This window comes from Salvelinus alpinus, chromosome 20, assembly GCF_045679555.1.
Source record: "Salvelinus alpinus chromosome 20, SLU_Salpinus.1, whole genome shotgun sequence".
Taxonomy (NCBI): Eukaryota; Metazoa; Chordata; class Actinopteri; order Salmoniformes; family Salmonidae; genus Salvelinus; species Salvelinus alpinus.
Window position 1 is genome coordinate 21,904,077 of NC_092105.1, and position 72,089 is coordinate 21,976,165.

Genomic DNA, 72,089 nt, shown 5'->3' on the forward strand with positions numbered 1-72,089 from the left:
GTGAAAGAGGGGATAGAGTTTAGCAAGCAGAATGCAGATGCAAACAGGAAACAGCACACTGCACCAGCTGGAATAATTTTCTCTCCAACAAAAAGTGGTGGTCACAGCCCTCTGTACAGACAGAATGACAGTCTCTCAGACAGACAGACAGGGGATTTTATGTCCCGTGGCAGATAGGTTAAACATAATACTCAATATTGAGACTGACAATGACATAATAAGTCATGTTATCATTAAGACAAATGGGTCTATTTAATAGTGTTTGTGTAGTCTTGTATCAACCCATCTTCTCATTCTGTGTTTCAGTGACAGACACAGAGCCTGTACAGGACACGCCCAACCCGGCCCACCCAAAACTAGTCACACCAGAATCCAAAGAAGCCCAGCTAGGCACGGACACACCAGAACCCAACCAGAAACCGCTCCAGAGAGAGAGACAGACTCAGCAGGCACAACAGAGACAGCTCCAGGCCAAACAGACTCAGGAGCCACGGCGGGATCTGTGATGGACAACCAAACAGAAGATGGAGAGCTGGATAGAGATGGGGAGAAGCACAGGCAGACAGGAGAGAAGGAGGACAGCCAGACGGGAGATGGAGAGAAAGAAAAGAAGGACAGCCAGACAGGAGCGAAGGAGAAGAAGGACAGCCAGACTGGAGCGAAGGAGAAGAAGGACAGCCTTACAGGAGATGGTGCGAAGGAGAAGAAGGACAGCCAGACAAGAGTTGGAGAGAAGGAGAAGGACAGCCAGACAGGAGAGAGAGAGAAGGACAGCCAGACAGGAGATGGAGAGAAGGAGAAGAAGGACAGCCAGACAGGAGATGGAGAGAAGGACAGCCAGACAGGAGATGGAGAGCCAGACAGGAGCGAAGGAGGAGAAGGACAGCCAGACAGGAGCAAAGGAGGAGAAGGACAGCCAGACAGGAGCGAAGGAGGAGAAGGACAGCCAGACAGGAACAAAGGAGGAGAAGAACAGCCAGACAGGAGCGAAGGAGGAGAAGAACAGCCAGACAGGAGCAAAGGAGGAAAGGACAGCCAGACAGGAGCGAAGGAGGAGAAGGACAGCCAGACAGGAGCAAAGGAGGAGAAGGACAGCCAGACAGGAGCAAAGGAGGAGAAGGACAGCCAGACAGGAGCAAAGGAGGAGAAGGACAGCCAGACAGGAGCGAAGGAGGAGAAGGACAGCCAGACAGGAGCAAATGAGGAGAAGGACAGCCAGACAGGAGATGGAGAGAAGAACAGCCAGACAGGAGATGGAGAGAAGAAGAACAGCCAGACAGGAGCGAAGGAGGAGAAGGACAGCCAGACAGTAGCAAAGGAGGAGAAGGACAGCCAGACAGGAGCAAAGGAGGAGAAGGACAGCCAGACAGGAGCAAAGGAGGAGAAGGACAGCCAGCCACGAGCGAAGGAGGAGAAGGACAGCCAGACAGGAGCAAAGGAGGAGAAGGACAGCCAGACAGGAGCAAAGGAGGAGAAGTACAGCCAGACAGGAGCAAAGGAGGAGAAGGACAGCCAGACAGGAGCAAAGGAGGAGAAGGACAGCCAGACAGGAGCGAAGGAGGAGAAGGACAGCCAGACAGGAGCAAATGAGGAGAAGGACAGCCAGACAGGAGATGGAGAGAAGGACAGCCAGACAGGAGATGGAGAGAAGAAGAACAGCCAGACAGGAGCGAAGGAGGAGAAGGACAGCCAGACAGTAGCAAAGGAGGAGAAGGACAGCCAGACAGGAGCAAAGGAGGAGAAGGACAGCCAGACAGGAGCAAAGGAGGAGAAGGACAGCCAGACAGGAGCAAAGGAGGAGAAGGACAGCCAGACAGGAGCAAAGGAGGAGAAGGACAGCCAGACAGGAGCAAAGGAGGAGAAGTACAGCCAGACAGGAGCAAAGGAGGAGAAGGACAGCCAGACAGGAGCGAAGGAGGAGAAGGACAGCCAGACAGGAGCAAAGGAGGAGAAGGACAGCCAGACAGGAGCAAAGGAGGAGAAGGACAGCCAGACAGGAGCGAAGGAGGAGAAGAACAGCCAGACAGGAGCGAAGGAGGAGAAGGACAGCCAGACAGGAGATGGAGAGAAGAAAGACAGCCAGACAGGAGCGAAGGAGGAGAAGGACAGCCAGACAGTAGCAAAGGAGGAGAAGGACAGCCAGACAGGAGCGAAGGAGGAGAAGGACAGCCAGACAGGAGCAAAGGAGGAGAAGGACAGCCAGAAAGGGAACGAAGGAGGAGTAGGACAGCCATACAGGAGCAGGAGAGAAGGAGAAGGACAGCCAGACAGGAGCGGGAGAGAAGGAGAAGGACAGCCAGACAGGAGCGGGAGAAAAGGAGAAGGACAGCCAGACAGGAGCGGGAGAGAAGGAGAAGGACAGCCAGACAGGAGCGGGAGACAAGGAGAACGACAGCCAGACAGGAGCGGGAGACAAGGAGAACGACAGCCAGACAGGAGCGGGGGAGAAGGTAAAGGATAGTCAGACAGGAGCGGGAGAGAAGGAGAAGGACAGCCAGACAGGAGCGGGAGAGAAGCAGAAGGACAGCCAGACAGAAGCGGGAGAGAAGGAAAAAGACAGCCAGACAGGAGCGGGAGAGAAGGAGAAGGACAGCCAGACAGAAGCGGGAGAGAAGGAGAAAGACAGCCAGACAGGAGCGGGAGAGAAGGAGAAGGACAGCCAGACAGGAGCGTGAGAGAAGGAGAAGGACAGCCAGACAGGAGCGGGACAGAAGGAGAAGGACAGCCAGACAGGAGCGGGAGACAAGGAGAAGCACAGCCAGACAGGATCGGGAGAGAAGGAGAAGGACAGCCAGACAGGAGCAGGAGACAAGGAGAAGGACAGCCAGACACTAGAGAAGGAGAAGAAACACAGCCAGACAGGAGATGGAGAAGATTGAACGAAGGAGACAGGACAGTACACAGCAGCCCACAAAGACAAGAACCAGACAAATCAACAACAGAGCCAGCTCGAGGCCAAACAGACGGCACAACAGAGCCAGCTCGAGGCCAAACAGACGGCACAACAGAGCCAGCTCGAGGCCAAACAGACGGCACAACAGAGCCAGCTCGAGGCCAAATAGACGGCACAACAGAGCCAGCTCGAGGCCAAACAGACGGCACAACAGAGTCAGCTCGAGGCCAAATAGACGGCACAACAGAGCCAGCTCGAGGCCAAACAGACGGCACAACAGAGCCAGCTCGAGGCCAAATAGACGGCACAACAGAGCCAGCTCGAGGCCAAACAGACGGCACAACAGAGCCAGCTCGAGGCCAAATAGACGGCACAACAGAGCCAGCTCGAGGCCAAACAGACGGCACAACAGAGCCAGCTCGAGGCCAAATAGACGGCACAACAGAGCCAGCTCGAGGCCAAACAGACTCAGGAGCCACGGCGGGATCTGTGATGGACAACCAGACAGACAATGAAGATAAAGGTGGGAAAAGATGAAGAGAAGGGAAAGAACCTCAGACAGAAGCAAGGTGGAGAAGATACGGAGCTGGATAGAGATAGAACGGAGGAGAGGGGGAATGATGCAAAGCCAGAGATAAAGAACGAAGGAGAAAGGACAGTACACAGCAGACCACAAAGACAAGAACCAGACAAATCAACACACAGGAGGACAGGACATCCAGCCAGGGGAGTAGACAGAATAATGAAGAGGAAGAATAAAGGGAAAGGGAACAGAGGAAGGAATAAAGAGACAGGGAGGAGAAAGACGAGAGAAAAGAGAACAGAGATGGGAAAATGGACCACAATACAGGTATGGTTGCAAACACAGAGGATGAGGGGGGAAATGAAGGAGAGATGGGGGTGGAAGGGGAAGAGCAGACGGAACCAGACACAGAGATAGAAGGAGATGATGCCAACCAAACAACCACCCAGAGTGATGAGGAGATGGATGAGACACCATCACAGACCCCAATGAGTAGCACATTACCCAGACTACACTACAGGGGCTGACCAGGGACTCCACAGGATCCATAGAGAACCAAGAAGAGATGGAACATGAGACATCCACCCCAGACCCCAATGAGTAGCACATTACCCAGACTACACTACAGGGGCAGTCCAGGGACTCTACAGGATCCATGGAGAACCAAGAAGAGATGGAACATGAGACATCCACCCCAGACCCCAATGAGTAGCACATTACCCAGACTACACTACAGGGGCTGTCCATTGACTCCACAGGATCCATAGAGAACCAAGAAGAGATGGAACATGAGACATCCACCCCAGACCCCAATGCGTAGCACATTACCCAGACTACACTACAGGGGCTGTCCAGTGACTCCACAGGATCCATAGAGAACCAAGAAGAGATGGAACATGAGACATCCACCCCAGACCCCAATGAGTAGCACATTACCCAGACTACACTACAGGGGCAGTCCAGGGACTCTACAGGATCCATGGAGAACCAAGAAGAGATGGAACATGAGACATCCACCCCAGACCCCAATGAGTAGCACATTACCCAGACTACACTACAGGGGCTGTCCAGTGACTCCACAGGATCCATAGAGAACCAAGAAGAGATGGAACATGAGACATCCACCCCAGACCCCAATGAGTAGCACATTACCCAGACTACACTACAGGGGCTGTCCAGTGACACACAATAATCCCTAATGGAGAAACGTTTGGATAACAGGTCTCTACCTTATTTTCTACTGGAGTTGAAAGTGCTGTCCTCATACTGTTAGAAGAAAGACTGTAGTGAAGAAAATGCTCGACGCTACATATTTATTGATTGACTTTCACAGTGAAAAGAAAAGTGAATGAAGTGCTCAGTGTAATAGAAGCATTGGAATTTCTTGATTGTGGTTTCATAGTTTGAATACAGCATTTTCCTCTAAAGTTACGTTTCAGTTCTACGTACCTGTGGTAGCTAACATAATACATAACATACTACAAGTTAATACACTATTTGTTATTTTAGCTACATTTAAAGATATGTTTTAATGAACATTAACATATGTAACGATCTGGGCGTAGTGGGTGCAGAGTCAGGCGCAGGAGGCAGAAAGTTCAGGATAGCGTTTAATACGCACAGGGAAAAAATAGTGCTCGCCAAGAATACCGGGCGCACAATAACAAATGCCCAACAAAATACGTACTGCCACACAGTAACACAGTGGGAAAAATAGTTAAGCCCGCACAAAGAGCAGGCGGGCCTACCGGCTTAAATAGCCCAACTAATCAACCTCAACAAGGAACAGGTGAAACTAAACAGACAAAACAAACAGAAAAGGGAAAAGGGATCGGTGGCAGCTAGTAGACCGGTGACGACGACCGCTGAGCGCCACCCGAACAGGGAGAGGAGCCCCCTTCAGTAGGAGTCGTGACAACATACTGTTATTGCTAAAGCACTTACTTAGGCTACTGATATGCCATCTTGATGGGTTGTCATAGGTCCTCAGTGATCAGTGTAAATAAATACATGTTAACAGAATGATGTGAATAAATGACTGTAAACAGACCAGAACAAGCAGGTGTTGCTCTGCAGGTTGATGTTTGTCTTGGGTCTTGTCCTGGAGGCAGAACTGAGTGCTTTCTGCTAAATGGGCCAGATGCAGTCACAATTGGCTATATTGTAAAAACAAGCGGGTGTCTCCACATTATGTGGTACTTAACAGCCCCCCCCAGAGTAATGAAGATGGGGCAGAACTGGGAACTTGATATCAAGTGAACCTTCACATGTCCTTTCCTTCATAATATCATGTTATTATAAGTCATATTATGTGAAACACAAGACGAATCTGAATTTGACTGGAATTCCTACACAGCTAAACAATTTAGGCCTGTTGGATTATACTCTATACTGTATAAAACATAAACTGGTAGGGGCATGTTCACCATGGTCAATATCACATGACCAAATCAACTCAATGACTAATAACATTGAAGATAACCTTTGGTTATGAAGAAGATATTTCACAGCGGCAGGTCTGTAATGACGTGTGATAGGGAGACAGGCAAATGTTAGAAACAGTGGGAAGGTTGGAAGTAGGGTTTGATCCCTGTTGTCAGGTGGAAAGTTGTATGCAACACGTGCCGGGAGCGTTACCAGTACACCAAGGCTCTGCACAGGAAATAGTAATGGTTAATGGTAGTGGATAACCAAATCATAGATTGCAGTCTCCTTGTTCATAGATTGCTTTCAAGGTAAGGACACAAACATTTAATATTTTGTCATTTAGGTGAACTCTCTCTTTAAAATAATGCTGGAAGAATGTCCTGCCTCCTCCAGGAGGGGTGGCCACCCCTGATCTATGTTTCCCAAGTGCTGGGTGTTTGAACATTTTATAAATATCAATGTTCAGGGCCTGCCGAGTGGCGCGGTGGTCTAATGCACTGCAGTGTTGAGGTGTCACTACAGGCTGGGGTTTGATCCCAGGCTGTGTCACAGCCGGCCGTGAACGGGTCCCGTAAGGCGGTGCACAATTGGCCCAGCATCGTCCGGGTTTGTCCAGGGGGCTTTCCTTGGCTCATTGCACTCTATTGATTCCTTGTTTGCGGGCCGGGTGCCTGCAATCTGACCATCTTCCTCCGACACATTGGTGCAGCTGGCTTCTGGGTTAAGAGAGCAGGTGTTAATAATCAGTGTGGCTTGGCGGGTCATGTTTCAGAGGGCGTGTCCTTGTATATATATATATCAATGTTCAGGTGGTTTATGCCTACTAGTTGAAGATCCTTGCCATCATCTCTACATAGACAAAATATTATGTGTTTATGAGTTGCCTAGCGTGTGCACAATACTAAAATGTCAACAATTATATTTGATTCCAATGCTTATTTCAAAGACACAAGTCGACATATGAGACCTCAAATATGTGATTACACTGGAAAAACTGGGAGGAAGTAGAATAATAAAATAAGTGGGGAATAACAAGCACAGTAATTATCCTATATTTTAGCCCATTGTTAAGAATGAGAATTGTTCCACTGATCAGTTTAAATTAAGCAAATAGATAATAAAATCTCCTGAAGAGAAGATTACACAAATCTGCCCCTACACACTAATCAAATTATTGTTGTATTTATTGTGCCCACTAGATTCAAACTGCCGCTTACTGCTTCACAATCTGTTTGACAAAATTATTTTCATAGTTACAAATCAGGTCACCCTACCAAACTTCCCTGCTAAAACGTACTGTAGGTCTGTCTGCTACCTTTAAATTGTCACAGTCTTAATGCCAATCACCAAACGAGGGGACAAATGCAAGTGTGGATTAAATTGACTTTAGTACATGCTGTCAAAAGACTGCATTCTGCAATAGGGACAGCAGCAAAGCAACCTAATTTTGTTGACAACATTGTACATAAAACAGCGCTGGCTTTTTACAGTTTTATAAACTCAGCGGAGAACTTCCTCTCTCCATTCAACTCCACTTCAATCTTGAAGGGTGTTTTTTAAAACATGCATCCAATCTCCTTGCTCCCTTACATAACTAGACCAATATGCTTCAATGTGCCGCGGGTCACAGTGCTGTGACAAGACAGGACGATGATAGAGCTTCTGCTCGTGATGTTAAATTGATTTGGAGCGCTGTTGAAAAGTAAATACGCTGACTATACAATGGACTAATTATAAAAATAAAAGCAATACTTTTCAATGCGTGAGAAATAACAACTGCCAATACGTGAGAGTTGGCAGCTCTGTGGCGGTTTCGATTACACTATACTTGCTTGTTTTGTCACATAAACTGAAATTAAGCGAACTATTAGAATTTTAGCAACCAGAAAATGGCGGCGCGATTTCGGCATATTGCATCTTTAAGTGTATGGCCCATTTGATCATTATACAACCTGAGCAATGAGTGACTCAGACAACTGCAAACTTTCACTTTCAACAAGTGGAGAAGGCTGTTCAAATGCAATGGCAGCTCGCGTTTACTTCACAATCGTGTTCGGGAGTCTTTGTCTTTCTTATCCCTTAACAAAATAGTTTATTTTCTACACTGGCTGGTGCCCCACGTATTTTTCAGCACAGAGGCTGGTTACCTAGGTTTTAGGAGGTTATTGGGTCACTCAGCAATTTTACAGGTATAAAGACACATAAGAAAGTAGGGCCTAGAATAAGCACATAGTTTTCCTAGAGTCCTAATAGTACTGTAATAGCACTGTGTTGGCTAGTCTTTCACTGGGAAACGTTTGACATAGGGGAACTCACCTGTGATCTAGCCTAGGTTATGTACACAAGCGGAACTTACTAGTCTGCCATGTTAATGATTTACTGTATCACAAGAAAAGTTCCATTGCTGTATGGTGGAAATACCACTACTAGGCCTCCTACTGATGAAGGAGTTGTTACATGTATCTTACAAAGCCTGCATTTACACAGGCATCCCAATTCTGATCTTTGGCCCATGTATTTGGCAGTAGCGGTGTGTGGGTAAAATCACTGGGGAAGCCAAGACAGAAAAAAGCCATATTACAACCTATGTGTTGTGGTAATGGCGTTGTTTGCTGTATAACCTGTTAGTTCATATTCCTTGTGACCATTATATATAGGCCTAAGGTCGAGACAATAAGACAGAGTGGCAGAATAAATTCAACTACTCCTTTGTTTCATCACAAAACCGGAGTGCAACTTCTATCCGGTGAAGTCCACAAAGCATATTGTATGTAACAAACTGTTACATGAACTACAGCAGGGTCAAGTAAGTTAATGTTTCCGACATTTTCGTGCCACTAAACAACCTTTGATTTAGAACCACAGAGAATTACAGGAGCTGTTGACTCACACTACTTGTAGGGAAACGCCAATGCCATCGGCCTCTCTTTCATGTTGACAAATTGGTCTATCACTCTGTCATACAGTACACACTTTTATGTTTTGTTGTCCTAGACTACCAGGCTAAAATGCTAGCCTAACTTCATTTAGTTAGTTAGCTAGTTAACATTAGCCTTCTACATCTAGCTACATATTGAATTTCAATTCTCTCAGGCCAGGAGCACAATGTATGAATATAATGGTTGGATCAAAATCACCGTTATAATCATTGGCCAGTACGGAGAAGGATCGGACCATTTTTTGCCTAAAATGACATACCCAAATCTAACTGCCTTTAGCTCAGGACCTGAAATAAGGATCTGCATTTTCTTGAAACTATTTGAAAGGGAACAGTTTGAAGTTTGTGGAAATGTGAAATTAATGTAGGAGAATATAACACATTAGATCTGGTAAAAGATAATGCAAAAAAAAAACATGAAAATGATGAAACACAGAAAGAAATGATTTTATATGTATTTTTCTTGGGGAAGCCTGGCTTTCCTTGGCATCCATGAATACACACCACTGAATTATGGTATTTTGACCAATAAGATAAGATCTTTTGCTTGCTACATTTAGATCATTAGGCAGACACTCTTATCCAGAACACCTTAGGGTTAAGTGCTTTGTTCAAGTGCATAGCTACAGATGTTTCACCTAGTCAGCTCAGGGATTCAAACCAGCAACTTTGAGTTTACTTGCTCAACACTCTTATCTGCTAGGCTAAGCTATCACATGAGCTACAAATTAGCTTGGCGATACCGTCTTTGTCCTCGATTTGTGGAACCAGGAGTCTCATAAAATGTCCATCTTCAGTTTCAGAGGGTCTGTTTGAATTTAGAAAATGCTCCGTTATTAAAATAAATCATTTTTTTGCTTCATGAAGTAATCCAACAATGTGTACGCTGCCATCTTGTCTATTTCAAGTCTTCTCCCAGTAATGGCTAACTCCCAGTAATTGATACCAAAAATCTTTGGTTAATCCACTTTATCTGGTGTAACAATCTGTAGCTAATATTTTACCAAAAATTGGGCAAAAGATCATAATTGGCCTGAAACAGCCAATTCAGCAATATCAGTGGGGTGGTAGGCTACTGTGTGTTTCCAAAGAGAAGCTTTTCTCAAATATTTTCTGATTTCCTGTGCCCAGTGGAAGGAACAGGTGCACAGCAGTATAGCAGTCAGGGACGAGAGATCACCCTGACCCCCACATCTCTGGACATATTGAATACATCCTGTGGAAACACAATGGAAACAAGGAAACAATCCTGGACTGGCACACTTGAGAGCTAACTATCAGTGGGCTCACAGATGCAGACAGTGGATCCTATTTGTTAGAGGCAGTCATCAACGGCAAGCCACAGGACTCACTCATTGATGTGAAGATAATAGGTAAGTGTTTGTATAGGTCTACAAGTCAATAGTATGTACAGTGTATGAATGAGTGTGCATTTGTCATTAGGCTAAGCCCTAGTTGTATTAACCAATCAGATTAGCAGAGATGAAAACTACTTCTCACTTTTCTAAAGTCTACCTGGAGAGAGAAAGAAAAAGGAATACCTGACAAACCTATCCCCCACACTCAGTGTTTTTAAAGACTCTCAACCCCCTACACTAACAGTGCTGTAACACTTATTCTAGTCTTGTCAAATAACAATCATAGTTAATGTTTACTTGTGTTAGTGTGATACTGCACAGTCTATTGTTTAAAGACTGAAACAGTTTAAGATGCCGTGGAACAGCTCAACATAGCCTGCGTGGTCGACAACACAACCCCAGAGAACATGAACAGTGAGTTATCTACCTTGTTATCCATCCTCTGACCCAGTTCATCTGGAGGAGTCCTGGAGGGTCAGAGAGTCCAGGACCTGAACTGTTCATACCTGGGGGGAGAACCAGGATTCTGAGAACCAGGAGTCTGTCTACATATGTGTGGTGAAAACTGCAGAGTTCACCCTGAAGGACTGCTACACTGATGCAGTTAAAACAGCACCGCTATACAGTACAGTGACAATACCAGTGGTGGTAAACATACCTTAATAGAAAATGACTCAAGTAAAATTGAAAGTCACCCAGTAAAATACTACTCGAGTAACAGTAGTTTTTGGTTTTAAATATACTTAAGTATCAAATGTAAATGTAATTGCTAAAGAATACCTAAGTATCAAAAGTAAAAGTTTGAATAATAAAAAATTCCTTAAACTATTAAGCAATTGTCTTGAGGAATGTAGAAGTTAAAGTTGTCAAAAATATAAATAGTAAAGTATATATACCCCCACAAAATATGTATTACTTTAAAGTATTTTTATACCACTGTACAAAATAATATCTGACTTCACATTTTAGCAGACACTCTTATCCAGGGCAACTTACAGTAGTGAGAAAATACATTTTCATACTGGTCCCCCTTGGGAATTGAACACACAACCCTGGCGTTGTAAGTGCCATGCTCTACCAAGTGAGCCACACAGGACATTCTTGCTCTCTCATTGTTATGTTTTGTGTGTTTCATAACCACATATTTATAACAATTCAATAATGATTAGAGGACAGCCGGGAATCAGTTCAATCATGTATCTAAAACGTGCACATCTCAACATCACATTACCCATGATGCTCTGTGCAAGTAGGAGGTACAAAAGTTACAACCTCAATATATAACATCTCCACTCCTCGTATTTGAATCGTCCCATTATGTAGAAGTTACATATTTTTCACAGCTTGTTCATTTTCAATAACACACATATGAAATCCACTTATGTGATTGCGGTTGAGTCAGTGTCCTGAGAACATGACTTTGAGCCCCTAGGTGACGACTGCTGGGGCAGGTAGTAACAGTTCTGGCGTGTTCCTGTAGGCTCAACCCACTATCACAAATGATCCTGAAATAGAAACAAATGACTTATGTGAAGTTCGTGACAGACACACAAGAAAGGAAACATTTTTGATTCCACCACACAATTTTGTATACAGTCATTCCAATCACAGATGAAGGCAGTCGGTTACTTAAGACAGAAACGCGAAGGTCTAGCAAACCAAGCGTTGTGTGTTCAAATCACATGATGGACAACTGTAGCAAGTTTACAACTACTTTTTAACTACTCAGTTAGCTTGTTAGCTATTCCTACAAGGTTCATGCCATTGATCTACGTGTGTGTGTGCATGTGGGTGGAGTGGGAATTTTGGAGTAGCAGGTAGCCTTGGGGTTAGAGCATTGGACTAGTAACCAGAAGGTTGCAAGATTGAATACCCGAGCTGACAAGGTAAAAATCTGCCGTTCTGCCCCTGAACAAGGTAGATAACTCACTGTTCCTAGCCTGTCATTGAAAATAAGAATTTGTTCTTAACTGACTTGCCTAGTTAAAGGTAAAATAAAAACATGATATCCTTGCTGGGCCTACTCCCATTCACAAGGGGACGATAGCAACGTTTATTATTTTTGTCTTTTTATCTTGCGAAGCAAGGAAGAGTCACCTTCCCTTGCTAGTAGTAGCTAGCTGGCAACCTGGCTAGCTGTCTTTAGTCTGACTAAAAACATAGCAAGTTAGCCTTTTTAAGCGTCCCACATCTCCATGTGAAATAATCAGATTCATAATTTTTAAAAGATGCCCTGGAAAATATTCTTATACTTGCCGGTGTAACCTAAAACATTATCCCAGTTTGATATGCTGCTTGTGCATTTATTACCATATCAGCTAAATAGAATGCCATCATGTTTTGGCAGGGGCACCACTTTGGTTTTAGAAGTGGGGGGACATAACCTGGTCTGTGGGTCCTCCCCCATAATTTTTTTGGGCATCTACAGCTAATTTCCTGTATTTTTACTCAATACAATATGATGTCTCTATTTAGAACAAAAAGTAAGCAAAAATGCCAACAGTCATCAAGCTAGGTAAGAGATCATTATTAAATATGCTGCCCTTAACCTTGTTCTGAACACCTCCAAAACAAAAGTAATGTGGTTTGGTAAGGAGAATGCCCCTCTCCCCACAGGTGATTACTACCTCTGAGGGTTAAGAGCCTGAGGTATTCACCTCAAACAAGTACTTGGGAGTATGGCTAGACGGTACACTGTCCTTCTCTCAGCACATATCAAAGCTGCAGACTAAAGTTAAATCTAGACTTGGTTTCCTCTGTCATAATCGCTCCTCTTTCACCCCAGCTTCCAAACTAACCCTGATTCAGATGACCATCCTACCCATGGTAGATTACGGAGACGTAATTTATAGATCGGCAGGTAAGGGTGCTCTCGAGCGGCTAGATGTTCTTTACCATTCGGCCATCAGATTTTCCACCAATGCTCCTTATAGGACACATCACTGCACTCTATACTCCTCTGTTAACTGGTCATCTCTGTATACCCGTCACAAGAGCCACTGGTTGATGCTTATTGATAAAACCCTCTTAGGCCTCATTCCCACCTATCTGAGATATCTACTGCAGCCCTCATCCTCCACAGACAACACCCGTTCTGCCAGTCACATTCTGTTAAAGGTCCCCAAAGCACAGACATCCCTGGGTCGCTCATCTTTTCAGTTCGCTGCAGCTAGCGACTGGAACGAGCTGCAACAAACACTCAAACTGGACAGCTTTATCTCAATCTCTTCATTCAAAGACTAAACCATGGACACTCTTACTAATAGTTGTGGCTGCTTCGCATGATGTATTGTTGTTCCTACATTCTTGCCCTTTTGCTGTTGTCTGTGCCCAATGATGTTTGTAACATGTTTTGTGCTGCTACCATGTTGCTGCCATGCAATGCTGTTCTCTTTGGTCTCTCTTTATGTGCAGTAGTGTTGTGTTGTCTCTCTTGTCGTGATGTATGTTTTGTCCTATATTTTTAAACTCAGCCCACGTCCCTGCATGAGGCCTTTTGCCTTTTGGTAGGCCGTCAATGTAAATAAGAATTGGTTCTTAACTGACTTGCCTAGTTAAATAAAGGATCAATGAAAAAAAGTATTTAAAAAAAGGGATTAATTAGACTGAACTAGATCAAATGTAATTCAATAATAAATATTGTGTTGCACCTTTAACCTAACAAATTAACAAATCTTGAAAAATACGAAAACTTTGATTGTCTTTATAAAGCATCCTCTATATCAGCTGCCTGCTCGGCCCCCACCAGTCTAGTCAATAACTCAAGTCTCCCAACACAATTTCCTTCCCAGTTCACACCTTAAATTTTTTGGAAACAAAAAACGAAACAAACAAAAAACATATACACCTCAAATATACATTAACACATAAAAACTTTAAATCCTCCATATAATTAATCCCATAGGACTAATAGTACTGTAGAGCTCTTTTTACTTGCACACAATATAGCTGGGTTACCCCATCCTGTCCCTAGGGGTCCACCACCCTGCAGCGCCCCAACCCAACACATTACACTCACTCATCTTTAGTATCTTAGTGAAACATTCATTATTGGTTTCGGGTGTGTTAGTCCAAGGCCAGAGTGACAACCCACAGGGCGGTAGACCCCCAGGGCCAGGACTGAGCAGCCCAGCAGCTATGGATTGCCTAAATAGGTATCTCCCCTGGTGTGGGCATGTTTTCAATACAGACTAATTTAGTCATACTATATTCCATATAAGGCATCCATCCAGACATTATGAAAGTTGCCCAGTATACCCTTAATATTGTAATAAATCAAATCTAGTGATACATAACTTGACATTGTGGGGGGATAACCAACCTACCAATTAATGGCAATGGATTTCTTAGCCACTATAAATGCTTGGTTACACAGTTTCTTCAGATAACAGTTTGCAGTATCAACATTTATAAGCCAACAAAAACAGGGAGAACGGAGAATCTGTAGACATGTTGAGATAAAAGAAAATACTCTTCAGCCAGCCTTCACAAGACCATAACATATGCAAATATGTCCCCTTTTGTGTTGTACACCTCAAACAGAGGAATGACATTTCTGAGTGCTTGTAATTCAGTTTCACTGGCATATTGTACGTTCTATGGATGGTCTTAAACTGCAGTAATTTATGTCTGAGATGACATGAACATGACTGGGCATTCAAACATATCTTTATCCATTCATCATCATCAATAGCTTCTACCAGGTCTTCCTCACATTTTTGTTTTACATGTTTTGTGTCATCAGGAAAAGTCTCTATCAACCCTTGATACAGTTTGGAAATCAACTTTGGAGGTTTGTCAGACTGCCTTAACATAGCATCTGGCTTGTCCAGTGTTTGCTGCACAGAGAGCATAAAGTGTTTTATTTGCAAAAATTCACCTCACCTCCGTCACAGACTGGTCTGTCCTGGTTAACTGACTCTGCAGAGACCCCTGTCACCATCTGATCCTCCTACAATGAAACATGACTAAGAATTATCTTGGTGTACATTTATACATTATATTATCCAATAATAGAATCAATGGTTCAACAATTGAAATGACCATTATTCCCAGATCCCAGACTGTAGCTTTAAGCTTAATCTGCTGTCCTGTAGCTACTGTAGGTCTACCCATCAATTCAAGAACTTTGTATCATTCACTAATATTGACAATATACTGCAAAATTCACCTGAGCTCCATACAATGGTCTCTCCTGGCTGTCGGATCCTGCTGGGACCCCTGTCACCATCTGATCCTGCTAAGACATGATGAGCATAGTGTACTGACTGCACTAGAGGGCTGCATTCCCACGGGATGCCTGCAGGAGTTCATGCTGCGTACCGTGACGGGTGGTCAGACAGACGACTTTGGGATGAAAATATTTTTGTTGTCCCACAGATTATTTGGAAACAGTCCTCTTTCTCCTTTGTATGCGTTAGCCTACTGTGGTATCCCTGGAGGTCTACCCCAGGGGTTGGTGTTCGAGGGGAGGTACGTGCCGCGACATTGGCTCCCTCTGCTGGGAGTACACGGGCTGGGCACCCCGACACGGATGGCTCCAAGTAGAAGTAATTAGGCGAGAGTGCCAAACAGCCGTGGAGGCCACATAAAGCGAGCACTGTGGCACACTACGGGAGAGAACAGAGAGACAGACACGGAGTAGAAGCTGAGAAGAAGGACCAAGCCAAACCTACATGATTTCGTTGTTATGTTTATTCTATTTCCTAGTAAAGTCGTGTTTGCTAACTAGAACCTCCCTGTCTCTGTGTTATTCACTTATTCCAACACCCCATGGTTTACCACACTACCTATCGAATTCTCGAATGCTTCAACTTCAGTAGCCTACCTCTCCTAGATGGACGCGAGAGTTCAAGTGCGCCTAGTATGTATGTGTCTCATTGAAATAGAGTAGGATGCCTACGTGGGCGGAGAGTCACGTGACAGTTAACTTGAATATGAAATTAACTTAAATATGATTAGTCTGTAGTTTACTTCAGAGTCTGTAGTTTACTTCAGAGTCTGTAAATAAATATTGATAGTGGTAAGAAGTGGAGGCCGCTCATCCAACTTGAGTCGAGTACAATATATATATTTTTATCATGATTGAAAAGGAAAACGCGCACACAGTGGTATAAAGTACTTAAGTAAAAAATACTTTAAAATATAATATAATTTCATGAAATCACAAGTCCAATACAGCAAATGAAAGATAAACATCTTGTGAATCCAGCCAACATGTCCGATTTTTTAAATGTTTTACAGCGAAAACACAACATATATTTATGTCAGCTCACCACCATATCCAAAAAAACACAGCCATTTTTTCATAGCAAAGATAGCTTTCACAAAACCCACAAATAGAGATCAAATTAATCACTAACCTTTGAACAACTTCATCAGATGACAGTCATATGACATCATGTTATACAATACATTTATGTTTTGTTCGATTATGTGCATATTTATAGCCACAAATCGTGGTTTTACATTGGCGCCATGTTCAGAAATGGCTCCAAAATAGCAAAAGTAATTACAGATAGCCACGTGAAATACAGAAATACTCATCATAAAACTTTGATGAAAAATACATGTTGTACATATAATTAAAGATAAACATCTTGTGAATCCAGCCAACATGTCCGATTTTTAAAATGTTTTACAGCGAAAACACAACATATATTTATGTCAGCCTACCACAATATCCAAAAACACACCGCCATTTTTTCACAGCAAAGATAGCTTTCACAAAACCCACAAATAGAGATCAAATTAATCACTAACCTTTGAACAACTTCATCAGATGACAGTCATATGACATCATGTTATACAATACATTTATGTTTTGTTTGATTATGTGCATATTTATAGCCACAAATTGTGGTTTTACATTGGCGCCATGTTCAGAAATGGCTCCAAAATAGCGAAAGTAATTACAGATAGCCACGTGAAATACAGAAATACTCATCATAAACTTTGATGAAAGATACATGTTTAACATATAATTAAAGATACACTGGTTCTTAACCTGTTAGGGCTGCAGGGGGCGTATTGGAAAAACTGGAAAATATGTGCCAATTTTCAAACGGCCTCTTAATCAATTTTTGCTCTTACAATATGCATATTATTAATACTATTGGATAGAAAACAGTCTCTAGTTTCTAAAACCGTTTAAATTTTTTCTCTGAGTGGAACAGAAGTCATTTGGCAGCACTTTCCCTGACCAGGAAGTAGAATGCAAGATGTCTATGCTCGCTTCAACGCTCTGCCTATACATGGTCATGCCACCTATGACATTTACATTTACATTTAAGTCATTTAGCTGACGCTCTTATCCAGAGCGACTTACAAATTGGAAAGTTCATACATATTCATCCTGGTCCCCCCGTGGGGAATGAACCCACAACCCTGGCGTTGCAAGCGCCATGCTCTACCAACTGAGCCACACGGGACCCGAAACACACCTCATACGCCTTCCTCTGGGTGTCAAGAGGACGTCAGAGGAGAAATTTTGTGTTTATCTTGTTCTGACGTGAAATAAGACCTATTTCTTTGACGTGACCGTCCATTTCCGGAAGTCTGAAGCGCGCGACTTGGAAGAGAGATTGTGTTTTGTTTTGCTGCCGTTTCGGATGTCAACTATCTCCGGCTCGGATTTGATTTGATAAATGAGACCATATCATCGTAATGTATGTTTTTTCAATATAGTTTAATCAGATTATTTGAATTTTTTCGGGAGTTTTGCCGTGTTCCGTTCTGTGACTTTGCTTACGTTGGAGAGATCCGTGCCACTCGACTAGTACCCATGCTAAATGAAGTGGGAAAGGTACCATTCTGAATGGAATGAACGACTCATCTGGACTAAGGACACCTTGATCAACATTCTGATGAAAGATCAGCAAAAGTAAGACCCAATTTATAATGTTATTTCATATATCTGTCGTGCATGTGAACTGGTCGTGGGCGCCCAGCTGGTTCTGGCTGGCGTGGCTATGCTAATTTAGCGCTACATTTTGTTTTCGCTATAAAACATTTAATAAATCTGAAATATTGTCTGGAATCACAAGAATCCTGTTTTTCAATTGCTGCACAGTATGTATTTCTCAGAAATGTTTTATGAGGAGTAATTAGGTATTTGACGTTGGTGTCTGTCAATGTTATGGCTGCTTTCGGTGCAATTTCTGATTGTAGCTGAAATGTAATTTATGATTTATACCATAAATATGCAAATTTTTCAAAAAAAACATATGCTATACAATAAATATGTTATCAGACTGTCATCTTATGAAGTTGTTTCTTAGTTAGTGGCTATATATATATCTTTATTTGGTCGAATTAGTGATAGCTGGTGATGGAGTAAAAAACTGATGGAGGTAGAAAAGTGGTGTAATAGATTTACATATTTTGTCTTCCCTGTAAAACATTTTAAAAATCGGACATGTTGGCTTGATTCACAAGATGTGTACCTTTCATATGCTGTATTGGACTTGTTAATGTGTGAAAGTTAAATATTTAAAAAAAAATGTTTTTTTTGAATTTGCCGCTCTGCCTTTTCAGTGGAATGTGGGAGGAGTGCCGCTAGCGGCACCCGTGGCCTCAACAGTTAATGCAACCGCTGTGTTAGATTTAAAAAATAACTTTAGTAAAAAGCACAGCATGCAATAATCTGAGACAGCGCTCAGCCATTCTCCGCCATGTTGGAGTCAACAGAAATACGAAATTACATCATAAATATTCCCTTACCTTTGATGATCTTTCATCAGAATGCAGTGCCAGGAATCCTAGTTCCACAATAAATCGTTTTTTTGTTTTATAATGTCCATTACTTCTGTCGAATTAGCAACTTTGGCTAGCATGTGTAGTTCACGTGTCCATAGAACTTTACGCTAATGAACGAAAACTTCAAAAAGTGCTATTACAAATCGAATAAACTGGTCAAACTCAGTTGAGAATCAATCTTCAGGATGTTTTTCTCATATATATCCAATAACGTCCCAGACGGAGCATTTCTTCATATCTATATAACCGATAGCAAGGAAGGACATCACATGCGTAGTGTGCGTGGCCAAGAACTGGCAATATGCCTGACCTGTCACTCCAAAGGCTCTCATTCGGTCCCACATCAGGCTAGACGCTTCATTCCACATTCTACTGCCTGTTGACATCTAGTGGAAGGCGTATGAAGTGCATACAGATCCATAAATATAAGGCAATTGAATAGGCGATGCCTTTCACAGCGACCCATTTCAGAATTTTCACTTCCTGTTTGGAAGTTTACCTGCCATATGAGTTCTGTTTTACTCACAGATATAATTCAAACAGTTTTAGAAACTTCAGAGTGTTTTCTATCCAATAGTGATAATAATATGCATATCATATGATCTAGGACAGAGTACGAGGCCGTTTAATTTGGGCACCAATTCATCCAAAAGTGAAAATGTCTCCCCCTATCCCTAAGACGTTTTAAAGTACAACTTAAGTCGTTTTTTGGGGTATGTGTACTTTACTTAACTATTTATAATTTGGACAACTTTTACTTCACATTCCTAAAGAAAATTATGTACTTATTACTCCATACATTTTCCCTGATACCCAAAAGTACTCGTTACATTTTCTTAGCAGGACAGGAAAAGGGTCCAAATCACACACTAATCAAGAGAACATACCTGGTCATCCCTACCGCCTCTGATCTGCTGCTTACGGGCTCACGAAACACAAATGCTTTGTTTGTCAATTATGTCTGAGTGTAGGAGTGTGCCCCTGGCTATCCGTAAATAAAAAATATTTGCTTAATATATGTAATTTTAAACAATTTATACTTTTATGTTTGATACTTAAGTATATTTTAGCAATTACATTTACTTTTGATACCTAAAACCAAATACTTTTATACTTTTACTCAAGTAGTATTTCACTGGTTGACTTTTACTTGAGTCATTTTCTACTAAGTTATCTTTACTTTAATTCAAGTATGACAGTTGGGTACTTTTTCCACCACTGCGCACACATAGATTAGGCTACTATGGAGAGCGAGAGTTGCGCCTTTTCATTTTCAATAAGTATTGATTACCCATGTAACGCAATTCTTCGTCCTCCTCTGACGAGGAGTAAGAAATGTCGGACCAAGATGCAGCGTGATGAGTATCCATTTTAATATGAATACTTGAAACAAACAAAATAACGAATAAACTAACGAAGATGAAACAGTCCCGTAAAGTGACAACACAAACACAGGATACAGGAACACAGTAACAGGAACAATCACCCACAACCCACAATACAAAACAGGCTACCTAAATATGGTTCCCAATCAGAGACAACGACTAACACCTGCCTCTGATTGAGAACATATTGCATATTGGCTGATATAGCCCAGTAATACAATGTAAGGACCATGTGAGAACCTCAGGTAATTTAACCTATATCTCAAGTAATTTTTTCACATTTGATATTGCCTATAGAGTGCAAAATTGCTGGGACCATGGCTGGCAAGTGAGCTGCATAACATACTGTGTATTCGGAAGGTATTCAGACCCCTTGACTCTTGTTACATTACAGCCTTATTCTAAAATGGATTACATATATTTTATTTTTTTCATAAATCTACACACCCATAATAAAAAGGAAAAACAGGTTTTTAGACATTTTAGCAAATGTATTGAAAATAAAAAACAGGAATACCTTATTTACATAAGTATTCAAACCCTTTGCTATGAGACTCGAAATTGAGCTTAGGTGCATTCTGTTTCCATTGATCATCCTTGACATGTTTCTACAACTTGGTTGGAGTCCACCTGTGGTAAATGTAATTGTTTGGACATGATCTGGAAAGGCACACATCTGTCTATATAAGGTCCCACAGTTGACAGTGTTTGTCAGAGCAAAAACCAAGTCATGAGTTCGAAGGAATTGTCCGTGGAGCTCCGAGATAGGATTGTGTCGAGGCACAGATCTGGGGAAGGGAACAAAAACATTTCTGCAGCATTGAAGGTCCCAAAGAACTAAGTGGGGTCCATCATTCTTAAATGGAAGAAATTTGGAACTACCAAGACTCTTCCTAGAGCTGGCCACCCAGCCAAACTGAGCAATCGGGGGAGAAGGGCCTTGGTCAGGGAGGTGACCAAGAACCTAATGGTAACTCTGACAAAGCTCCAGAGTTCCTCTGTGGAGATGGGAGAACCTTCCATAAGGAGAACCATCTCCGCAGCACTCCACCGATCATGCCTTCATGTTAGAGTGGCCAGACGAAAGCCACTCCTCAGTAAAAGGCATATTACAGCTCGCTTGGAGTTTGCCAAAAGACACCTAAAGAACTCTCAGACCAGGAGAAACAAGATTCTCTGGTCTGATGAAACCAAATTGAACTCTTTGGCCTGAACGCAAAGCGTCACGTCTGGAAGAAACCTGGCACCATCCCTACAGTGAAGCATGGTGGTGGCAGCATGATGTTGTGGGGATGTTTTTCAGCGGCAGGGACTGGGAGACTAGTCAGGATCGAGAGAAAGATGAACAGAGCAAAGTACAGAGAGATCTATGATGAAAACCTGCTCTAGAGCACTCAGGATCTCAGACTGGGGCGAAGGTTCACCTTCCAACAGGACAACGACCCAAAGCACACAGCCAAGATACTCCCCAAATACAGGTGTGCCAAGCTTGTAGCGTTATACCCAAGAAGACTCAAGGCTGTAATTGCTGACAAAGGTAAAGTACTTAGTAAAGGTTCTGAATATTTATGTAAATGTGATATTTCCGGGGGGGGGGGGGGTTCTCCAAATAAATTACAAAAAATTCTAAAAACCTGTGTTTGCTTTGTCATTATTGCCCATTTGATGAGGGGGGGGAAAAAAACAATTTAATAAATTTCAGAATAAGGCTGTAACATAACAAAATGTGGGAAAAGTCAAGGGGTCTGAACATTTTCTGAATGCACTGTATAAACCAGATGCTTTGAGCCCTGAATGCTGATTGGATGAATACCATGGTACACTACATGACCAAAAGTATGTGGACACCTGCTCGTGGAACATCTCATTCCAAAATCATGGGTATTAATATGGAGTTGGTCCCTACTTTGCTGCTATAACAGCTTTCCACACTTCTGGGAAGGCTTTCCATTACATGTTGGAACAGTGCTGCGGGGACTTGCTTCCAATCAGCCACAAGAGCATTAGTGAGGTCGGGCACTGATGTTGGGCGATTAGGCCAGGCTCGCAGTCTGTGTTCCAATTCATCCCAAAGGGTTTCAATGGGGTTGAGGTCAGGGCTATGTGCAGGCCAGTCAAGTTCTTCCACAACGATCTCGACAAACCCTTTCTGTATGGGCCTCGCTTTGGGCACGGGGGCATTATCATGCTGAAACAGGAAAGGGCCTTCCCCAAACTGTTGCCACAAAGTTGGAAGCACATAATTGTCTAGAATGTAATTGTATGCTGTAGCATTAACGTATCCCTTCACTGGAATTAAGGGGAGTATCCCGAACAATGAAAAACAGCCCCAGACCATTATTTCTCCTCCACCAAACTTTACAGTTGGCACTATGCATTGCGGCAGGTAGCGTTCTCCATACAAATCATTAAAATCCAGACGGAAAATATCTACACAAGAAGCCACCTAATATCACACAGATTAGCACCAAACCCAGATTCGTCCGTCAGACTGCCAGACGGTGAAGCGCGATTCATCACTCAAGACAACGTGTTTCCACTGCTCCAGAGTCCAATGGTGGCGAGCTTTACATCACTCCAGATGAGACTTGGCATTGCGCATGGTGATCTTACGCTTGTGTGCGGCTGCTCGGCCATGGAAACCCATTTCATGAAGCTCCCGACAAAAAAAAGTTATTGTGCTGAAGTTGCTTCCAGATGCAGCTTGGAATTCGGTAGTAAGCGTTGCAACCGAAGACAGACGATTTTTATGCATTACGCTCTTCAGCACTGGATTGTCCTGTTTTGTGAGCTTGTGTGGCCTACCACTTCTAACTGAGCCTTTGTTGCTCCTAGATGTTTCCACTTCACAATAACAGCACTTACAGTTGTCCGGGGAAGCTCTAGCAGGGCAGAAATTTGACGAACTGAATTGTTGGAAAGGTGGCATCTATGATGGTTCCACGTTGAAAGTCACTGAACTCTTCAGTAAGGCCATTCTACTGCCAATGTTTGTCTATGGAGATAGCATGGCTGTGTGCTTGATTTTATACACTTGTCAGCAACGGGTGTGGCTGAAATAGGCGAATACACTAATTTGAAGGGGTGTCCACATACTTTTGTATAAATAGTGTATATCAGTCCGTGGACCAGGGGTAGGACAAAACATTTATTTTTACTGTTTTAATTACGTTGGTAACCAGTTTATAATAGCAATAAGGCACCTCAGGTGTTTGTGGTATATAGCCTATACCACAGCTCAGGGCCACACCTCATTGGGCCTTAGTTCTTAATCGTAGCAGTCAAACGTTAAATTGACATCCATTGATGGAAAATGATCTGGCGAGTGTAATAAGGGCAAATTATATTATTTTCTCATATTCTTAAATTTGCAAGAATTATTATTTTGATGGAAAACTGAATTTTACTAATTTTTTAACTGTATTCGCATGGGCCTAGTATTACCAGAATGTCCTTTATTCCAGAGGATGATTTGGACGTGATTTATGACGGAATCCTGGAGGTTTTTGTTTCTAGGCGTGAAGTTATTTCAACAAATTCAGGCGATAACAGGCTACACTGATAACCCAAGTTTATAAACCATACCAAACCATATTTGGTAAAGTGTCGCAATAATATTTTAATTGAGGAAGTGTGATCATAATCATCCTCAGTAGAAGACGTCCTAAATGCTCCCCAGCCTTCAGATGTGAGCCTGTGAACCAAACAGCACACTTTCCCTTGATATGCGTTTTTAGGCTAATGATGAGAAAGTGAACTTGTCATTTTCTCAGTTGTATGCTGCTTTGCGATCTACTAACAGCAAGAGTTGCAATAAATAGGCGCAGTATTTGTTTAAGATGCATTTGGCGATGTTCAATTCATTCGTACAAAACGTATAAACAAAAGAATTCACTGTGGAAATTGATACATGTAGGCTATAGTCTATGCGCAGCATTTAGTCCAATTTATCGAATCAGTTATTGTTTTCTTGAGCAAACCATGAGCGACACCTGTCAAACTAAGACATTTTTCTCAAAAGACAGGGATGCCGATTCGCACGGGACTAGTATTATTATTAGGACTTTGGAGTTTGCCAAAAAACAGTAGGTTATTCTGGCTGGAATTGTTACTCTCCTTTCATGTAAAAATTACTGCCATGTAGATTCGGACGGGACAAAAATTATAGATGTGGTGTTTTGTGCTAGTGGACAAATATATTACCCGACCTCCCCCAGTAATACTAATACCGTCCGAATAGGGCTCCTACATCTTTAGAAATTAAGTCTCGATATTCCTTCTTAATTCGCTCGATGACGTTATAGAAAAAAGTAGTTATTGGATAAATGTGGAACCACCTTCCTTGCTGCGAAAAAATTAATTGGCCGTGGTCCGCCTTTTGGGCTAGTTTTGGGAGGGTCATTTTCTTAAAATATTGCCTGACCCTGGCAACCCTGCGTATTATGTTACTTTACCTGTGTACAGGTAGCCAATTTCGCATCGGAATAAGAGCTCTCGACTCCTTGCTTGCTTAGTTAGGCTAAATCTGTGTGGTCTGATTTAGTAGGGTACATACAAGGTTGTCGCCCATCATTTTGTTTGTCCTTAGAAACATTCCCGGGGCGTTCCAGAGGGAATGATACCTGGAACGTGCACTTTCACTTTTACTTACTAGCCCACAAACTCGGAACGAAGGAAATGGCAGTCAGCTTTTTTTGGAAAGTTACCATACCGTTTTTGGCATATTTTGCTGGTGAGTAGCCTATACTAAGTCTTGTCTAAATCAGTCTCAGTCAGTGATTAGAGGGAACAATGAAAACAAGAACTGTAACTGGCTTCGAGATCCAGAGTTGAGTTTGACGGTTAGACTTTCCATCAATGATGTGTATAAATGCGCAGCCATCTTGGCACTATTTTCGAAGCTATAGAAATGCATTTATTAATGTCGACATTCGTTTTTGACGTTTATTCTATGACAGACAACTTGGGTAGAAACCTTTTTTACATTTTCGCCTAAAATGACATACACTAATCTAACTGCCTGTAGCTCAGGACCTGAAGCAAGGATATGCATATTCTTGATACCATTTAAAAGGAAACACGTTTTAGTTTGTGGAAATGTGAAATTAATGTAGGAGAATATAACATATTAGATCTGGTAAAAGATAATACAAAGAAAAAACAAGATTTTTTTTTAAAATGCAAGAGAAAGGTTCAATGCCATACAACTCTCCTTCCGTGTCCATGGCCTCCAACTGCTCTTAATGCAAGCAAAACTAAATGCATGCTCTTCAACCGATTGCTGCCCACACCTACCCACCCATCCAGCATCACTACTCTGGACGGTTCTGACTTAGAATATGTGGACAACTACAAATACCTAGGTGTCTGGTTAGACTGTAAACTTTCCTTCCAGACTCATATTAAGCGTCTCCAATCCAAAATTAAATCTAGAATCTGCTTCCTATTTCGCAACAAAGCATCCTTCACTCATGCTGCCAAACATACCCTAGTAAAACTGACTACCCTACCGATCCTTGACTTCGGCGATGTCATTTACAAAATAGCCTCCAATGCTCTACTCAGCAAATTTGATGCAGTCTATCACAGTGCCATCCGTTTTGTCACCAAAGCCCCATACACTACCCACCACTGCGACATGTATGCTCTCGTTGGTTGGCCCTCGCTTCATATCTGTCGCCAAACCCACTGGCTCCAGGTCATCTATAAGTCTCTGCTAGGTAAAGCCCTGCCTTATCTCAGCTCACTGGTCACCATAGCAGCACCCACCCGTAGCACGTGCTCTAGCAGGTATATCTCACTGGTCACCCCCAAAGCCAATTCTTCCTTTGGCCGCCTCTCCTTCCAGTTCTCTGCTGCCAATGACTGGAACGAACTGCAAAAATCACTGAAGCTGGAGACTCATATCTCCCTCACTAGCTTTAAAACTTCTTGCAGATCAGTGGGACGCTACCGTCCCATTTCGACACCTTCCGGTGAAATTGCAGAGCGCCAAATTCAAATTAAATTACTATAAATATTAAACTTTCATGAAATCACAAGTGCAATACATCATAATAAAGCTTAACTTGTTGTTAATCCAGCCGCTGTGTCAGATTTCAAAAAAGGCTTTACGGCAAAAGCAAACCATGCGATTATCTGAGGACAGCGCCCAGCACACAAATGCATAACAAATCATTTTCCCCCAGGGAGTTGCGACACGAAAGTCAGAAATAGCGATATAATATATGCCTTACCTTTGAAGATCTTCTTCTGTTGGCACTCCAAAAGGTCCCAGTTACATTACAAATAGTGCTTTTGTTCGATTAAAAGTCCTTCTTTATATCCATAAAAACTCAGTTTAGCTGGCGCGCTTCAGTCAATAATCCACTTGGTTTCCCTCCTTCAAAATGCATTCAAAATGAATCCCAAACGTTACCAATAAACTTATCCAAACAAGTCAATCAACGTTTATAATCAAACAATAGGTACCCTAATATGCAAATAAATGATACAATTTAAGACGGAGAATCGTTATTGTCTTTACCGGAGATAAACAAAAAGAACGCGCTGTCTCGGCCATTCGCTTGGAAACACTACGGCCAAAATGGGAGCCACAAAACTACAACTTCTCCCTAATTTTTCTTTAAACCAACCTGAAAGTCTTTCTAAAGACTTTTGACATCTAGTGGAAGCCCTAGGAACTGCAATTTGGGAGGGTTTCGCCTTATAATAAAAATGCCAGCCATTGAAATCTCTTTTTTTGTGTTGATGGTTTGTCCTCGGGGTTTCGCCTGCCATTTCAGTTCTGTTATACTCACAGACATTATTTTAACAGTGTTTATATGCATATCCTAGCTTCTGGGCCTGAGTAGCAGGCAGTTTACTTTGAGCACGCTTTTCATCCGGACTTCAAAATACCGCCCCTATCCAAAAGAAGTTAAAAAAAATGTCAGAATAACAATAAATACGTAATGACTAAAAAACACCCTCAGGAAAAGCAAATCTAAAAAGGTGTGGTTTAAGATCTCTTTTAAATATGTCCACAGTTTCGGCACCCCTCTGGTTCTCTGGCAGGCTCTTCCAGAGTCTGGGGGCATAATAACTAAAGGCTGAATCTCCATGTTTCTTGGTCCTAGGCTTTGGGATAGTTAAAATGCCAGTGCCAGAGGACTCGAGGGACCTACTGGATAAATTACTTAAAAGCATGTCTGGCATGTATTGTGACGCACAATTGTGGATTAATTTAAAAACCAATAGAAGAATCTTAAAATTAATTTTAAAACTGATAGAATAATTTGTATGTTTAAGATAATGACTAAAGTATTCCACCCTGAAACCATATAATTGTATGAAATGTGTTAGTCATAATTCAATAATGTGTGTGACTAGGCCATCGTGTTACTATTTCGCAATATGAGTTGGGTATAGTTGAGACATTCAAGTACAACTTAACTGTCGACTTGTGATAACGGTGAAACTAATAACTGGAAAGAGGCCTCCCCACCCTAGGGAGGAGAAAAACTGTTAGAAATGGCTAGGCTTGCAGAAGATGATGAAACATGTTGCAGAAGGGTGATAAACAATGTATGTGTTCTTTGGAAACATACAGACCACCTAAAGAGAGGTGGAGTTTCTACTGATGTGAGTTCATTTATGTGTGTGTGTGTGTGTCCTATAAAAATATTGTGTTCTCATTTTGAAGACAGAGCGCTCTCTGAATAAAGTATTGATCTATTGCAGAATCTGAGACTTTGTCTAACTCTTTATTAACCGGAGATTTGCAACCTCTGGGAAATAGACAAAGCTTGAGTGATAGTTGAGTTCAACCATTGAGATAGCAAAATTCTCGTGACAAAAACTCACAGGCAGCCAGTACAGAGACATTAAAATCGGTGTAATGTGTGCTCTACGTCTGGTCTTGGTCAGTACCCATGCTGCAGCATTCTGTATGTTCTGCAGTTGACCAATGGCTTTCTTGGATAGACCAGACAGGAGAGCATTACAGTAGTCAAGCCTGCTTGTAGTAAAGTATGGATGAGTCTCTCTGTATCAGCCTGAGAGAGAAATATAGTAATTTACTTTAGAGAGTACTAATATTACTATCCCCACTACAATGGCCTCTCAATGGCCAATACATAGCATCAGCAATCCAGGGTTTATATACGTTATTGGTGTCGATTGCCAAGTATCTCAACTCCATGGTGATTTCATCCACGGAGTTGAGCGCAGACTTGAGTTTCTTAAATGAACCTCCGACTCCTTCGAGTCGCTATGCAGTCAATACTTAAAAAATTACATTCTTAAACCCTTACCGTGTAGCTATGTTTGTCCTCTGTGTTTGCGTGCCTTTATTTCTTTGCTGAAATCTGTACGTTTTAATAAAACGTGTGAGGAAAAGATTATGTATTCACCTTATTTGTTGGATATGTAACAGTTATTTACTTAACAAACAATAAGATATTATTTTCCTGCTAATGCTGTGTTTTATGGTCTCCACTCTAGCACCCTGCAGATAATCTGGGTGTATGGTTTTACTAGAGATAGCTTGAGCTGACAATTGATTGACTTGGTGATAAAACCTACAGCTGGCATTCCAGTGACACGATGTGGGGTGGTTGTAACTGGGACAGAGAGGAGTAGAACAAAGGCCTCAATGGTCCTTAGACATCCTGGCATCTGGGAAATTAGGCCAGGGTCGTGGGTTAAGATAACGCCAGGTTCAGAAAAAGACAGGATGAACCCAAAGTGGCTTATGGTGCCCCCAATCTATATGGGAGGGTTGGAACCAAGCATTCTGGGTATTAGCTACATAAACTGTGCATTGTCTGTAAAGGGTAGACTCTGTCCAGCTGTCAATACTGTTGGGCTGACGGTTTCATTATTGCAATAATTAATCGATATTAAATGAAGATGATTGTTTGAAGAAATGTCCAAGTCTCTCTCAGTACTGAATTTCCACGACACATGTTAATCAAATACAACCACGGACTGTTTCCTCGTTGCTGTTGCTCTAAGATGGCAACTCAGCTCGAATGTGCATGTGCAAATTGAATCTCAACAAGGAAAAAGTTGGTGGTTGTATTTGATGAACGTTTTTGTTTTAAGTATGGATTTCAGAAAACAAAGAAAGGCATGCAACAACAGAGGACAAACATAGGTACACAGTAGTTAAATTTTTTAGGTATCGATTGCATAGTGACTTGAAGGAGTCAGAGGTTAATTTTAAAAACTCTACTTGGTGCTCAATTTCTTGAATTAAATTATCATGGAGTTAGAACTAGAACTAGAACTAGAATTTTGATAGAGTTGACGAAATGCATGGCCAAGTTAATGATATATCAAGATACAAGGTCTACAATCCCTCCCTGGCCAATCATTGATTTGACAGCAGAGGAGAGCAGTATAGTGGGAGATTACCAACAGGGTTGAATAGGTAGGATGTCTGACTGACACTGCTGATACCTGGTCTGTCCTTAGTGGTCTCAAAGAAGAACATTAGCCTACATTACATTACAGCCACAGAAGTTAGGGTGTTTTCAATGTGTTTTCACCTGATCCTCCTGTTTCTGTGCTCAGTGGAGGTGACAGGTGAACAGCAGTATGGTGGCCTGGGAAGAGATATCACCCTGACCCCCAAGGTCTCAGGACAGCCTCAGGACATCTTGTGGACATACAATGGGAACAAGGTGGTGGAGTTTGATGGGAGTCAGAATGTGGAGTATGGCAGGTATAAAGGCAGGACCATCCTGGACTGGGACTCTGGAGCGCTAACTATCAAAGGTCTCACTGATGCAGACAGTGGGCCCTATGAGTTGGAGGCTGTCGTCAAGGGCAAGCTGCAGTACTCTCATCATGAGGTGGACGTTATTGGTAAGTGTGTAATGTTGCTGTCTAAAGGCCTGCATGTCAGGTTTGTGTGTATACAGTGTGTTTATTTACAGTATCAGTAAGGGCGTTCAAAAACATTATCATTAAGCCTAGACAACGTCTGATTAAGTGATGTCAGTATAGTTTTAAAAAATAAATAATTGTATACCTTTGTTACTGTATCTAATGAGTCAGGACATACATATTCTCACCTAGCTCTTGAAATCTCGTTCCAGTGTGATATTGAAACTCCCCCTTATCATCATTACATCTTTATTACAAATGTTCAAAGTTGCTGGACAGGTTTTCACCCACACCAAGACACACCTCTCCTCAGATCAGTTGAGGTGAAAACGGCTTCTCACTTTGCTCTGTGTGTGTGTGTGTGTGTGTGTGTGTGTGTGTGTGTGTGTGTGTGTGTGTGTGTGTGTGTGTGTGTGTGTGTGTGTGTGTGTGTGTGTGTGTGTGTGTGTCTGTGTCTGTGTCTGGGCTTGTGCGTGCACATGTGTGTAGATGATGTGGTACAGCCCAGCGTAACCTGTGTGATCAACAACACAAACCCAGAGAACATGGACAGAACCCTGCTGTGCTCAGCTGACCTCCAGCCCCTGACCCAGTTCATCTGGAGGAGTCCTGGAGGGTCAGAGAGTCCTGGACTTGAACTGTTCATGCCTGGGGGGGAGAACCAGGATTTTGAGAACCAGGAGTCTGTCTACACATGTGTGGTGAAAAACCCTGTTAGTGAGAAAACTGCAGAGTTCACCCTGAAGGACTGCTACACTGGTAAGATAACACTTCTAAACTGTAGTTACAGTAATACACCGTACTCTCACTTTCATTCTCTGTCATGTTAACAGTTTGGATGTATTATTTAATGCTGCCAACACATTTGTGTGACATGGAGATTATGTACATTTATTGATAGAACATGGTTCAGAGAGACATACTGTATAATGAGATTGTTGTGAATACAATGTTATAGTGAGCATGCAAAACATATTTTTTGCAGATGCAGGATATTCATACGTTACAATCACTGACATTACTATATAGTTCATAGTGTTATGACTGCTTAAATTCTTGGTGACTGGGGGGCAGTATTGAGTAGCTTGGATTAATAAGGTGCCCAGAGTAAACAGCCTGCTTCTCAGCCATAAAAGCTAGAAAATGCATATAATTAGTATATTTGGATAGAAAACACTCTGACGTTTCTAAAACTGTTTGAATGATGTATGTGAGTATAACAGAACTCATATGGCAGGCGAAAACCTAAGAAGAATCCAACCAGGAAGTGGGAAATCTGAGGTTTGAACTTTTTCAACTCATTGCCATTCCAATATACAGTGTCTGTGGGGTCATTTTGCACTTCCTAAGGCTTCCACTAGATGTCAACAGTCTTTAGAACCTTGTTTCTTCTACTGTGAAGGGGGGCTGAATGAGAGGGGATTGAGCCAGGTGTCTGGCAGAGTGCCATGGGCTCGTGACGCGCGTTCATGTGAAAGTTACCTTGCGTTCTATTGCTTTTCTACAGACAAAGGAATTCTCCGGTTGGAACATTATTACCATAACGCTGTTTATATAATAGCCTCAGATATGAGGTTTACATCTAATTGTTGTATAACATGAATGAGTGAGGATGATACTGTTTGTAAAATTGTGTAATGTGATGTTGGACTTTTTAAATGAAGGAAACTCCAATTTCCTTTTGAGTTTAACTAAATCAGAAGACCGCCCATGAGCCCAGTTAGGGTCGGGCATCCTGGGACAGGCCCTTTTCTGCAATTTCGAATAAAACCCCACCTTGAGAATTTCTCAACAGACCATGTTTCTATCAATTACGAGAGAACAAAGGTTGCAGACCAGCTTACCTCGATAACGAGAGGGCCAACGTTTGAGACCAGACTGCTAAATCATTTAACCATCACACGTGGTTAAACTCTTAGACTATCGATACCGACGGAATATGAACAAGTCTTTGATATTAATTACTAGTCTGCAGCTAGGAATTCGGTATCATTGAACGAGAAGAACGGCAACCGCCGAAACATCTATAACGAAATGAATGAATGTCACTCTGAACTATCCATTCTAACCATGATGTCACGTTCCTGACCTTACATTTAACATTTAAGTCATTTAGCAGACGCTCTTATCCAGAGCGACCTTATTTTCTTTGTTTAGTCTTTGTTTAGTTGGTCAGGACGTGAGCTGGGTGGGCATTCTATGTTTTGTGTTTCTATGTTGGTTTGTTGTTTGGCCTAATATGGTTCTCAATCAGAGGCAGGTGTTTGTCATTGTCTCTGATTGGGAACCATATTAAGGTTGCCTGTTTTCACTGTTTGTTTGTGGGTGATTGTTCCTGTTCGTGTATTCATCTGTTCTGTGTTCCCATGTTCAGGACTGTAGCGTTTTCGGTTCCTTCTGTCAGTTTGTTGTTTTTGTTCGTCGTTTATATATCCTAATTAAAATATGGATTATCATCACGCTGCATTTTGGTCCTCCTCTCTTTCACCCGAAGACAGCCGTTACACATGACAGAGAGAGAGAGAGAGAGAGAGGACGAAAACTCTGAACAGAAACAAGCTTTTCAGCAGAGATCCCGACGACACACTGAGCGTAAATATATACACTGCTCAAAAAAATAAAGGGAACACTTAAACAACACAATGTAACTCCAAGTCAATCACACTTCTGTGAAATCAAACTGTCCACTTAGGAAGCAACACTGATTGACAATAAGTTTCACATGCTGTTGTGCAAATGGAATAGACAAAAGGTGGAAATTATAGGCAATTAGCAAGACACCCCCAATAAAGGAGTGGTTCTGCAGGTGGTGACCACAAACCACTTCTCAGTTCCTATGCTTCCTGGCTGATGTTTTGGTCACTTCTGAATGCTGGCGGTGCTTTCACTCTAGTGGTAGCATGAGACGGAGTCTACAACCCACACAAGTGGCTCAGGTAGTGCAGCTCATCCAGGATGGCACATCAATGCGAGCTGTGGCAAGAAGGTTTGCTGTGTCTGTCAGCGTAGGTTTGCTGTGTCTGTCAGCGTAGTGTCCAGAGCATGGAGGCGCTACCAGGAGACAGGCAAGGAGGAGCACTGCCAGAGCCCTGCAAAATGACCTCCAGCAGGCTACAAATGTGCATGTGTCAGCATATGGTCTCACAAGGGGTCTGAGGATCTCATCTCGGTACCTAATGGCAGTCAGGCTACCTCTGGCGAGCACATGGAGGGCTGTGCGGCCCCACAAAGAAATGCCACCCCACACCATGACTGACCCACCTCCAAACCGGTCATGCTGGAGGATGTTGCAGGCAGCAGAACGTTCTCCACGGCGTCTCCAGACTCTGTCACGTCTGTCACATGTGCTCATGTGCTCAGTGTGAACCTGCTTTCATCTGTGAAGAGCACAGGGCGCCAGTGGCGAATTTGCCAATCTTGGTGTTCTCTGGCATATGCCAAACGTCCTGCACGGTGTTGGGCTGTAAGCACAACCCCCACCTGTGGACGTCGGGCCCTCATACCACCCTCATGGAGTTTGTTTCTGACCGTTTGAGCAGACACATGCACATTTGTGGCCTGCTGGAGGTCATTTTGCAGGGCTCTGGCAGTGCTCCTCCTTGCACAAAGGCGGAGGTAGCGGTCCTGCTGCTGGGTTGTTGCCCTCCTATGGCCTCCTCCACGTCTCCTGATGTACTGGCCTGTCTCCTGGTAGCGCCTCCATGCTCTGGACACTACGCTGACAGACACAACAGCATGTGAAACTTATTGTCAATCAGTGTTGCTTCCTAAGTGGACAGTTTGATTTCACAGAAGTGTGATTGACTTGGAGTTACATTGTGTTGTTTAAGTGTTCCCTTTATTTTTTTGAGCAGTGTATATTGATTGCAATTGTTCCCGAATGAGTGAGCGTTCATGTGCAAAGGATTAGCATTTCAATTGTTATAATTATCAACTGTGTGTTGTCTTATCTCAGTCGACCCCCACTTCCCTTTTGTACACCAAGCCGCCATGGCGGTTTAGCCCACTAGGGCACATTCCCCTATAATTTCTTGTAACCATATTTACTTTGTTTGTTTGTGTGTGCACTTCTGTGATTGTTTAGTTAGTTATTAAATAAATGATTTAAGACAATTGATGTAAGGATGACTCATAGTGAAGACTGGGTTCGTGCAGATAACCAACAATTTACGACGTTTGGAATGAGACTAACGTGAGGTAAAATAAATACATAATTAATTCATAAGACTATTGATCAGATATGAAAATATCTGAAAAGTTATATTAGGAAAATTATAACTTTGTAATCTGAATATTTTCCTTGGTGCCCCAACTTCCTAGTTAATTACAGTTACATGATTAATCAGTTTAATCGCTTAATACTAATTACAGAGAATATTTGATGAAAACTAAGTCTTCATTTAATAATAGTAAAGACACGACAGCGGATATCTTTATGGCTTGTTTGGGCTCTGAGCGCTGTACTCAGAGTATTGCATGGTATGCTTTTTCCGTAAAGTTTTTTTGAAATCTGACACAGCGGTTGCATTAACTTCTTTATGATAGGGGGCAGCATTTTCACTTTTGGTTGAATAGCGTGCCCAGATTGAACAGCCTCCTACTCTGTCCCAGATGCTAATATATGCAGATTATTACTACTATTGGATAGAAAACACTCTGAAGTTTCCAAAACTGTTTGAATGATGTCTGTGAGTATAACAGAACTCATATGGCAGGCAAAAACCTGAGAGAAAATCCAAACAGGAAGTGAGAATTCTGAGACTGGTCGATGTTAAACTCATCGCCTATTCAATTCCCTGTAATATATGGATCTGTTTGCACTTCCTACGCCTTCCACTAGATGTCAACAGTCTGTAGAACGCTGAATGAAGCCTATACTGTGATGTGGGACCGGATGGGAGGTGTTTGAGTCAGTGGTCTGGCAGATTGCCAGTTCTTGGTCATGCGCATTCCTCATGATATCGCCATGCGTTCCATAACTTCTACAGACATGAAGGAATGCTCCGGTTGGAACGTTATTGGATATATATGATAACAACACCCTGAAGATTGATTCTCTACTAAGTTTGACCAGTTTATTCGACTTGTAATATAACTTTTTGAAGTTTTCGTCCGACGTTTGCCTGCATCTGCGCGAGCGTTTGGACACGTGTACTACACATGCTAGCAAAAGTAGCTACTTGGACATAAGTAATGGACATTATCGAACAAAACAACGATTTATTGTGGAACTAGGATTCCTGGCAGTGCATTCTGATGAAGATAATCAAAGGTAAGGGAATATTTATGATGTAATTTTGTATTTCTGTTGACTCCAACATGGCGGAGAAATGTTGTTTATATCTGAGCCCCGTCTCAGATTATTGCATGGTGTGCTTTTTACGTAAAGTTTTTTTTAAATCTGACACAGCGGTTGCATTAAGAACAAGTGTATCTTTAATTCTGTGTAAAACATGTATCTTTCATCAAAGTTTATGATGAGTATTTCTGTTATTTGACGTGGCTCTGCAATTTCTACGGATATTTTGGAGGCATTTCTGAACATGGCGCCAATGTAAACCGAGATTTGTGGATATAAATATGCACATTATCGAACAAAACATAAATGTATTGTGTAACATGATGTCCTATGAGTGTCATCTGATGAAGATCATCAAAGGTTAGTGATTAATTTTATCTCTATTTCTGCTTTTTGTGAATACTATCTTTTGCTGGGAAAATGGCTGTGTTTTTCTGTGGCTATGTACTGAGCTAACATAATTGTTTGGTGTGCTTTCCCCGTAAATCCTTTTTGAAATCAGACATGTTGGCTGGATTCACAACTTGTGTAGCTTTAATTTGGTGTCTTTCATGTGTGATTTCATGAAAAAGATTTTTATAGTAATATATTTGAATTTGGAGCGCTACATTTTTTCTGGCTTTTGGCCAAGTGGGACGCTAACGTCCCACATATCCCAGAGGAGTTAAGGAGAAGTTTATCTAAAGTTCCATGTATAATAGTTGTATCTCTTATCAATGCTTATTATGAGTATTTCTGTAAATTGATGTGGCTCCCTGCAAAATCACCGCATGTTTTGGAACTACTGAACATGATACGCCAATGTAAAATTTGATTTTTGGATATAAATATGCACTTTATCGAACAAAACATACATGTATTGTGTAACATGAAGTCCTATGAGTGTCATCTGATGAAGATCATCAAAGGTTAGTGATTAGTTTTATCTATATTTCTGCTTTTTGTGAATCCTCTCTTTGGCTGGAAAATGGCTGTGTTTTTTTGTGACTTGGTGGTGACCTAACATAATCGTTTGTGGTGCATTCACTGTAAAGCCTTTCTGAAATCAGACACTGTGGCTGGATTAAAGAGAATTTTATCTTTAAAATGGTGTAAAGGGGCCTCCCGGGTGGCGCAGTGGTCTAGGGCACTGCATCGCAGTGCAAGCTGCGCCACCAGAGTCTCTGGGTTCGCGCCCAGGCTCTGTCGCAGCCGGCCGCGACCGGGAGGTCTGGTGCGGCTGGCTTTCGGGTTGGAGGCGCACTGTGTTAAGAAGCAGTGCGGCTTGGTTGGGTTGTGCTTCGGAGAACGCGTGGCTTTCGACCTTCGTCTCTCCCGAGCCCGTACGGGAGTGTTAGCGATGAGACAAGAGAGTAATTACTAGCGATTGGATACCACGAAAATTGGGGAGAAAAGTGGATAAAATCTAAAATTATTATTATTATTATTTTTTTTTTATGGTGTAAAATACTTGTATGCTTGAGGAATTTTAATTATGAGATTTTTGTTGTTTTGAATTTGGCGCCCTGCACTTTCATTGGCTATTGGCGGAGTGGGACGCTACCTTCCCACATTTCCCAGAGAGGTTAATTCTTGTCTTATTAAGTGTGGAAATGCTGCTGATCCAAGTTGTTTTAATGGTGTTTCTGTGCAGAGGAAGGCTCATCCAGTGTCCTGGCTGTGGTCCTGTCCATCCTCCTTCTCCTCGTCTTAGTTGCCGTTCTGGCATTCCTCTTGTGGTGCTGGAAGAAAGGCAAGAAACGTAAGACCATCCTATGTCCTATGACAAAATCAAGGCCAACCTTTAGTTCCAGGACATATATGGGGCATAGTTCAGTATTATTGGGAGAAAAAGCCCCTCATTCTAATGATCTGGCTAGACCAGAGTCAATCCATTTCCTCCCTACTCCCCTGACGTGTGCTGAGCTTTCAGATGATCACAGTCCCAATGATGCCAGCTGACTTGTTACAAGGTCGTTGACTTTGGATCTGAGATTAGAGTTGAAAAGGGGAGAGAAAATAGTACAACTAGCAAACAAAGCAAAGTAACTACATAGTATTTCTGGTTAGACATATACCTGTTACAGTTCATCCACATCACTTCCCTATGTCTTATTCTGTCCTTTATCCCTCTTGTCTTTTCCACTCTGTGGTGGATGACCAGCGGCTGAAGCTGCACTGAGAAAATCTGAAGAGGAGGCGGGGCTGATGGAAGTTACAGTACAAGGTTGTTTTAGCTGTAAATATGCCATTTTGAACATGAGTTCTATTGCTATAGACTTAGTTTGGCATCACATATATTTTAAGACAAAACTAACACCTTACCACTTTACTGTTTCTGAATACAACTATTTTGTTTATGTTTTAATTGAATAGGAAACAAAGATCCCGAGGATGACCATTCTGAGAACACTGGAAATAGAACTTCTACACCAAAAGGTTCTTCTTATACAGTGTTTATTACCTTGGGCATGAGGAACTTTGAATACATGATATTAATGGGGATGAATGTTTGTGTGTACAGGAATGGTGAAAGAGGGGATAGAGTTTAGCAAGCAGAATGCAGATGCAAACAGGAAACAGCACACTGTACCAGCTGGAATAATTTTCTCTCCAACAAAAAGTGGTGGTCACAGCCCTCTGTACAGACAGAATGACAGTCTCTCAGACAGACAGACAGGTGAGTTTATGTCCCGTGGCAGATAGGTTAAACATAATACTCAATATTGAGACTGACAATGACATAATAAGTCATGTTATCATTAAGACAAATGGGTCTATATAATAGTGTTTGTGTAGTCTTGTATCAACCCATCTTCTCATTCTGTGTTTCAGTGACAGACACAGAGCCTGTACAGGACAAGCCCAACCCGGCCCAACCAAAACTAGTCACACCAGACCCCACCCAGGCCCAACAAGGCCTAGTTACACCAGACCCCACCTCGGCCCAACAAGACCTAGTCACCCCAGACCACACCCCGGCCCAACAAGACCTAGTCACACCAGACCACACCCCGGCCCAACAAGACCTAGTCACCCCAGACAACACACAGGGGAGTGAAGACAAAATAAGGATGAGGAAGAAAATGGGAAAGTGCAAAGAGGAAGTAATAAAGAGACAAAGAGAGGAGAAAGGCAAGAGGAGAAAAGAAAACAGAGATGAGAAAGTGGACCACAATAGATGTATGGGTGCAAACACAGAGGATGAGGGGGGAAATGAAGGAGAGATGAAGGAGGAAGGGATAGAGCAGAAGGAACCAGACACAGAGAAAGAAGGAGATGATACCAACCAAACATCCACCCAGAGTGATGAGGAGCTGGATGAGACACCCATCACAGACACCAATGAGCAGCACATTACCCAGACTACACTACAGGGGCAGTCCAGGGACTCCACAGGGCTCCTTCTAGAGGACCAAGAAGAGATGGAACATGAGACATCCACCCCAGGCCCCATTGAGCAACACATTACCCAGACTACACTACAGGGTAGTCCAGTGACTCACAATAATCCCTAATGCAAAAAACCCAGTAGAATTCTGGGAAAGATGTATGACTTTAAAGTCACTGTTTTTGAGATGACACTAAAGTTTGGATAACAGGTCTCCACCTTAGTTCTATTGCTATAGACCTAGTTTGGCATCACATATATTTTAAGACAAAACTAACACCTTACCACTTTACTGTTTCTGAATACAACTATTTTGTTTATGTTTTAATTGAATAGGAAACAAAGATCCCGAGGATGACCATTCTGAGAACACTGGAAATAGAACTTCTACACCAAAAGGTTCTTCTTATACAGTGTTTATTACCTTGGGCATGAGGAACTTTGAATACATGATATTAATGGGGATGAATGTTTGTGTGTACAGGAATGGTGAAAGAGGGGATAGAGTTTAGCAAGCAGAATGCAGATGCAAACAGGAAACAGCACACTGCACCAGCTGGAATAATTTTCTCTCCAACAAAAAGTGGTGGTCACAGCCCTCTGTACAGACAGAATGACAGTCTCTCAGACAGACAGACAGACAGGTGATTTTATGTCCCGTGGCAGATAGGTTAAACATAATACTCAATATTGAGACTGACAATGACATAATAAGTCATGTTATCATTAAGACAAATGGGTCTATTTAATAGTGTTTGTGTAGTCTTGTATCAACCCATCTTCTCATTCTGTGTTTCAGTGACAGACACAGAGCCTGTACAGGACACGCCCAACCCGGCCCACCCAAAACTAGTCACACCAGAATCCAAAGAGGCCCAGCTAGGCACGGACACACCAGAACCCAACCAGGAAACCGCTCCAGAGAGAGAGACAGACTCAGCAGGCACAACAGAGACAGCTCCAGGCCAAACAGACTCAGGAGCCACGGCGGGATCTGTGATGGACAACCAAACAGAAGATGGAGAGCTGGATAGAGATGGGGAGAAGAACAGGCAGACAGGAGAGAAGGAGGACAGCCAGACGGGAGATGGAGAGAAAGAAAAGAAGGACAGCCAGACAGGAGAGAGAGAGAAGGACAGCCAGACAGGAGATGGAGAGAAGGAGAAGAAGGACAGCCAGACAGGAGATGGAGAGAAGGACAGCCAGACAGGAGATGGAGAGCCAGACAGGATCGAAGGAGGAGAAGGACAGCCAGACAGTAGCAAAGGAGGAGAAGGACAGCCAGACAGGAGCGAAGGAGGAGAAGAACAGCCAGACAGGAGCAAAGGAGGAGAAGGACAGCCAGACAGGAGCGAAGGAGGAGAAGGACAGCCAGACAGGAACAAAGGAGGAGAAGAACAGCCAGACAGGAGCGAAGGAGGAGAAGAACAGCCAGACAGGAGCAAAGGAGGAAAGGACAGCCAGACAGGAGCGAAGGAGGAGAAGGACAGCCAGACAGGAGCAAAGGAGGAGAAGGACAGCCAGACAGGAGCAAAGGAGGAGAAGGACAGCCAGACAGGAGCAAAGGAGGAGAAGGACAGCCAGACAGGAGCGAATGAGGAGAAGGACAGCCAGACAGGAGCAAAGGAGGAGAAGGACAGCCAGACAGGAGCAAAGGAGGAGAAGGACAGCCAGACAGGAGCAAAGGAGGAGAAGGACAGCCAGACAGGAGCAAAGGAGGAGAAGGACAGCCAGACAGGAGCAAAGGAGGAGAAGGACAGCCAGACAGGAGCGAATGAGGAGAAGGACAGCCAGACAGGAGCGAAGGAGGAGAAGGACAGCCAGACAGGAGCGGGAGAGAAGGAGAAGGACAGCCAGACAGGAGCGGGAGAGAAGGAGAAGGACAGCCAGACAGGAGCGGGAGAGAAGGAAAAGGACAGCCAGACAGGAGCGGGAGACAAGGAGAACGACAGCCAGACAGGAGCGGGAGACAAGGAGAACGACAGCCAGACAGGAGCGGGGGAGAAGGTAAAGGACAGCCAGACAGGAGCTGGAGAGAAGCAGAAGGACAGCCAGACAGGAGCTGGAGAGAAGCAGAAGGACAGCCAGACAGAAGCGGGAGAGAAGGAGAAAGACAGCCAGACAGGAGCGGGAGAGAAGGAGAAGGACAGCCAGACAGAAGCGGGAGAGAAGGAGAAAGACAGCCAGACAGGAGCGGGAGAGAAGGAGAAGGACAGCCAGACAGGAGCGTGAGAGAAGGAGAAGGACAGCCAGACAGGAGCGGGACAGAAGGAGAAGGACAGCCAGACAGGAGCGGGAGACAAGGAGAAGGACAGCCAGACAGGATCGGGAGAGAAGGAGAAGGACAGCCAGACAGGAGCAGGAGACAAGGAGAAGGACAGCCAGACAGGAGAGAAGGAGAAGAAACACAGCCAGACAGGAGATGGAGAAGATTGAACGAAGGAGACAGGACAGTACACAGCAGCCCACAAAGACAAGAACCAGACAAATCAACAACAGAGCCAGCTCGAGGCCAAACAGACGGCACAACAGAGCCAGCTCGAGGCCAAACAGACGGCACAACAGAGCCAGCTCGAGACCAAACAGACGGCACAACAGAGCCAGCTCGAGGCCAAACAGACGGCACAACAGAGCCAGCTCGAGGCCAAATAGACGGCACAACAGAGCCAGCTCGAGGCCAAATAGACGGCACAACAGAGCCAGCTCGAGGCCAAATAGACGGCACAACAGAGCCAGCTCGAGGCCAAATAGACGGCACAACAGAGCCAGCTCGATGCCAAATAGACGGCACAACAGAGCCAGCTCGAGGCCAAATAGACGGCACAACAGAGCCAGCTCGAGGCCAAATAGACGGCACAACAGAGCCAGCTCGAGGCCAAACAGACGGCACAACAGAGCCAGCTCGAGGCCAAATAGACGGCACAACAGAGCCAGCTCGAGGCCAAACAGACTCAGGAGCCACGGCGGGATCTGTGATGGACAACCAGACAGACAATGAAGATAAAGGTGGGAAAAGATGAAGAGAAGGGAAAGAACCTCAGACAGAAGCAAGGTGGAGAAGATACGGAGCTGGATAGAGATAGAACGGAGGAGAGGGGGAATGATGCAAAGCCAGAGATAAAGAACGAAGGAGAAAGGACAGTACACAGCAGACCACAAAGACAAGAACCAGACAAATCAACACACAGGAGGACAGGACATCCAGCCAGGGGAGTAGACAGAATAATGAAGAGGAAGAATAAAGGGAAAGGGAGGAGAAAGACGAGAGAAAAGAGAACAGAGATGGGAAAATGGACCACAATACAGGTATGGTTGCAAACACAGAGGATGAGGGGGGAAATGAAGGAGAGATGGGGGTGGAAGGGGAAGAGCAGACGGAACCAGACACAGAGATAGAAGGAGATGCCAACCAAACAACCACCCAGAGTGATGAGGAGATGGATGAGACATCCACCCCAGACCCCAATGAGTAGCACATTACCCAGACTACACTACAGGGGCTGACCAGGGACTCCACAGGATCCATAGAGAACCAAGAAGAGATGGAACATGAGACATCCACCCCAGACCCCAATGAGTAGCACATTACCCAGACTACACTACAGGGGCTGTCCAGTGACTCCACAGGATCCATAGAGAACCAAGAAGAGATGGAACATGAGACATCCACCCCAGACCCCAATGAGTAGCACATTACCCAGACTACACTACAGGGGCTGTCCAGTGACACACAATAATCCCTAATGGAGAAACGTTTGGATAACAGGTCTCTACCTTATTTTCTACTGGAGTTAGAAGTGCTGTCCTCATACTGTTAGAAGAAAGACAGTAGTGAAGAAAATGCTTGACGCTACATATTTATTGATTGACTTTCACAGTGAAAAGAAAAGTGAATGAAGTGCTCAGTGTAATAGAAGCATTGGAATTTCTTGATTGTGGTTTCATAGTTTGAATACAGCATTTTCCTCTAAAGTTACGTTTCAGTTCTACGTACCTGTGGTAGCTAACATAATACATAACATACTACAAGTTAATACACTATTTGTTATTTTATCTACATTTAAAGATATGTTTTAATGAACCTTAACATATGTAACGATCTGGGTGTAGTGGGTGCAGAGTCAGGCGCAGGAGGCAGAAAGTTCAGGATAGCGTTTAATACGCACAGGGAAAAAATAGCGCTCGCCAAGAATACCGGGTGCACAATAACAAATGCCCAACAAAATATGAACTGCCACACAGTAACACAGTGGGAAAAATAGTTAAGCCCGCACAAAGAGCAGGCGGGCCTACCGGCTTAAATAGCCCAACTAATCAACCTCAACAAGGAACAGGTGAAACTAAACAGACAAAACAAACAGAAAAGGGAAAAGGGATCGGTGGCAGCTAGTAGACCGGTGACGACGACCGCCGAGCGCCACCCGAACAGGGAGAGGAGCCCCCTTCAGTAGGAGTCGTGACAACATACTGTTATTGCTAAAGCTTACTTACTTACTTAGGCTACTGATATGCCATCTTGATGGGTTGTCATAGGTCCTCAGTGATCAGTGTAAATAAATACATGTTAACAGAATGATGTGAATAAATGACTGTAACCAGACCAGAACAAGTAGGTGTTGCTCTGCAGGTTGATGTTTGTCATGGGTCTTGTCCTGGAGGCAGAACTGAGTGCTTTCTACTAGATGGGCCAGATGCAGTCACAATTGGCTATATTGTAAAAACAAGCGGGTGTCTCCACATTATGTGGTACTTAACAGCCCCCCCCAGAGTAATGAAGATGGGGCAGAACTGGGAACTTGATATCAAGTGAACCTTCACATGTCCTTTCCTTCATAATATCATGTTATTATAAGTCATATTATGTGAAACACAAGAAGAATCTGAATTTGACTGGAATTCCTACACAGCTAAACAATTTAGGCCTGTTGGATTATACTCTATACTGTATAAAACAAAAACTGGTAGGGGCATGTTCACCATGGTCAATATCACATGACCAAATCAACTCAATGACTAATAACATTGAAGATAACCTTTGGTTATGAAGAAGATATTTCACAGCGGCAGGTCTGTAATGACGTGTGATAGGGAGACAGGCAAATGTTAGAAACAGTGGGAAGGTTGGAAGTAGGGTTTGATCCCTGTTGTCAGGTGGAAAGTTGTATGCAACACGTGCCGGGAGCGTTACCAGTACACCAAGGCTCTGCACAGGAAATAGTAATGGTTGATGGCAGTGGATAACCAAATCATAGATTGCAGTCTCCTTGTTCATAGACTGCTTTCAAGGTAAGGACACAAACATTTAATTTTACATTTACATTTAAGTCATTTAGCAGACGCTCTTATCCAGAGCGACTTACAAATTGGAAAGTTCATACATATTCATCCTGGTCCCCCCGTGGGGAATGAACCCACAACCCTGGCGTTGCAAGCGCCATGCTCTACCAACTGAGCCACACGGGACCACCATTTAATATTTTGTCATTTAGGTGAACTCTCTTTAAAATATGGCTGGAAGAATGTCCTGCCTCCTCCAGGAGGGGTGGCCACCCCTGATCTATGTTTCCCAAGTGCTGGGTGTTTGAACATTTTATAAATATCAATGTTCAGGGCCTGCCGAGTGGCGCGGTGGTCTAATGCACTGCAGTGTTGAGGTGTCACTACAGGCTGGGGTTTGATCCCAGGCTGTGTCACAGCCGGCCGTGAACGGGTCCCGTAAGGCGGCGCACAACTGGCCCAGCGTCGTCCGGGTTTGTCCAGGGGGCTTTCCTTGGCTCATTGCACTCTATTGATTCCTTGTTTGCGGGCCGGGTGCCTGCAATCTGACCGTCGTCAGTTGAACAGTGTTTCCTCCAACACATTGGGGCAGCTGGCTTCCGGGTTAAGAGAGCAAGTGTTAATAAGCAGTGTGGCTTGGCGGGTCATGTTTCAGAGGGCGTGTCCTTGTATATATATATATCAATGTTCAGGTGGTTTATGCCTACTAGTTGAAGATCCTTGCCATCATCTCTACATAGACAAAATATTATGTGTTTATGAGTTGCCTAGCGTGTGCACAATACTAAAATGTCAACAATTATATTTGATTCCAATGCTTATTTGTATGACTTATTCAAAACTGTCCATGAATGTCTGCAAAAATACTTAGCCTAATATAATTAATTTTCAAAGACACAAGTCGGCATATGAGACCTCAAATATGTGATTACACTGGACAAACTGGGAGGAAGTAGAATAATAAAATAAGTGGGGAATAACAAGCACAGTAATTATCCTATATTTTAGCCCATTGTTAAGAATGAGAATTGTTCCACTGATCAGTTTAAATTAAGCAAATAGATAATAAAATCTCCTGAAGAGAAGATTACACAAATCTGCCCCTACACACTAATCAAATTATTGTTGTATTTATTGTGCCCACTAGATTCAAACTGCCGCTTACTGCTTCACAATCTGTTTGACAAAATTATTTTCATAGTTACAAATCAGGTCACCCTACCAAACTTCCCTGCTAAAACGTACTGTAGGTCTGTCTGCTACCTTTAAATTGTCACAGTCTTAATGCCAATCACCAAACGAGGGGACAAATGCAAGTGTGGATTAAATTGACTTTAGTACATGCTGTCAAAAGACTGCATTCTGCAATAGGGACAGCAGCAAAGCAACCTAATTTTGTTGACAACATTGTACATAAAACAGTGCTGGCTTTTTACAGTTTTATAAACTCAGCGGAGAACTTCCTCTCTCCATTCAACTCCACTTCAATCTTGAAGGGTGTTTTTTAAAACATGCATCCAATCTCCTTGCTCCCTTACATAACTAGACCAATATGCTTCAATGTGCCGCGGGTCACAGTGCTGTGGCAAGACAGGACGATGATAGAGCTTCTGCTCGTGATGTTAAATTGATTTGGAGCGCTGTTGAAAAGTAAATACGCTGACTATACAATGGACTAATTATAAAAATAAAAGCAATACTTTTCAATGCGTGAGAAATAACAACTGCCAATACCTGAGATTTGGCTGCTCTGTGGCGGTTTCGATGGTACAATGATTACACTATACTTGCTTGTTTTGTCACATAAACTGAAATTAAGCGAACTATTAGAATTTTAGCAACCAGAAAATGGCGGCGCGATTTCGGCATATTGCATCTTTAAGTGTATGGCCAATTTGATCATTATGCAACCTGAGCAATGAGTGACTCAGACAACTGCGAACTTTCACTTTCAACAAGTGGAGAAGGCTGTTCAAATGCAATGGCAGCTCGCGTTTACTTCACAATCGTGTTCGGGAGTCTTTGTCTTTCTTATCCCTTAACAAAATAGTGTATTTTCTACACTGGCTGGTGCCCCACGTATTTTTCAGCACAGAGGCTGGTTACCTAGGTTTTAGGAGGTTATTGGGTCACTCAGCAATTTTACAGGTATAAAGACACATAAGAAAGTAGGGCCTAGAATAAGCACATAGTTTTCCTAGAGGCCTAATAGTACTGTAATAGCACTGTGTTGGCTAGTCTTTCACTGGGAAACGTTTGACATAGGGGAACTCACCTGTGATCTAGCCTAGGTTATGTACACAAGCGGAACTTACTAGTCTGCCATGTTAATGATTTACTGTATCACAAGAAAAGTTCCATTGCTGTATGGTGGAAATACCACTACTAGGCCTCCTACTGATGAAGGAGTTGTTACATGTATCTTACAAAGCCTGCATTTACACAGGCATCCCAATTCTGATCTTTGGCCCATGTATTTGGCAGTAGCGGTGTGTGGGTAAAATCACTGGGGAAGCCAAGACAGAAAAAAGCCATATTACAACCTATGTGTTGTGGTAATGGCGTTGTTTGCTGTATAACCTGTTAGTTCATATGCCTTGTGACCATTATATATAGGCCTAAGGTCGAGACAATAAGACAGAGTGGCAGAATAAATTCAACTACTCCTTTGTTTCATCACAAAACCGGAGTGCAACTTCTATCCGGTGAAGTCCACAAAGCATATTGTATGTAACAAACTGTTACATGAACTACAGCAGGGTCAAGTAAGTTAATGTTTCCGACATTTTCGTGCCACTAAACAACCTTTGATTTAGAACCACAGAGAATTACAGGAGCTGTTGACTCACCCTACTTGTAGGGAAACGCCAATGCCATCGGCCTCTCTTTCATGTTGACAAATTGGTCTATCACTCTGTCATACAGTACACACTTTTATGTTTTGTTGTCCTAGGCTACCAGGCTAAAATGCTAGCCTAACTTAATTTAGTTAGTTAGCTAGTTAACATTAGCCTTCTACATCTAGCTACATATTGAACTTCAATTCTCTCAGGCCAGGAGCACAATGTATGAATATAATGGTTGGATCAAAATCACCGTTATAATCATTGGCCAGTACGGAGAAGGATCGGACCATTTTTTGCCTAAAATGACATACCCAAATCTAACTGCCTTTAGCTCAGGACCTGAAATAAGGATCTGCATTTTCTTGAAACTATTTGAAAGGGAACAGTTTGAAGTTTGTGGAAATGTGAAATTAATGTAGGAGAATATAACACATTAGATCTGGTAAAAGATAATGCAAAAAAAAAACATGAAAATGATGAAACACAGAAAGAAATGATTTTATATGTATTTTTCTTGGGGAAGCCTGGCTTTCCTTGGCATCCATGAATACACACCACTGAATTATGGTATTTTGACCAATAAGATAAGATCTTTTGCTAGCTACATTTAGATCATTAGGCAGACACTCTTATCCAGAACACCTTAGGGTTAAGTGCTTTGTTCAAGTGCATAGCTACAGATGTTTCACCTAGTCAGCTCAGGGATTCAAACCAGCAACTTTGAGTTTACTTGCTCAACACTCTTATCTGCTAGGCTAAGCTATCACATGAGCTACAAATTAGCTTGGCGATACCGTCTTTGTCCTCGATTTGTGGAACCAGGAGTCTCATAAAATGTCCATCTTCAGTTTCAGGGGGTCTGTTTGAATTTAGAAAATGCTCCGTTATTAAAATAAATCATTTTTTTGCTTCATGAAGTAATCCAACAATGTGTACGCTGCCATCTTGTCTATTTCAAGTCTTCTCCCAGTAATGGCTAACTCCCAGTAATTGATACCAAAAATCTTTGGTTAATCCACTTTATCTGGTGTAACAATCTGTAGCTAATATTTTACCAAAAATTGGGCAAAAGATCATAATTGGCCTGAAACAGCCAATTCAGCAATATCAGTGGGGTGGTAGGCTACTGTGTGTTTCCAAAGAGAAGCTTTTCTCAAATATTTTCTGATTTCCTGTGCCCAGTGGAAGGAACAGGTGCACAGCAGTATAGCAGTCAGGGACGAGAGATCACCCTGACCCCCACATCTCTGGACATATTGAATACATCCTGTGGAAACACAATGGAAACAAGGAAACAATCCTGGACTGGCACACTTGAGAGCTAACTATCAGTGGGCTCACAGATGCAGACAGTGGATCCTATTTGTTAGAGGCAGTCATCAACGGCAAGCCACAGGACTCACTCATTGATGTGAAGATAATAGGTAAGTGTTTGTATAGGTCTACAAGTCAATAGTATGTACAGTGTATGAATAAGTGTGCATTTGTCATTAGGCTAAGCCCTAGTTGTATTAACCAATCAGATTAGCAGAGATGAAAACTACTTCTCACTTTTCTAAAGTCTACCTGGAGAGAGAAAGAAAAAGGAATACCTGACAAACCTATCCCCCACACTCAGTGTTTTTAAAGACTCTCAACCCCCTACACTAACAGTGCTGTAACACTTATTCTAGTCTTGTCAAATAACAATCATAGTTAATGTTTACTTGTGTTAGTGTGATACTGCACAGTCTATTGTTTAAAGACTGAAACAGTTTAAGATGCCGTGGAACAGCTCAACATAGCCTGCGTGGTCGACAACACAACCCCAGAGAACATGAACAGTGAGTTATCTACCTTGTTATCCATCCTCTGACCCAGTTCATCTGGAGGAGTCCTGGAGGGTCAGAGAGTCCAGGACCTGAACTGTTCATACCTGGGGGGAGAACCAGGATTCTGAGAACCAGGAGTCTGTCTACATATGTGTGGTGAAAACTGCAGAGTTCACCCTGAAGGACTGCTACACTGATGCAGTTAAAACAGCACCGCTATACAGTACAGTGACAATACCAGTGGTGGTAAACATACCTTAATAGAAAATTACTCAAGTAAAATTGAAAGTCACCCAGTAAAATACTACTCGAGTAACAGTAGTTTTTGGTTTTAAATATACTTAAGTATCAAATGTAAATGTAATTGCTAAAGAATACCTAAGTATCAAAAGTAAAAGTTTGAATAATAAAAAAAGTATTATATTAAGCAATTGTCTTGAGGAATGTAGAAGTTAAAGTTGTCAAAAATATAAATAGTAAAGTATATATACCCCCACAAAATATGTATTACTTTAAAGTATTTTTATACCACTGTACAAAATAATATCTGACTTCACATTTTAGCAGACACTCTTATCCAGGGCAACTTACAGTAGTGAGAAAATACATTTTCATACTGGTCCCCCTTGGGAATTGAACACACAACCCTGGCGTTGTAAGTGCCATGCTCTACCAAGTGAGCCACACAGGACATTCTTGCTCTCTCATTGTTATGTTTTGTGTGTTTCATAACCACATATTTATAACAATTCAATAATGATTAGAGGACAGCCGGGAATCAGTTCAATCATGTATCTAAAACGTGCACATCTCAACATCACATTACCCATGATGCTCTGTGCAAGTAGGAGGTACAAAAGTTACAACCTCAATATATAACATCTCCACTCCTCGTATTTGAATCGTCCCATTATGTAGAAGTTACATATTTTTCACAGCTTGTTCATTTTCAATAACACACATATGAAATCCACTTATGTGATTGCGGTTGAGTCAGTGTCCTGAGAACATGACTTTGAGCCCCTAGGTGATGACTGCTGGGGCAGGTAGTAACAGTTCTGGCGTGTTCCTGTAGGATCAACCCACTATCACAAATGATCCTGAAATAGAAACAAATGACTTATGTGAAGTTCGTGACAGACACACAAGAAAGGAAACATTTTTGATTCCACCACACAATTTTGTATACAGTCATTCCAATCACAGATGAAGGCAGTCGGTTACTTAAGACAGAAACGCGAAGGTCTAGCAAACCAAGCGTTGTGTGTTCAAATCACATGATGGACAACTGTAGCAAGTTTACAACTACTTTTTAACTACTCAGTTAGCTTGTTAGCTATTCCTACAAGGTTCATGCCGTTGATCTACGTGTGTGTGTGCATGTGGGTGGAGTGGGAATTTTGGAGTAGCAGGTAGCCTTGGGGTTAGAGCATTGGACTAGTAACCAGAAGGTTGCAAGATTGAATACCCGAGCTGACAAGGTAAAAATCTGCCGTTCTGCCCCTGAACAAGGTAGATAACTCACTGTTCCTAGCCTGTCATTGAAAATAAGAATTTGTTCTTAACTGACTTGCCTAGTTAAAGGTAAAATAAAAACATGATATCCTTGCTGGGCCTACTCCCATTCACAAGGGGACGATAGCAACGTTTATTATTTTTGTCTTTTTATCTTGCGAAGCAAGGAAGAGTCACCTTCCCTTGCTAGTAATAGCTAGCTGGCAACCTGGCTAGCTGTCTTTAGTCTGACTAAAAACATAGCAAGTTAGCCTTTTTAAGCGTCCCACATCTCCATGTGAAATAATCAGATTCATAATTTTTAAAAGATGCCCTGGAAAATATTCTTATACTTGCCGGTGTAACCTAAAACATTATCCCAGTTTGATATGCTGCTTGTGCATTTATTACCATATCAGCTAAATAGAATGCCATCATGTTTTGGCAGGGGCACCACTTTGGTTTTAGAAGTGGGGGGACATAACCTGGTCTGTGGGTCCTCCCCCATAATTTTTTTGGGCATCTACAGCTAATTTCCTGTATTTTTACTCAATACAATATGATGTCTCTATTTAGAACAAAAAGTAAGCAAAAATGCCAACAGTCATCAAGCTAGGTAAGAGATCATTATTAAATATGCTGCCCTTAACCTTGTTCTGAACACCTCCAAAACAAAAGTAATGTGGTTTGGTAAGGAGAATGCCCCTCTCCCCACAGGTGATTACTACCTCTGAGGGTTAAGAGCCTGAGGTATTCACCTCAAACAAGTACTTGGGAGTATGGCTAGACGGTACACTGTCCTTCTCTCAGCACATATCAAAGCTGCAGACTAAAGTTAAATCTAGACTTGGTTTCCTCTGTCATAATCGCTCCTCTTTCACCCCAGCTTCCAAACTAACCCTGATTCAGATGACCATCCTACCCATGGTAGATTACGGAGACGTAATTTATAGATCGGCAGGTAAGGGTGCTCTCGAGCGGCTAGATGTTCTTTACCATTCGGCCATCAGATTTTCCACCAATGCTCCTTATAGGACACATCACTGCACTCTATACTCCTCTGTTAACTGGTCATCTCTGTATACCCGTCACAAGAGCCACTGGTTGATGCTTATTGATAAAACCCTCTTAGGCCTCATTCCCACCTATCTGAGATATCTACTGCAGCCCTCATCCTCCACAGACAACACCGGTTCTGCCAGTCACATTCTGTTAAAGGTCCCCAAAGCACAGACATCCCTGGGTCGCTCATCTTTTCAGTTCGCTGCAGCTAGCGACTGGAACGAGCTGCAACAAACACTCAAACTGGACAGCTTTATCTCAATCTCTTCATTCAAAGACTAAACCATGGACACTCTTACTAATAGTTGTGGCTGCTTCGCATGATGTATTGTTGTTCCTACATTCTTGCCCTTTGTGCTGTTGTCTGTGCCCAATGATGTTTGTAACATGTTTTGTGCTGCTACCATGTTGCTGCCATGCAATGCTGTTCTCTTTGGTCTCTCTTTATGTGCAGTAGTGTTGTGTTGTCTCTCTTGTCGTGATGTATGTTTTGTCCTATATTTTTTAACTCAGCCCACGTCCCTGCATGAGGCCTTTTGCCTTTTGGTAGGCCGTCAATGTAAATAAGAATTGGTTCTTAACTGACTTGCCTAGTTAAATAAAGGATCAATGAAAAAAAGTATTTAAAAAAAGGGATTAATTAGACTGAACTAGATCAAATGTAATTCAATAATAAATATTGTGTTGCACCTTTAACCTAACAAATTAACAAATCTTGAAAAATACGAAAACTTTGATTGTCTTTATAAAGCATCCTCTATATCAGCTGCCTGCTCGGCCCCCACCAGTCTAGTCAATAACTCAAGTCTCCCAACACAATTTCCTTCCCAGTTCACACCTTTAATTTTTTGGAAACAAAAAACGAAACAAACAAAAAACATATACACCTCAAATATACATTAACACATAAAAACTTTAAATCCTCCATATAATTAATCCCATAGGACTAATAGTACTGTAGAGCTCTTTTTACTTGCACACAATATAGCTGGGTTACCCCATCCTGTCCCTAGGGGTCCACCACCCTGCAGCGCCCCAACCCAACACATTACACTCACTCATCTTTAGTATCTTAGTGAAACATTCATTATTGGTTTCGGGTGTGTTAGTCCAAGGCCAGAGTGACAACCCACAGGGCGGTAGACCCCCAGGGCCAGGACTGAGCAGCCCAGCAGCTATGGATTGCCTAAATAGGTATCTCCCCTGGTGTGGGCATGTTTTCAATACAGACTAATTTAGTCATACTATATTCCATATAAGGCATCCATCCAGACATTATGAAAGTTGCCCAGTATACCCTTAATATTGTAATAAATCAAATCTAGTGATACATAACTTGACATTGTGGGGGGATAACCAACCTACCAATTAATGGCAATGGATTTCTTAGCCACTATAAATGCTTGGTTACACAGTTTCTTCAGATAACAGTTTGCAGTATCAACATTTATAAGCCAACAAAAACAGGGAGAACGGAGAATCTGTAGACATGTTGAGATAAAAGAAAATACTCTTCAGCCAGCCTTCACAAGACCATAACATATGCAAATATGTCCCCTTTTGTGTTGTACACCTCAAACAGAGGAATGACATTTCTGAGTGCTTGTAATTCAGTTTCACTGGCATATTGTACGTTCTATGGATGGTCTTAAACTGCAGTAATTTATGTCTGAGATGACATGAACATGACTGGGCATTCAAACATATCTTTATCCATTCATCATCATCAATAGCTTCTACCAGGTCTTCCTCACATTTTTGTTTTACATGTTTTGTGTCATCAGGAAAAGTCTCTATCAACCCTTGATACAGTTTGGAAATCAACTTTGGAGGTTTGTCAGACTGCCTTAACATAGCATCTGGCTTGTCCAGTGTTTGCTGCACAGAGAGCATAAAGTGTTTTATTTGCAAAAATTCACCTCACCTCCGTCACAGACTGGTCTGTCCTGGTTAACTGACTCTGCAGAGACCCCTGTCACCATCTGATCCTCCTACAATGAAACATGACTAAGAATTATCTTGGTGTACATTTATACATTATATTATCCAATAATAGAATCAATGGTTCAACAATTGAAATGACCATTATTCCCAGATCCCAGACTGTAGCTTTAAGCTTAATCTGCTGTCCTGTAGCTACTGTAGGTCTACCCATCAATTCAAGAACTTTGTATCATTCACTAATATTGACAATATACTGCAAAATTCACCTGAGCTCCATACAATGGTCTCTCCTGGCTGTCGGATCCTGCTGGGACCCCTGTCACCATCTGATCCTGCTAAGACATGATGAGCATAGTGTACTGACTGCACTAGAGGGCTGCATTCCCACGGGATGCCTGCAGGAGTTCATGCTGCGTACCGTGACGGGTGGTCAGACAGACGACTTTGGGATGAAAATATTTTTGTTGTCCCACAGATTATTTGGAAACAGTCCTCTTTCTCCTTTGTATGCGTTAGCCTACTGTGGTATCCCTGGAGGTCTACCCCAGGGGTTGGTGTTCGAGGGGAGGTACGTGCCGCGACATTGGCTCCCTCTGCTGGGAGTACACGGGCTGGGCACCCCGACACGGATGGCTCCAAGTAGAAGTAATTAGGCGAGAGTGCCAACCAGCCGTGGAGGCCACATAAAGCGAGCACTGTGGCACACTACGGGAGAGAACAGAGAGACAGACACGGAGTAGAAGCTGAGAAGAAGGACCAAGCCAAACCTACATGATTTCGTTGTTATGTTTATTCTATTTCCTAGTAAAGTCGTGTTTGCTAACTAGAACCTCCCTGTCTCTGTGTTATTCACTTATTCCAACACCCCATGGTTTACCACACTACCTATCGAATTAAAAACATATTTTTTGCATTATTCACTCACTCAGAATTTGCTGCTTCAACTTCAGTAGCCTACCTCTCCTAGATGGACGCGAGAGTTCAAGTGCGCCTAGTATGTATGTGTCTCATTGAAATAGAGTAGGATGCCTACATGGGCGGAGAGTCACGTGACAGTTAACTTGAATATGAAATTAACTTAAATATGATTAGTCTGTAGTTTACTTCAGAGTCTGTAAATAAATATTGATAGTGGTAAGAAGTGGAGGCCGCTCATCCAACTTGTCACGCCCTGGCCTTAGTATTCTTTGTTTTCTTTATTATTTTAGTTAGGTCAGGGTGTGACATGGGGTTAGGTTTGTGTTTTTGTATTGTCTTGGGTGGTTTGGAATGTCTAGGGGGATTTGTTAGAGTGTATGGGTTTGTGTTGAGTGGATGTGTCTAGAATAGTCTATGGTTTAGTGTATGTGTCTAGTATAGTCTATGGTTGAGTGTAGGTGTTTAGAAAAGTCTATGGCTGCCTGATTTGGTTCTCAATCAGAGACAGCTGGTCATAGTTGTCTCTGATTGGGAGCCATATTTAAGGGAGCCATAGGCTTTAGGTATTTGTGGGAAATTGTCTATGTTATACGTTTGTAGCCTGTATGTGCACTATGTTCATAGCTTCACGGTCGTTTGTTTGTTTTGTAATAGTGTTTTGTTTTTGGTTCTCCTTCTTCATAATAAAAAGGAAGATGGCTTATTTTCCTAATGCTGCGTTTTGGTCCGTCAATCCTCCACACGATCGTGACACAACTTGAGTCGAGTACAATATATATATTTTTATCATGATTGAAAAGGAAAACGCGCACACAGTGGTATAAAGTACTTAAGTAAAAAATACTTTAAAATATAATATAATTTCATGAAATCACAAGTCCAATACAGCAAATGAAAGATAAACATCTTGTGAATCCAGCCAACATGTCCGATTTTTTTAATGTTTTACAGCGAAAACACAACATATATTTATGTCAGCTCAACACCATATCCAAAAAAACACAGCCATTTTTTCATAGCAAAGATAGCTTTCACAAAACCCACAAATAGAGATCAAATTAATCACTAACCTTTGAACAACTTCATCAGATGACAGTCATATGACATCATGTTATACAATACATTTATGTTTTGTTCGATTATGTGCATATTTATAGCCACAAATCGTGGTTTTACATTGGCGCCATGTTCAGAAATGGCTCCAAAATAGCAAAAGTAATTACAGATAGCCACGTGAAATACAGAAATACTCATCATAAAACTTTGATGAAAAATACATGTTGTACATATAATTAAAGATAAACATCTTGTGAATCCAGCCAACATGTCCGATTTTTAAAATGTTTTACAGCGAAAACACAACATATATTTATGTCAGCCTACCACAATATCCAAAAACACACCGCCATTTTTTCACAGCAAAGATAGCTTTCACAAAACCCACAAATAGAGATCAAATTAATCACTAACCTTTGAACAACTTCATCAGATGACAGTCATATGACATCATGTTATACAATACATTTATGTTTTGTTCGATTATGTGCATATTTATAGCCACAAATTGTGGTTTTACATTGGCGCCATGTTCAGAAATGGCTCCAAAATAGCAAAAGTAATTACAGATAGCCACGTGAAATACAGAAATACTCATCATAAACTTTGAAAGATACATGTTTAACATATAATTAAAGATACACTGGTTCTTAACCTGTTAGGGCTGCAGGGGGCGTATTGGAAAAACTGGAAAATATGTGCCAATTTTCAAACGGCCTCTTAATCAATTTTTGCTCTTACAATATGCATATTATTAATACTATTGGATAGAAAACAGTCTCTAGTTTCTAAAACCGTTTTAATTTTTTCTCTGAGTGGAACAGAAGTCATTTGGCAGCACTTTCCCTGACCAGGAAGTAGAATGCAAGATGTCTATGCTCGCTTCAACGCTCTGCCTATACATGGTCATGCCACCTATGACCCGAAACACACCTCATACGCCTTCCTCTGGGTGTCAAGAGGACGTCAGAGGAGAAATTTTGTGTTTATCTTGTTCTGACGTGAAATAAGACCTATTTCTTTGACGTGACCGTCAATTTCCGGAAGTCTGAAGCGCGCGACTTGGAAGAGAGATTGTGTTTTGTTTTGCTGCCGTTTCGGATGTCAACTATCTCCGGCTCGGATTTGATTTGATAAATGAGACCATATCATCGTAATGTATGTTTTTTCAATATAGTTTAATCAGATTATTTGAAATTTTTCGGGAGTTTTGCCGTGTTCCGTTCTGTGACTTTGCTTACGTTGGAGAGATCCGTGCCACTCGACTAGTACCCATGCTAAATGAAGTGGGAAAGGTACCATTCTGAATGGAATGAACGACTCATCTGGACTAAGGACACCTTGATCAACATTCTGATGAAAGATCAGCAAAAGTAAGACCCAATTTATAATGTTATTTCATATATCTGTCGTGCATGTGAACTGGTCGTGGGCGCCCAGCTGGTTCTGGCTGGCGTGGCTATGCTAATTTAGCGCTACATTTTGTTTTCGCTATAAAACATTTAATAAATCTGAAATATTGTCTGGAATCACAAGAATCCTGTTTTTCAATTGCTGCACAGTATGTATTTCTCAGAAATGTTTTATGAGGAGTAATTAGGTATTTGACGTTGGTGTCTGTCAATGTTATGGCTGCTTTCGGTGCAATTTCTGATTGTAGCTGAAATGTAATTTATGATTTATACCATAAATATGCACATTTTTCAAAAAAAACATATGCTATACAATAAATATGTTATCAGACTGTCATCTTATGAAGTTGTTTCTTGGTTAGTGGCTATATATATATCTTTATTTGGTCGAATTAGTGATAGCTGGTGATGGAGTAAAAAACTGATGGAGGTAGAAAAGTGGTGTAATAGATTTACATATTTTGTCTTCCCTGTAAAACATTTTAAAAATCGGACATGTTGGCTTGATTCACAAGATGTGTACCTTTCATATGCTGTATTGGACTTGTTAATGTGTGAAAGTTAAATATTTTAAAAAAATGTTTTTTTTGAATTTGCCGCTCTGCCTTTTCAGTGGAATGTGGGAGGAGTGCCGCTAGCGGCACCCGTGGCCTCAACAGTTAATGCAACCGCTGTGTTAGATTTAAAAAATAACTTTAGTAAAAAGCACAGCATGCAATAATCTGAGACAGCGCTCAGCCATTCTCCGCCATGTTGGAGTCAACAGAAATACGAAATTACATCATAAATATTCCCTTACCTTTAATGATCTTTCATCAGAATGCAGTGCCAGGAATCCTAGTTCCACAATAAATCGTTTTTTTGTTTTATAATGTCCATTACTTCTGTCGAATTAGCAACTTTGGCTAGCATGTGTAGTTCACGTGTCCATAGAACTTTACGCTAATGAACGAAAACTTCAAAAAGTGCTATTACAAATCGAATAAACTGGTCAAACTCAGTTGAGAATCAATCTTCAGGATGTTTTTCTCATATATATCCAATAACGTCCCAGATGGAGCATTTCTTCATATCTATATAACCGATAGCAAGGAAGGACATCACATGCGTAGTGTGCGTGGCCAAGAACTGGCAATATGCCTGACCTGTCACTCCAAAGGCTCTCATTCGGTCCCACATCAGGCTAGACGCTTCATTCCACATTCTACTGCCTGTTGACATCTAGTGGAAGGCGTATGAAGTGCATACAGATCCATAAATATAAGGCAATTGAATAGGCGATGCCTTTCACAGCGACCCATTTCAGAATTTTCACTTCCTGTTTGGAAGTTTACCTGCCATATGAGTTCTGTTTTACTCACAGATATAATTCAAACAGTTTTAGAAACTTCAGAGTGTTTTCTATCCAATAGTGATAATAATATGCATATCATATGATCTAGGACAGAGTACGAGGCCGTTTAATTTGGGCACCAATTCATCCAAAAGTGAAAATGTCTCCCCCTATCCCTAAGACGTTTTAAAGTACAACTTAAGTCGTTTTTTGGGGTATGTGTACTTTACTTAACTATTTATAATTTGGACAACTTTTACTTCACATTCCTAAAGAAAACTATGTACTTATTACTCCATACATTTTCCCTGATACCCAAAAGTACTCGTTACATTTTTAATGCTTAGCAGGACAGGAAAAGGGTCCAAATCACACACTAATCAAGAGAACATACCTGGTCATCCCTACCGCCTCTGATCTGCTGCTTACGGGCTCACGAAATACAAATGCTTTGTTTGTAAATTATGTCTGAGTGTAGGAGTGTGCCCCTGGCTATCCGTAAATAAAAAATATTTGCTTAATATATGTAATTTTAAACAATTTATACTTTTATGTTTGATACTTAAGTATATTTTAGCAATTACATTTACTTTTGATACCTAAAACCAAATACTTTTATACTTTTACTCAAGTAGTATTTCACTGGTTGACTTTTACTTGAGTCATTTTCTACTAAGTTATCTTTACTTTAATTCAAGTATGACAGTTGGGTACTTTTTCCACCACTGCGCACACATAGATTAGGCTACTATGGAGAGCGAGAGTTGCGCCTTTTCATTTTCAATAAGTATTGATTACCCATGTAACGCAATTCTTCGTCCTCCTCTGACGAGGAGTAAGAAATGTCGGACCAAGATGCAGCGTGATGAGTATCCATTTTAATATGAATACTTGAAACAAACAAAATAACGAATAAACTAACGAAGATGAAACAGTCCCGTAAAGTGACAACACAAACACAGGATACAGGAACACAGTAACAGGAACAATCACCCACAACCCACAATACAAAACAGGCTACCTAAATATGGTTCCCAATCAGAGACAACGACTAACACCTGCCTCTGATTGAGAACCATATCAGGCCAAACACAGAAACAGACAAACTAGACATACAACATAGAATGCCCACTCAGATCACACCCTGACCAAACAAAACATAGAAACATACAAAGCAAACTATGGTCAGGGCGTGACAACCCATCTCATTTATTTGTCTCTGCCTGCAAATAGTCCTCTAAAAGGTAGGCAATATCCAATAGACCTATGCAAAACATAGCAAGTGTCACTGTCATCATTCTTCCTGCTTGCAGTGCAGTAGCTCTACCTGCGAGATCAGGTGTGTGTGTGGGCTCAATTAAATAGAGTATAGGCCATAGCCCATACATGGGCGGAGAAGCACTGGCAGTTATCTTTCCAAGGAAATGTACTTTCTAAATAGGCCTATGATTAGGCTATAGTTTACTACATTGTCTAGAAATAGGCCTAAATATTGACCACTCTGCTCTCTCCAAGCAGTCCAACTCTGCTCTCTCCAACTACATCTAGCATATTGGCTGATATAGCCCAGTAATACAATGTAAGGACCATGTGAGAACCTCAGGTAATTTAACCTATATCTCAAGTAATTTTTTCACATTTGATATTGCCTATAGAGTGCAAAATTGCTGGGACCATGGCTGGCAAGTGAGCTGCATAACATACTGTGTATTCGGAAGGTATTCAGACCCCTTGACTCTTGTTACATTACAGCCTTATTCTAAAATGGATTACATATATTATATTTTTTTCATAAATCTACACACAATACCCCATAATAAAAAGGAAAAACAGGTTTTTAGACATTTTAGCAAATGTATTGAAAATAAAAAACAGGAATAGCTTACTTATATAAGTATTCAGACCCTTCGCTATGAGACTCGAAATTGAGCTCAGGTGCATTCTGTTTCATTGATCATCCTTGACATGTTTCTACAACTTGGTTGGAGTCCACCTGTGGTAAATTCAATTGTTTGGACATGATCTGGAAAGGCACGCATCTGTCTATATAAGGTCCCACAGTTGAACCAAGTCCCACAAAAACCAAGTCAGGAAGTTGAAGGAATTGTCCATGGAGCTCCGAGACAGGATTGTGACGAGGCACAGATCTGGGGAAGGGTAAAAAAACATTTCTGCAGCATTGAAGGTCCCCAAGAGCACAGTGGCATCCATCATTCTTAAATGGAAGAAGTTTGGAACCACCAAGACTCTTCCTAGAGCTGGCCGCCCAGCTAAACTGAGCAATCGGGGGAGAAGGGCCTTGGTCAGGAAGGTGACCAAGAACCCGATGGTCACTCTGACAGAGCTCCAGAGTTCCTCTGTGGAGATGGGATAACCCTCCAGAAGGACAACCATCTCCGCAGCACTCCACCAATCAGGCCTTTATGTTAGAGTGGCCAAGCGGAAGCCACTCCTCAGTAAAATGCATATTACAGCTCACTTGGAGTTTGCCAAAAGACACCTAAAGGACTCTCAGACCATGAGAAACAAGATTCTCTGGTCTGATGAAACCAAATTGAACCTATTGGCCTGAGTGCCAAGCGTCACGTCTGGAAGAAACCTGGCACCATCCCTACGATGAAGCATGGTGGTGGCAGCATGATGTTGTGGGGAAGTTTTTCAGCGACAGGGACTGGGAGACTAGTCAGGATCTAGGGAAAAATGAACGGACCAAAGTACAGAGCGATCCATGATGAAAACCTGCTCCAGAGCACTCAGGATCTCAGACTGGGTCGAAGGTTCACCTTCCAACAGGACAACGACCCAAAGCACACAGCAAAGAAACTCCTCAAATACAGGTGTGCCAAGCTTGTAGCGTTATACCCATGAAGACTCGAGGCTGTAATCGCTGACAAAGGTGCTTCAGTAAAGTACTTCGTAAAAGTTCTGTGATATTTCCGGGAATCATATAGAATGTCATTGTATGCTGTAGCATTAACATATCACTTCACTGGAATTAAGGGGAGTATCCCGAACAATGAAAAACAGCCCCAGAACATTATTTATCTTCCACCAAACTTTACAGTTGGCACTATGCTTTGTGTCAGGTAGTGTTCTCCTGGCATCCGCCAAAACCCAGATTAGTCCGGCAGACTGACAGATGGTGAAGCGTGATTCATCACTCAAGACAACGTGTTTTCACTGCTCCAGAGCCCAATGGCGGCGAGCTTTTGTTGAGGCTGTGTAAGGTTCAACTGAGATAGGAACAATAACACAACTGAACTTGATTAAAATAATTGTTTAATTCAAAAGTTAATAAATGGCAAATGCAATTTCCGTATATACGGGTTCACTGTAACATCACGCAGGATGAAAACAGAGAAGACACTTGTTACTGACAAAGATATTATAATATATACTCATGACAGAGATAGTTCCCGCTTCCGAGCCGGCCTGTCAGAGTAGAGACTGGGCGTGGTTTAGACTCATCCAGCCTATCGTTGGTGTTGGCGCTTTAAGCCAGTCCTGGCCCCTTATCGCATGTGATGTCCCGACGCTGTTGCTGTGTAGATTACGCTCCCTCACCCCAAAGACTGAGGTCAGACAGCTCTGCAATATTGTCTGAGCTACTTGCACCTGTATACAAAGCCCACTGTTCTCGCTCAAGGCTAACCACAGCTTCCCAGCACACTTATCTGGGGCTAACTGTTACTTCCAGCACACACACACAGACACCCAGGCTCCCAGGCCAACAGTTGCAACAATATTCAATCACATATGTTATAGTATTGGGTTATAGTGCATAATTCAGAACCTCACAGCTGATCTTCGTGTGTATAGTTTATCTATTATTGTCTATTGTACACCATAGTCAGCAGTCTCCTGATTAACCCCCCTTCCTCTACACCCCTCCTGTGCCTCTCTAAGATTAGCAAAGTTTCGCAAAGTCACACAGTACAGCGCACACACATTTCACACTGCTGTTCATATCTTATGCCCTTGTACAATGTTGCATACACACACATTCTTTGGGTTGCATCCTAACAGTCAGGCTTCTGAGAATATTGTACAATGCAGGTTCACATGAGTCATAAATTCAAACTTTAATACATAGGATATTTTCTTGTTTATAGTTAGTTAAGCAAGCATGCTAAAAACCTTAAAGAACCCCACAATCCCCCTCTTGACACCTGGAAGGTGTCAACATAGAACATTTTGATTCCCCCTTTTGACACCTGAAGGGTGTCACAACCATAAACAAATTTCATCCCTTTCCCACGTGCTAGGTGGGCTCGTTGCCACCCAGGAACTTATAACCTTCTTAGGGAGAACAGTTTTATTCATAGACCTCTTTTACAGCAAACCATGGGTCATTTCAGCTGTCCCAACATAGTAATATGTTAATAGCATTTCATGAAAATAATAAAAAGTTTATTATTAATTAATTAATTTTATTGTTATTTTATTTTTAATCAACAAAGAAAAAAATCAGCAAATGATATACACTAATGTGTCAAACTCAAGAATACACAGATTAAAAGAAACACACCTTTATTGCATAAAGAATAAAAACCCTCTAGTCTACCCTGCTACACCTAACAGGTACTAGGTTGGCTACCTCCCACCCAGGAAATTTAAACCTTGACATAAGGTAGGACAACATACAGGGTAAAAGATTACAAGGATATATTGTGCAACAAAAAGCAATGAATTAAACTAAAAATAAGCAATTCTAATTTTTATTCTTTTATAGCAAACCATGGATCATCCTCTGTCAAGGCAGTCTCAGCATCCCCCCGTGAGCAAGCAGTGGCATCATAACTGCAGCGTGCGCAACATCTGTAAAAGATTTCCTCAAACAGGGGATAATACATGCAGCACAGCACATTAATATAAGAAATACAACTATTAGGGTCAGAAATCCAGTAACCATCAATGCAGTGTACTCACCAAACCAACCACCCAGCCAGGAGAACAGTCCACTCTCCTCCACACCTGCAAGACCCTCCATCTCCACAGATAACCCCTCCAACCCGCCCAGAGCTTTTGAAATGCTCCCATCCGGACTGGTATTGTTAGGGATAATATGTGCAACATTGTTCTACAAACATTGCACAAACACCTCCCTGGTTGGCCAGAATCATGTCTAGTGCTAGCCTATTCTGTCTAGCAGTTCGAGAGGTGGCATCCAATTGTTCAGCCATCCCCTTAAGTGCTGTGTGGGTGTAGTTAACAAATCGTTTTTGATTATAGTAGATATAATTGATCCAGGCATTTTGTTTAGCATCAACAATAGCTGGGCCAATCATGGGCAATAAATGCCACAGGCCATCATTCCTGTTTAATGTCTAGAATTCGTGGGGGACCCCTATTGGGACCCCAACAGGTTGGTGTGGATGTTATCTGTACCCTCGGGCCAAGGAGCGTCACGTTTCTGCCGTCTCCTGGGTTGGTCCCGAGCCTCTGTGTCATGTGCAGATCCCAGGAGTTGGTTAGCTGTAACCTTAATAATAGTCAATGGTGTTATCAGACTGGCCAAAGCACATGTGCCCTGCCAGTCTCCTTTCAAAATGGGGGTCAACCGCCTGGCAGGTCCACACATCCACCATACATCAGCAACACCTCTAGTTTGGTTCAGCCCTTCAACGGACAAGGTGGCATTAATAGTGACATTAGTGATGCAGTCAGTAGTAGGGAGCCTCCCATAGTTTATGCCTCTACCTGTACCAGTGTTACAGCTGTAATTTCCCCCATATGCCTTAACTCCCCATGGTGCCTTCTGGGGAGGGACTTCTGGGAACACAAAACTCAAGAGTTTTACACAGGGTTGAATTTGGCTTAAACTTTCCAATATGCACATCCAACCTTCCCCATTGCTTAGGGCAAATGGGTGAGTAGCCAGAATAGGTCTAGCATGTCCACAGATCACACAGTCTTTTCTGTTAAGTGTTTTGGCTGTATACCTCATATAGGCCAACCACATATTCTCCCTTCCCTCATAACCAGTTTCAGTCCCCAATTGGTCACTATCTGAGATGTCTTTTACATTTATTACCTGTACCGGATTGGAGAGCCTAGGTGATGGCGTGGGACTTGGTCTTGAAGTGGCGGAGGAGGCCGGCTGAACCTGGCCCGCCGGAACTGGTGGTGGCCCTGGCAGCACTGTGACGGTAACAATCCCCATCGTATCCCAATCAGACAGCTCAGGACTACAAGCAGTCCTGTAAAGCCCCACCCTCTCCCAGAGAACACATCATCAGCCAGAGATCAAGCCACACTTTCACTTCTATGAACGTACACAGTGATGAGAGGGCGGGGTCAGGGAATTTTCATTAAGGAGTTGAGCCTCTCTTGAAGCCCCGAAACACTGCAGAGCATGCTACTGGCTCTACGAAGCTACAACCTCAAGGTGGTGTGTAACCCAGGGCTGGAGATGTACAGTGGGGCAAAAAAGTACAGTATGTGAGTGACACACTCAGCAGGGCTACTGCATCACGCACAGACACGCTCCATCCATGAACAGCACGCAGTGTGCAGTTGGCAAACAGAGTAAGTGGATGTTGAACACATCAACCAGGCTGACTACCTCCATGTTACTGACCAGTGCCTTATACAAACAGACAGCACATTGACAGGGACGAGCACCTCCACGAGCTGGCGCCCCCTGGCGCCCCCCTGGCAGATAGTAAGTCTAGATCTCTTCCAGCAAAGTAGCAAAGATTTTCTTCTGTTAGTCGATCATTACTCAGACTTCTGGGAAATTGACGTCCTCCCCGACCTCTCAGCAGAGACAACGATCAAACCCTGCAAGGCTCAGTTTGCCCGCTATGGCCAGCCAGATAGGGTAATCTCAGATAATGGACCCCAATTCTCCTGCTTTGAGTTCCGGAAATTTGCAGGACAATGGGATTCCGAGCACGTCACATCATCGCCACGACACCCAAACGCTAATGGGAAGTCAGAGTTGGCAGTCAAAATGGCAAATGGATCACTGTACCGTCATAACAGGGTTGACCTTCGAGTTGCTGAGCCAGCACCTACTCAGAACCCTGATGGTCATAGGGGTCGCATGACAAAGGACGGAACCCCAGCAAGTCACGTGGGGCCTGAGGCGTTGGGCAAAGAAACAGGGGATCACAGGGCGGCCGCTCCCTCGCCCATATTATCTGAATAATACCTAGAGCTTGGTCGTACTCAGGAGACAATGAACATGGTTTGCAGTTCCTCTGTACTGGCTTGTCAGCTTCAAGGGCCTTGATCTCTGCAAAACTCTCCCCCTGGGCTTCTTTAACAAACTATAGTTTTGGCAAGTCGGTTAGGACATCTACTTTGTGCATGACATAAGTAATTTTTCCAACAATTGTTTACAGACAGATTCTTTCAATTACAATTCACTGTATTACAATTACAGTGGGTCAAAAGTTTACATACACTAAGTTGACTGCCTTAAAACAGCTTGGAAAATTCCAGAAAATTATGTCATGGCTTTAGAAGCTTCTGATAGGCTAATTGACATAATTTGAGTAATTTGGTTGTCAGGTTTTGGCCAGGACTGTTCAGGTTTTGTTCACTAGATGTCCCCCTTGCACCTTTTTTGTACCTTTTGTTTTTTTTCTTGCCCTAATTATTGTTTGCACCTGTAAGTCATTCCCTTGTTAGTATTTAACCCTGTGTGTTCCTCAGTTCCTTGCTCAGTGTTTGTATGTTAGCACCCAGCCCCAGCCTTTGTGAACATTTTTCTCTTGTTGAATTTTCCAGAGGTTCTCTGGTTTTGTTCTCGTGTATTTTTGGATTGATCTTTTGAGGTTTGTTTTTTCCCTTGCTGTTTTTACCACTTTGTGGATTTTCTTTTGTATTTTGGAAGATATCTATTTTTTATTAAACCACCATCTCTAGTACTGCTGTGTCTGCCTCATCTTCTGGGTTCTGCCAATTATTAGTGACTGTTTCTCGCACCGGGTCCTGACATTGGTCATTTGGAGGTGTAGCTGTGTATGTATTTCAAGGCCTACCTTCAAACTCAGTGCCTCCTTGCTTGACATCATGGGAAAATCAAAAGAAATCAGCTAAGACCTCAGAAAAAAAATTGTAGACCTCCACAAGTCTGGTTCATCCTTGGGAGCAATTTCCAAATGCCTGAAGGTACCACGTTCATCTGTATAAACAATAGTACGCAAGTATAAACACCATGGGACCACACAGCCGTCATACCGCTCAGTAAGGAGACGCGTTCTGTCTCCTAGAGATGAACGTACTTTGGTGCAAAAAGTGCAAATCAATCCCAGAACAACAGCAAAGGACCTTGTGAAGATGCTGGAGGAAACAGGTACAAAAGGCCGCTCAGCACGGAAGAAGCCACTGCTCCAAATCCGCCATGAAAAAGCCAGACTACGGTTTGCAACTGCACATGGGGACAAAGACGGTACTTTTTGGAGAAATGTCCTCTGGTCTGATGAAACAAAAATAGAACTGTTTGGCCATAATGACCATCGTTATGTTTGGAGGGAAAAGGGAAGCTTGCAAGCCGAAGAACACCATCCCAACCGTGAAGGACGGGGGTTGCAGCATTATGTTGTGGGTGTACTTTGCTGGAGGAGGGACTGGTGCACTTCACAAAATTGATGGCATCATGAGGAAGGAAATGTATGTGGATATATTGAAGCAACATTGGAGTGGCGATCACACAGCCCTGACCTCAATCCTATAGAAAATTTGTGGTCAGAACTGAGAAAGTGTGTGCGAGCAAGGAGGCCTACAAAGCTGACTCAGTTTCACAAGCTCTGTCAGGAGGTATGGGCCAAAATTCACTCAACTTATTGTGGGAAGCTTTTGGATGGCTGCCAAAAACATTTGACCCAAGTTAAACAATTTAAAGGCAATGCTACTAAATACTAATTGAGTGTATGTAAACTTCTGAACCACTGGGAATGTAATGAAAGAAATAAAAGCTGAATAAATCATTCTCTCTACTATTATTCTGACATTTTACAATATTAAAATAAAGTGGTGATCCTAACTGACCAAAGACAGGGAATTTGTACTTGGATTAAATGTCAGGAATTGTGAGAAAAAAAACGGAGTTTAAATGTATTTAGCTAAGGTGCATGTAAACTTCTGACTTCAACTGTAGGTTAGGTAATAGATTGGCAGAAGCTGTCTAAGGCACTGCATCTCAGTGCTAGAGGTTCCACTACAGACCCTGGTTCGATCCCGTGCTTTATCACAACTGGACGTGATCTGGAGTCCCATAGGGCGGCGCAAAATTGGCCTTGCGTGGTCCATTGTGTTGTCCAGGTTAGGGAAGGGTTACCTGACCGTGTTCGGATTAATAAACTTCTGTTACTTCGACACTGTCTGCACCTGGGTCTTACCTTCAAACGTGATAGATTCACATGATTAACTCATCATCAAGCTTTGATTATTTGAATCGGCGGTGTAGTGTTTGGGTAACAGCCAAAACGTGCACCCCCTGGGGTCCCCAGGACCGCGTTTGGGAAATGCTGTACTAGACATTTATAGAGTGTATTACAATAAAGATCATTTCGGGGACTGTCTGTGTATTGTAATTGTTTTATCAATGTTTATTCGCTTCTGAATCTGTATTCAGCCCAGCAAGTGAGTTCATGAGCTGTAGTAACAAGTGACTCTGGTATCGGATTGCATTAATTAGCCACCACACTGAAGGCTGGAAAGTCCCGCCTATTTCCCACTTACTTAATTCGCTGAAAGGCCCGTCACATCTTGGGGGAAAGATACGTATACACGCATGGCGCTCTCAAACGAAGAGCTATCCACATGAACTAGTTGGACAAACCCATAAGGTGGTATATTGAATTCAATAGAAAACAGAGAGGGAGAGCAAGAGACCGCCAGTTCCTTAATGTAGCCTTTAGCTACAGCCAAAACATTAAGGAGCTGGCAGTCTCTCTCTCTCTCTCTCTCTCTCTCTCTCTCTGTTTTCTTCTACTGAATTATATGTAGCCTGAAATTTTAAATGTTATCTAAAGTGGGCCGGGGGAACACTTGACATATGTAGTTAGGCTGTTATAAGGTATTATACACTAAGTATACAAAGCATTAAGAACACCTGCTCCTTCCAAGACATTGACTGATCAGGTGAAAGCTATGATCCCTTATTGATGTCACTTGTTAAATCCACTTCAATCAGTCTAGGTGAAGGGGAGGAGACAGTTTTAAAACATTTAGACAGTTGAGACATGGATTGTGTATGTGTAACATTCAGAGGGTGAATGGGCAAGACAAAATATATAAGCGCCTTGGAATGGGGTATGGTAGTAGGTGCCTGGCGCGCCGGTTTGTGTCAAGAACTGCAACAATGTTGGGTTTTTCACACTCAACAGTTCCCGAGTCAACATGGGCCAGCATACCTGTGGAACACTGTCGACACCTTGTAGAGTCCATGCTCCGACGAATTGAGGCTGTTCAGGTCATCTGGAAGAGTCCTGGGGGGTCAGAGTCCAGGGCCTGAACTGTTCATAGCTGGAGGGATTGTAGCACCCTGAAAGATTGCTACACTGGTAAAGACAACACTGCTACACTGGTAAAGACAACACTGTTACACTGGTAAAGACAACACTGCTACACTGGTAAAGACAACACTGTTACACTGGTAAAGACAACACTGCTACACTGGTAAAGACAACACTGCTACACTGGTAAAGACAACACTGCTACACTGGTAAAGACAACACTGCTACACTGGTAAAGACAACACTGTTACACTGGTAAAGACAACACTGCTACACTGGTAAAGACAACACTGCTACACTGGTAAAGACAACACTGCTACACTGGTAAAGACAACACTGCTACACTGGTAAAGACAACACTGCTACACTGGTAAAGACAACACTGCTACACTGGTAAAGACAACACTGCTACACTGGTAAAGACAACACTGCTACACTGGTAAAGACAACACTGCTACACTGGTAAAGACAACACTGCTACACTGGTAAAGACAATACTGCTACACTGGTAAAGACAACACTGTTACACTGGTAAAGACAACACTGCTACACTGGTAAAGACAACACTGCTACACTGGTAAAGACAACACTGCTACACTGGTAAAGACAACACTGCTACACTGGTAAAGACAACACTGCTACACTGGTAAAGACAACACTGCTACACTGGTAAAGACAACACTGCTACACTGGTAAAGACAACACTGCTACACTGGTAAAGACAACACTGTTATACTGGTAAAGACAACACTGCTACACTGGTAAAGACAACACTGCTACACTGGTAAAGACAACACTGCTACACTGGTAAAGACAATACATTCTCAGATTTGTGATTGAATGTGCTGACTCTGCAGACATGTCTATGTAGATCTAGGGTACTTATAAAGGCTCTGCGTCACATTACTGTGGGATTCGTAGTGTTAGAACTGCTTAAATCATGTCTTATTATATGTTATAATGTTATATGTTATACTGCTGTATATCCAGCAGTGTGTAATGGTGTCTCTCTGCAGAGGAAGGCTCATCTGTACTGGCTGTGGTACTGCCCATCATCTTGATTCTACTTGTATTGGCCTTCTTTCTATCATTCATGTTGTGGCGTCGCCTAACAGGCAAGAAAGGTAACACCATCCTCTGTCAAACATCCTATAGATCAGATTCAGAAATGTGTAAGAGGCATAGTTCAATATTCCAGGAGGCAAAAACTCTTAATTCTTATGATCTGGGTAGACCAGAGTCAATCTGTCTCATGTGTGCATAATCCCAGTGACACCAGTTGATTTGCTACAAGGTGGTAGACCTTGAATCAGAGATAGAAAGAATCAACTGAAGAGGGGAGAAAATAGAGTGATACAGAACAAAAGTCCGTCTTTCTGGTAAGAGATATAAACTGTAGGCTTTATAGAAAGTGTCCTTTATTCCTCTCTTATTGTCCATTCAGTTGTGGATGACCTGTAGCTACAGAGAGAAGATCTGATGTGGAGAGTCAACCAGAAGAAGGTAGAGTAAGATGAAGCACTTTACTTGTCCAAGTCACATGGTTATACAGCACATTCGTTTCTGAATATTGCTACATGGAAGTTTTGTCTCAACAGAAAAACACTGAATGATGTGTTAATGAATGCCTCATTTTTTCTGTTTCATCTTAACAGCAACTCATTCTTCAGGTGAGGGAGTCTGTCAGTGCAGACACACAACCTACTATGGAACCAACACAGCCAGGATCCAAACAGCCATGAATCTCAGAACCCACAGAGAGAACTAGAGAATGAGGCAGCTCTGCAGCCCTCAGCCACCCCAGAGGAGACAAAGAGCCCTACACCACCCCCACCAGATCATAGCCAGGCTCAGAGCCCTACACCACCCCCACCAGATCATAGCCAGGCTCAGAGCCCTACACCACCCCCACCAGATCATAGCCAGGCTCAGAGCCCTACACCACCCCCACCAGATCATAGCCAGGCTCAGAGCCCTACACCACCCCCACCAGATCATAGCCAGGCTCAGAGCCCTACACCACCCCCACCAGATCATAGCCAGGCTCAGAGCCCTACACCACCCCCATCAGATCATAGCCAGGCTCAGAGCCCTACACCACCCCCACCAGATCATAGCCAGGCTCAGAGCCCTACACCACCCCCACCAGATCATAGCCAGGCTCAGAGCCCTACACCACCCCCACCAGATCATAGCCAGGCTCAGAGCCCTACACCACCCCCACCAGATCATAGCCAGGCTCAGAGCCCTACACCACCCCCACCAGATCATAGCCAGGCTCAGAGCCCTACACCACCCCCATCAGATCATAGCCAGGCTCAGAGCCCTACACCACCCCCACCAGATCATAGCCAGGCTCAGAGCCCTACACCACCCCCACCAGATCATAGCCAGGCTCAGAGCCCTACACCACCCCCACCAGATCATAGCCAGGCTCAGAGCCCTACACCACCCCCACCAGATCATAGCCAGGCTCAGAGCCCTACACCACCCCCACCAGATCATAGCCAGGCTCAGAGCCCTACACCACCCCCACCAGATCATAGCCAGGCTCAGAGCCCTACACCACCCCCACCAGATCATAGCCAGGCTCAGAGCCCTACACCACCCCCATCAGATCATAGCCAGGCTCAGAGCCCTACACCACCCCCACCAGATCATAGCCAGGCTCAGAGCCCTACACCACCCCCACCAGATCATAGCCAGGCTCAGAGCCCTACACCACCCCCACCAGATCATAGCCAGGCTCAGAGCCCTACACCACCCCCACCAGATCATAGCCAGGCTCAGAGCCCTACACCACCCCCACCAGATCATAGCCAGGCTCAGAGCCCTACACCACCCCCATCAGATCATAGCCAGGCTCAGAGCCCTACACCACCCCCACCAGATCATAGCCAGGCTCAGAGCCCTACACCACCCCCACCAGATCATAGCCAGGCTCAGAGCCCTACACCACCCCCACCAGATCATAGCCAGGCTCAGAGCCCTACACCACCCCCACCAGATCATAGCCAGGCTCAGAGCCCTACACCACCCCCACCAGATCATAGCCAGGCTCAAAGCCCTACACCACCCTCACCAGATCATAGCCAGGTTCAGAGCCCTACACCACCCCCACCAGATCATAGCCAGGCTCAGAGCCCTACACCACCCCCACCAGATCATAGCCAGGCTCAGAGCCCTACACCACCCCCACCAGATCATAGCCAGGCTCAGAGCCATACACCACCCCCACCAGATCATAGCCAGGCTCAGAGCCCTACACCACCCCCACCAGATCATAGCCAGGCTCAGAGCCCTACACCACCCCCACCAGATCATAGCCAGGCTCAGAGCCCTACACCAACCCCATCAGATCATAGCCAGGCTCAGAGCCCTACACCACCCCCACCAGATCATAGCCAGGCTCAGAGCCCTACACCACCCCCACCAGATCATAGCCAGGCTCAGAGCCCTACACCACCCCCACCAGATCATAGCCAGGCTCAGAGCCCTACACCACCCCCACCAGATCATAGCCAGGCTCAGAGCCCTACACCACCCCCACCAGATCATAGCCAGGCTCAGAGCCCTAAACCACCCCCATCAGATCATAGCCAGGCTCAGAGCCCTACACCACCCCCACCAGATCATAGCCAGGC

General features: G+C 42.9%; 3 protein-coding genes across 7 annotated transcripts in view; all 3 read left to right on the forward strand.

The window, feature by feature from the left end:
* Positions 1-653, forward strand: part of LOC139546482 (protein starmaker-like) — a 51,543-nt gene extending 50,890 nt beyond the window's left edge. For all 4 annotated transcript variants that reach the window (XM_071354901.1, XM_071354903.1, XM_071354900.1 and 1 more), the window contains one exon: positions 307-653. In XM_071354901.1, coding sequence (XP_071211002.1) covers positions 307-506 — 200 coding nt within the window. In that variant the 3' untranslated portion in view covers positions 507-653. The remainder of the gene's footprint in view (positions 1-306) is intronic.
* On the forward strand, positions 506-4,236 carry LOC139547085 (cylicin-2-like). The gene is made up of 3 exons (XM_071356141.1): positions 506-1,094; positions 2,245-2,625; positions 4,175-4,236. The coding sequence occupies exons 1-3, from the start codon at positions 506-508 to the stop codon at positions 4,234-4,236; spliced, it is 1,032 nt and encodes a 343-aa protein (XP_071212242.1).
* A 20,547-nt stretch (positions 4,237-24,783) lies between these two features.
* On the forward strand, positions 24,784-43,396 carry LOC139546484 (protein starmaker-like). 2 transcript variants are annotated; one of them, XM_071354909.1, is made up of 10 exons: positions 24,787-25,013; positions 29,840-30,133; positions 30,644-30,913; positions 37,087-37,194; positions 37,597-37,659; positions 37,809-37,871; positions 37,957-38,112; positions 38,268-38,921; positions 39,160-39,222; positions 39,623-43,396. In XM_071354909.1, exons 1-10 carry the CDS (start codon positions 24,959-24,961, stop codon positions 41,053-41,055), a joined length of 3,159 nt encoding a protein of 1,052 aa, XP_071211010.1. In that variant the 5' UTR covers positions 24,787-24,958; the 3' UTR covers positions 41,056-43,396. The 2 variants fall into 2 exon arrangements, with proteins under 2 accessions (XP_071211011.1, XP_071211010.1); XM_071354910.1 differs by lacking the exon at positions 37,957-38,112 and having other exon boundaries at positions 24,784-25,013.
* The last annotated feature ends 28,693 nt before the right edge of the window (positions 43,397-72,089 follow it).

Bases quoted from the DNA above. Each gene is read 5' to 3' on its own strand.
- LOC139547085 (XM_071356141.1), top strand. From the start codon at position 506: ATGGACAACCAAACAGAAGATGGAGAGCTGGATAGAGATGGGGAGAAG. The intron at 1,095-2,244 runs GCCAGACAGGAG...ATACAGGAGCAG, and splicing joins AGCAAAGGAGGAGAAGGACA to GAGAGAAGGAGAAGGACAGC. The intron at 2,626-4,174 runs GCCAGACAGGAG...TTGACTCCACAG, and splicing joins GGGAGAGAAGGAGAAAGACA to GATCCATAGAGAACCAAGAA.
- LOC139546484 (XM_071354909.1), top strand. From the start codon at position 24,959: ATGGCAGTCAGCTTTTTTTGGAAAGTTACCATACCGTTTTTGGCATAT. The intron at 25,014-29,839 runs GTGAGTAGCCTA...TTCTGTGCTCAG, and splicing joins GTTTTTGGCATATTTTGCTG to TGGAGGTGACAGGTGAACAG. The intron at 30,134-30,643 runs GTAAGTGTGTAA...ACATGTGTGTAG, and splicing joins TCATGAGGTGGACGTTATTG to ATGATGTGGTACAGCCCAGC.